This window comes from Pleurodeles waltl, chromosome 6, assembly GCF_031143425.1.
Source record: "Pleurodeles waltl isolate 20211129_DDA chromosome 6, aPleWal1.hap1.20221129, whole genome shotgun sequence".
NCBI classification, from domain to species: Eukaryota; Metazoa; Chordata; class Amphibia; order Caudata; family Salamandridae; genus Pleurodeles; species Pleurodeles waltl.
The window spans coordinates 1,533,199,206-1,533,271,294 of NC_090445.1; positions in this window are offsets into that span (position 1 = coordinate 1,533,199,206).

Here is a 72,089-nt window from a genome sequence, read left to right on the forward strand (position 1 = left end):
AGCTGCAAGCTCTTCATTCGGCAGTCGCACTATCTTATGGACCTTTTTTTCCTGAAGCCCGCTAGCGTTGGCAAGGGGGAGGGCAAGATTTCCAGGTACCTCTTCGCCCTGTGGGAGAATTTCTAGAAGCAGAAAAAGGGAGCTACCCAAAACTTTGGACTAATTTACTGAACTGACCCCTTTGGCAGGTTTTGAGTCTTGTGGGCACCAGGCAGGCAGAAGGGGGACTGACCTGATGGTGGTCCCTTCTGCCGTACCCCTGCATGCCTGGAGGTGAACGTTTTGGGTGATTTGCCTGGTAACAAGTCCCCCGGCAGGGACAGAGCACTATGCGGTGCCCTGGTGTATGTGTTGGTATGGGGCTATGGGTATTGCCCATCCCTCTGAGTTGGGGGGGAAGTTGCCACTAAGGTATGCTTGTCAATTATGTACAGGATCCACTTGGTTGAGGGCATGGGCAATGGATAAAGAAAAGGGGCCTTCTGGCACTTTGCATTCTGGAGGGTTGTGCTGTTATGGAATATAGATACAACTGTCTGTATTGCTTGTGTAATCTTTGATCTGTTTCAAATAACAATAATGTCTGCTTAACTATGATTATGCTTTCTCACTGATACTGCTTTACTAAGTGAATAAAAGGGCAGCCTGTGGATGAATCACCATAATCACAGTTGTCTCTCTCTTAGGGATTTGTTTCAGTGGAGGGGCAGCAACTTGCACGTTGTGAGCGCACTATGGCCAGGCATCCCCTGCATATATCTGAAGGGCACCATTAGTTGCTCCACAGGCAAGAGCCATGGTGGAGAGTCCCTTGTCTATTTCAGCCTTGAAGGAGGGTAGTGACAACATCAGGAGGCATCCAGGTCAGGACAATTGAAGGCATCAAGAGGCGCAGGATCGGCCTCTTTTCTCTCCAGCGTGCACCAGCCAGCATCCAGTTTACCGGATCACGCACCCACCCCTGGAAGAAGGACGAGTTGGAAAATGTCTAGCAGCAGCAGGCAGAGTTCACCAGTGCCAGATTTCTTTAGAGTTTGCTTACAGTAATTATCAAAAGAGCTAAGCCTAAGATCATAAGAAGCAATAACAAATACATCTTTAAACTAGCTTGCATCATCCCAAAAACATGTTTTAGGGAACCACCGTCTACCTTGCCAGAAAATAACCATCTCAGCGCCAGTTCCAATACTTGCTTCAGAGCAGGAACAACCAAGAAAAAGTTTTCAAAACTTCTCAAGAAGTGCACTGAGAGATGAAGCTCCAGTCCACTGGACATTAGGATAAATTCATCCTAGGAGGTCTGTTTTTTAAGCGCCTCATCAAATTTTGAATAAGCGCCTTCTCTTTGATGAATTTTCAGAAACAGACACCGCATCTGACAATATAAAGATCCTGCTGTATACTACTCACCCTACGTATTTTATTCACCTTTAGTATTTGTCCTATATTATCATATTCTATGTATGCACTCTATTACATTATTACACAATGTATATCCTAATTAAGTCTGCAATCCCTGAATAAAACCCCAGCTCTAATTTCCTCACTACAGCCGAGTTGTGCATCTCTAGTTCCCTGTAGTTTCACAACTCGAATAACGTATTGCAGTTGATTTTTGACAAAATAAGGCCTGCTGTCAGAACTAGCAGGTCACAGGGCATAATTACAGCTTAACCAGTGAAAAAGAGAACTGGGACTTTCATCTCTGCGCCTCTAAAATGAGCACTGGCAAAATAAATAAATATTTCTGGAAACAGGTTTATTTTTGTCCGTACTATAGGTCGTTATGCTTCAATACATTCTGAGCAACAACATTTTTTGTCTGACTTGCATTATACTGATTCCTACATCTTTTTCACAACAAATTACTAACTGCATTTTGGTGTGTGGTACTTTATTCTTCATGTCTTCAAATATATCTTTCATATAAACGACCACAATACCAAGGGTTTAAGAGGTTTGTGTGAAAGGGGTGGCATGACTATGTATGATAATAAGAAGGGCCACTGGAATTATTAGTCAGTGGCCCTCCGTGTTTTCTGCATAGTCATGAATTTGCTGCACTTGTGACATAATTCCTAATCTCCTTCATATTTTGCAGCTTTTAACATAAAATATTGTTTCTAGCTGAAAGAGAAGAAAAGTTACTAAAAACGGTACAGCAGGTTTCGGTGTGCAGTGGCAGGCATTTGGCCACACAGAGGCAGGTCACCTTTCAGTTGCTGATAGCTGTATTTTGGTTTTGAACGGCTATTATTGAGGTAAAACATTTGTTCATATGTGTATAAATGACAAAAAAAATGAAGTATTACTATTCAAAATGAACAACACATTGCACCACACAATTTGCATTTTATTGCCGCACAATTTAGTGAATACTGACACATAATTTGGTTCTTCCCTGTCTCATAGTTCCAGTGGCCCTGGTGATACGAATTTAAATACCCTCTGCGAACATTAAAATAATGTTCACGTCTTCTCGGAATTTCATGACCTTAATAAAGGTACCTGGTCTTCGGCCTCCTTCCTTTCTATAGCCTCAAAAGTTTTCTTTAACTTTCAATATCGTTATAAAGTACTGCAGAGGGTACTTTATCCCATGTTTTATACATCAAACTCTATTTTTCTTCTGTTTCTTTAAAACTATTTCTATGTACCTTGCTCTGCGCCCCATTGGATCTTGCCTATGTTATTTACAACTGCTAAAAAAACATAAACAATGAATAAACATAGCATGACATGACACTACACCGCCTAGCATAACATAGATTCTAACCCAATCAGGGCTGCCAAGTTAGTGGTTGAGTTGGGCTGGCAGCTCAAACGCCTGCCTGCCAATAATACATTACGCTCAAGGTAAAGGTCTCCACTTCACCATCTAGGCATCCAGCATCCACATATTTATTGATTTCCAGCAGATCGTACCTGGGTGCTTCAGGAAACGAGTTCGAGGAATTACACTTGTCATTTGGTGGGGGGATCATTAGGTGCCTTCCTAAAATCTCAGCCGCAGTTTCACGTGTGAAAGTATACCTACTACTAAAGTGCCGCGTGGAAAGTGAAATATTCGCATGTGCGGCTAGTTCAAAACCAGCGCTGCCACCATGACAACCAACCTATGTATCCATAGACATGAAAGGGAGAGTTCCGAAAAGAAGATAGATAATATTAGAACATTGGAATGCTGGAGGCTCCATTGAAAACAATGGAGTGCTAGGGCTTTTACTGGCCAGTAAAAGCCCGCAGCGCCAATATTCCAATGTTCGCTTTGTTCACAGCAACAGCTGTGAACAAAGCCTCACGGAGCCCGAGGGGATTTAAATCCCCTAGGGCTCCGTGATTTTTTTTTTTTTTTAATAGAACATTCTGCCCTGTGTGGCAGAATGTTCTAATAGCCTTAGAACCCGCCGTAGCGGGCTCTACCGGCTATTAAAGTCCCTCTCCCTTGTTAAATGCCCTCGCCTTCGGCTCAGGCCTTTAACGCGGGGAGCGGCCTTTAATAGCCGGTAGAGCCCGCTACGGCGGGTTCTAAGGCTATAGTAAAGAGTGGAGCAGCCGAAGAAGGCCGAGGACGTTATTACAGCACAAGCGGTGTTTTCCACCCTAGGAAATAAGGACAGAACACATGCCAGCTCCCTGCACCCTACTGTAGAGATTTCAATCATTTGAGTAACAGCAAGAGAACCATCAGTTTCTCAGCACTATCTCGCCCCTAGAGCGTCGCTCCCGTCTGTCTGTCCACATTGTGCTCTTACCTCCCTGTCCTATAAATTGCCCCTCCTCACCGCCTTACCATCCCTTGCTTTGTCTTAACTCCTTTTCATCCCACACTACCCATAACACTCTAGTGTTCTCTGCTTGTACACATTCTTCTCTCTCACTTCTTCACTGCCCTGCACTACCTCTAACATGACACCTCTCTCTGTCTGGCCACAGAAAGCACTCAATCATGCACCCCACTATCACTTTACTTCTCTCCCCTGAACACATTCTGCTACCACCTCTTTTTTTCATCTGTGCTACCTCCAACACTTAACTCCCACTCACCACACCTCATTCTGCAGCCTTAACTCACACTTCCTCTAACACTCAATTCCTCCGCACCTCACCACAGCCTGCAGCTTTACCTCTTCCTTACCACACACTTCCTCTAACACTGAACTCCTCCACACCTCACCACGTTCTGCAGCCTTACCTCTTCCTTACCACACACTTCCTCTAACACTCAACTCCTCCACACCTCACCACAGTCTGCAGCCTTACCTCTTCCTTACCACACACTTCCTCTAACACTGAACTCCTCCACACCTCACCACGTTCTGTAGCCTTACCTCTTCCTTACCACACACTTCCTCTAACACTGAACTCCTCCCCACCTCACCACAGTCTGCAGCCTTACCTCTTCCTTACCACACACTTCCTCTAACACCGAACTCCTCCACACCTCACCACGTTCTGCAGCCATACCTCTTCCTTACCACACACTTCCTCTAACACTCAACTCCTCCACACCTCACCACATTCTGCAGCCTTACCTCTTCCTTGCCCGCACCTCCTCTAACACTCCACTCCTCCCTGGCTCACCACATCCTGCAATTGCATCTTCCATACCCTAGATTACCTCTAACTCCCCACTCTTCTTCACCTGACTACATTCTGCTCTCTTACCCCACTGTCCTGCTACTATCTCCACCATCCATGCCTCTGCGCCAGACTATATTGTGCTATTTTACACTTTTCCTACTCACACCACCTCTATCCAATTCGAGCCCAAATGGGAGTTTGTGCACTGTTTCCCTACACTAAATTCGCTTTTAAAACCCATCAGAAGTTTTGCAGAAAAACTGCAACATTCCAAGTTTTGCGATTAGCAGGGGGAAAATATGTAGTATTACCCTCTTATACCCTATTCTGCTATGTGGATCTCCGAACGGAAGGTAAAACCAAATCCAACACCCAAAGGTTGACAGCAATCATGAAAGGAAACGAGGATGGAGAGCAGTGGTGGTAGGAATGAGGGGAAACATGCAGTGCAGAGGGAAGAGAGAGCATAAGGTGGCGATGCCACAAATAGCTGGACAATGCCAAGAGGCAGGTATCACAAGGAAGTGCAGTGAGCAGAGGAGATCAGAACAAAGGAGAGGAGACTGGACTCGAAATGATGGCAAGAGAGAGGTTCGTGACATGACCTGGTGAGAAGATCGTCGAACAACTGCCTAGGAGACAGATCAGGGCCTGTCTGGCTGAAGGCGGGACAGTACTTGCATGGAAGAAAGCTGGCTGGAGGGCCCCTGTCATGCCTATGTATTCTGCACGGCTTCCCATATCCTTTTTAGGGTCCAGCGCACAAGCGCTATGGCCTGTTGCAATGTCTCTGTAGGCTTTTAACCATGCCCACTGCTGCTATTCATTCTTTGTTGTGCTTGTCTTAAATGCTTCATTTTTATTGGAGCATGTTGTGAAATGTCCCTTCTTTGTGTACTGAATTCCTAATTTCACTAAGTGAACATTTTTGTTGGCCATCACACTACTTCACATGTTCTCCTGTTACAGTGTGTGATGGACCCTCCTCTGGTTTCGGTTTGCGTTTCATCCAAGCCACGATCCTTTCTAGACATTCACGCAGGGAGCCAATAACTCTGGCACTCACAGCGGCCATGGCTCTTTGAATTGAATTATGTCAACTGTTTTACTTTTCATTTTAAATTTATGTAGCAAGTAAGTCCAGTTAGGAATTTACAACGCTAATAGCCATAACTCGATCAAATGCGAGACGCATTGCATTGCAAATGCTTGTTACTGTTGGTGTTTTGTAAAAAGCGCAATGGCACGTTGCCCTCACTTTGAGATGCTATTATGCCAGGCAGGCACTAGGCAGGTGATAATTTCGTTGAACAACATTGTAAGAGTTGGCCCCTGACCGGTCACCAAGGAGATGAAGGATGTGTCTCAGACCACTATTCCAAAAAAGAAGGCGGCAACAGTACTGTTATACATCTCTAAGCAATTACCTACCTGCAAAAGGCAGCCATGCGTTGTGTCAGACGTTCTGTGTTACACCTGTTTTGTTAAGTAAAAGGAAGGCTGCGCTGGCTACGCTGAGTCAGAAATGGTCACATCTGGAGAGGCCACCCATTCCTCTGGAGCAGTGGTCTCCAAACCTTTTAATGCCGCGCTCCCCCAGTTGAAAAATAAACATCATTGGGCCCCCCTCCGAATTTTTCTCAATTAGTTGATAAAGATGGCAATGTTTAAATATGTCTAGACCTATTTAAACATTGCAGTTAAGTACTGATATCTTTTTAAAAATGCAATACCATGCTCTGCTTAAAAAAAAGGCCTGTTATCTGTATAATACTTCTTTTGGCCAGAGTCTGGCGCCCCCCTGGGATCACTTGAGGCCCCCCAGTTTGAAGACCTTTGCTCTAGAGGATGTTGTTGCCTGCTCAAGGTGGCCATCATCATTCTCTACAGTCACATACATTCGGCAGCCGGAGCTTCCCCTTGCACTTGCACTATAGCAAAGCCAACGTCACACTTACAGTGTGTGACTGCCAGCGCGGGGCCGAGTACATGTGTACCCTAGATGACTGACGTCATCCCTGCCACAGAGCGCAGAACATGATTCCTTATATGTGTGACGTCATCCCCGTCACACAGCGCTGTACATATGACCCTGGGGCCTACCTAGAAAGCTCTGAGAGGCGGGCGTGGATCAGACTGCACATAGACAGAATAAAAAAAAAAAGCATTGGCAAATCCATAACTGGAGGTCATACAGAGCTATACATTTTGCCACTGCTTTTCACAGATACAGTTCAGCATTAGCAAAAATAAACACGTTTTAATAATGCTGTTCAGCATCAGCAAAAATAAATACGTTTTAATAATGCGGTTCAGCATCTGCTAAAATAAACAAATACAAAATAAATTGGGGGAATAAGGAGACAGCAGTAGAACCCCGCAGAGTGAAAGAAGCGAGGAATGAAGAGGAAGTCAAACAGGAGAAAGAAGGAGCGGGATGAAGCCAGATTATCAGTAGAATGAAGGATTGAGGCTACAGTAAATGTGAAAAAGGCAGTATATGATGAAAGGTTTTAAAGTGCACCATTTTCGTCATCTGACAATCAAAACTTTCTTGGTGGGGAAACCCCCATCCCTTTTCCATGCCAATAGGGGGTGGGAGTGGTTTGGCAGACTCTACTAGGACTGCTGTTGGTTCCCAGTGTAGCCTTGGAAATGGCTTCTATATACGATGCACTTCGTAATCCTCTGAGCATTTGAACGCCCAGGCTCTATGGAGGGTTTTGAAGAACAGACTTCCAGATCCTTCTAAAAGTCTGTGGACCATAGTTCAAGGGTGCCTGCATTGCAGGGATGCTTGTTTATGGGAAGGAAGGGACACCATCTGCACATCAACAATCATTAATGGTGTTTTCCTCCTATGTGTGCTGCAGAATGCAGCACACATAGAAAGACCAAAAAGGAGGAGAAATTAAGGTATTTCTCTTTGTTGCACCACCCCGTGGGGTGGCGTAGGAATCTGACACATTACCAGGTTTACAAAAGGTTCTAAATCCTAAAATGAGTCAGATTCCATGGGTGTTGCATGGGAACACCAACAGCAACACCCATGTAAAGCTTCTTTCACACTGAGTTATGCGTGAAAGGGGCCATATTCACAAGGCCATGGAAAGCCATGCAAAGTGGCTTTACATGGCCTTGTAAATATGTGTGGACATGGCATCGGAAAAGTGGCACTCTGGCAACATTGTTGTGCCACAAGGGCGTAGTAACTATACCCCTGTGTCTACTGTCTATGAGGCCTTTGAGTCCAAGAGACCCGGTGCAACTTAAGGCCCTGATTTAAGAGGGCCTAGTGCCACTTTAGCACTGCCTTAGTGTTTATGCTTACGCGGCGCTAAGGTGGCCTTTTCCTCGCTTCATATTTACAAAGTGGCACAATGAATGCATAATGTATGCAAGCGGGCGTTCCCTCGTTAGAGGGGGTAAAAAATGGTGCAAAGAAATCTAAGAGATTTCTTTGCATCATTTTTTCAGCACTTTTAACGCCTGCTCAGAGCAGGCACTAAAGGGGGCACACCATTGTTTACAAGGTACTGTTCAGGGTTAGTGCCAAAAGGTTGGCGTTAACCCTGAATAGTAAGTACATCAACGGACATTATTGCCCCCTACCCTGTGCCATGGTATGCCGTATCTTACACATGGTTGCGGTAGGGGGGCGCTAAGGGACGCAAGAAAAATGGCGCTGCGCTGGGTGCAGTGCCACTTTCCTTAAATCTGCCCCTAAAATCTTGCAGAAGATCTAGAGAGCTTGGTTCTATCACAATGGATGTCAGAGGACTTCTCATGATGGAATTGGTCACTAACCTTTACAAATGCAGTGAGGCATTACAAAAAGGCTATAACTTACTTCGTTCAATCAAAGGACTATGGGCCAGATGTAGCAAAGGTTTTTACCCATTCTGTGTCTATGGGAAAAAGTGTTCGTACATATGGCCCTATATTCCTCATTTCAAAGAGATAACCATGACTTTATGGGAACAGCTAGTTCAAAAAAAATTCCCCAGACCATACTATATGAAAACATTGTACTGGTGTCCTCTCTCTTTTCCTTTGTTTTTAAATGTATCCCTGACTTCCAGAATATCCAACAGATTCATTTGTGCACTTTCCTCATTGTTGACAGCTCTCCACTTATCACGAAATAATTGTGTGATTTTTTGTTGTTATCCTTCTGGTACAGTTCAATGGTTTGTATTCAAGTGCTCATGAATGTAAATGTACAATTATAAATAACGTTTATTAAGAGTTGTAGATGTGGAAACAAAAGATTGATGTCGTCTGCTCTTTTCAGTTTTTTAAACAATATTAGGAGGGATATTTTTTTCTGTTTTCCATATTAGTTGCCACTAAAACACCCCAATGAATAAATGAACCAAAGATAGAAGTTGCACAATTATACACTGGAAGCACTTAACAAATAAGAGAATAAGAAAAAAAAAGTTTGATTACACAGAAATGTGCTAGGAAACCTTTATACTAAACACAAAACAGAAGTGACGAAAAGGAAGACAGGGTGTACACAATCAACAGAGTAGAGATGCAGAGAGTGAGCTGGAGTGTCTTGTGACAAGCTGATGTAAAACTTCACAACCATGATATTCTACCAAACAGCGAAGTCTTGAAAATCACTTAACGTTTCCACAAATATGTTTACTGTGTCTACAACTAAATGGCTTCTCTAGCCTAGTGACTTTACATACGTCCTGTATCTCTCACACAGGCCTGGGTTCATTATCTGGTATGTAGTATTTGAACAGGTGCACAGCGATGTTCTTTATATGCTAAAATGTAAAAATAAGCATATCTTCCGTGGCACCTGAAAATTGAGTTAAAATTGGAAACTATGTTGTTGCCAAAAATTAAATGCATGATAGTTACATGACCTTTTAGTGCTTGGCTTAAACGGTATGCTTCCTGGATATTGAGTTTTATATATTTTGCTACTAAAAGTATTGTGGCCAGAATATCGACTACCACAGTATCATGAAGGTAAGTGTATACAGGTAAGTGCACATTTGCTATATCTTTCTCCACTATACATCTATTTCCTCAAGCTCCATAGACACAGACTTAAGAACAGTAAATTGGTATCTACCTATATACGTACCTTTTCCATAATTTGATAGTTGATATTTTAGCTACATTATTTTGGCAGCACGCTAATTTTGTGCTCCATATTTTGACAAATAACTAGTTAATATGCTGAAACTTAAACAGTGTAATTGTCAAGCAGTGCCTCGTTTTACCAGAAGAGAACTACAAAGTGAATGATACTGGCTTCTTGGCTACATTCTGGAGTGATTAGAAACAACCAGGGCAGCTCTTTGCGCTGCCTGGCTGATCCGCACATGCAGGGGACAGATGGCCGGGGACAGTCTCTTCCCTAATGAGGCGACTCCTTCACCAGCACAAAGCAGAGTCCTGCAAACCTCGTGTGCATTTCCAATTAACCCCACCGAGATGTACTGCACTTTCACCCAAGCAACTCTTTGATGGAATCAGATGAAAAGTTTTCGAACAAAGCCTTCAACTAAGTCATACAAGACTCCAAGTTGAAGTAGACATTTCATTAAACAAAATGTGTTGATGAAAGCTATAGTTCAGTCTGAGCTCCCCAAAGCACACCCTGACCCCACACCATGCTGGGGGGCCAGAGGCACGAGCGAAGACATGAAGCATTTCTCAAAGAGTCCCAGACTAAAGTATATCAAAGCCCAAACTCCAGGGCTGTCCACTGGAATTCAACTCTTGTGCTAATCTAAGGGAACTGAAAAAGTTCTTGGAAACTTGGGAACATGTGCGCCTACCTGCCCACGTGCCAAGCTTCTGCCCCTGCTAGGGTTTGATTAAATCCAAACTTGAAAAAGTATTAGCAAAGTCACTAGGACTCGTCTTTGCCATTGCCTGTATTATTTGCCGAGGCTGTGCATCATCGGCAAAAAAAAAAAAAAATGTTTACTGCCGCTTCTAAAAAAAATATTGGCAAAAAGCCATAGTGTGATGACCTACAGACATGTCTGAGCAAGCATGCGTCATGATAAACCGTTCTAGGATGGCAGACGCACATCTAGGAATGATAAATTAAAAAAGTATTAAAAGTGTGTAAAAACTCTTTATTTGGAAAGAAGTGGCCTGCCAGCAAATTGCAGCTGTCACACTCCCAAAACATAGCATGCATCAACAAAACCAATAGGTCTCACCATTAGGAGGTACTGGCTTTGCCTGTGCATTTTAGCAATACCGTACAGCACCGGAACATCTTAAGAATTTTGGGGGCACTGGGACAAACGTATTTGCAGCTGAAGCTCACTAATATTATGGCTAATAATCTCTATGGCATCTTCCCATTTCTCGTACCTGAGGGCCTGTTTTGATCTAAGATAAACTTTTTTTCTATTGATGTTGCATAAAACATAGACAGGACATTTCTCTGCATAATGTCTGTAATAGACTCTCACACATCCACCACACTAACATTAAATGAAAGGAAAACAATATTTAAACATTCTGTTTAACAATTATTCAAGGTCATTAGGACAAGACCCTCTGCTGTAAAGAAATGGCTATATCAGGGTGCCCACTGAAAGTCTCGGCCCCTGGGCCAGAGCCCACTTTGTCCATGCCTTGAAATGTCTCTGGTACAGAGTCAGCAAGATGCTGTGCAGTTTGGTCAAAATAACAAAAAAAAATAGAAAAAAGGCACTATGACATGTGCACAGAGGCTGCATCATTCTGTAGGCGTAAGTATGCATCATCATGTATGCAAGCTACAAGATGAGGTGGGCACCATTTTGTTATATTTCCCAATCTGAGATTGATCGATAAATAAAAAATATGAAAAAGAAGTATAAGATTTTTTAAGGCAGGAATGACAGCAGCAATTTTCTGCCTGGCCCTCCTCCAGCCCCCCAAAAACATTTTTTTAAAGATGGTTATTTTGGGTTGCAACGGGAGCACGGATGGGTGGGGGGAGCAACGGGGACTGGGCAGGAGAAGGGGAAAGCATCACACAAGGGAAAGCAAATGAGGGCAGGGAGAAACACACAACTGAAAAAAGCAGCACTGAGTGCACGAGAGGCAGGGAGCTTGGCAGGGGTAGAGAAACACGAGATTGTAAAATGAGTGAGACAGAAACATGAATCACAGAGAGGCGGGTATAAGGTGGGTGAGAAGCATACAAGGTGAGTTGGAAAGCACATGCCCTCTCATGGAGTGCTTAAAAAAAAGAAAACAAGCACTGGGTAAACCAATAGGTCTGGCATTGGTCACCAGCCTTTTGGCTTTAGCAGTGCTTGTTTTGTTCTATCACGGTTTGTGCAAAGCCTTATTTTTGGGGAGGTAGCCGGGCCACTATAAATCTGAAAAAAAAATGGCTAAAGTCCAACATTCATTTTTGGTTTCAAAAGAGCACCAATTTACCAACGAAGTCCCTGACGCTGAAGGGGGCTACTTTGTGTGGATGTGCTCCCTGTGATAGGACAGCATGCTGTAACTCAAAGTGAAATCAGCCAGTGACTGAAGTGCACTACCCGCTGCCCAATGATACATCTTGCAGGGACTGGAAGAAAAATTTGAATGACACAACAACAGACTAATGGACGAAGCGTGACCAAAAACCTCTATAAATAACTATATCATACACATGATTGTAGTAAAAGCAAAAGGTCTTGGCTAGCACAGGCCTAAACAGCCAATCATCTTGGCACTGGCTGCCAACCACTTGCCTTTGTTAATGCTTTTTGTTATATTTTTGAAAAAACTTTCTTGTACATAGATAAGTTTGCAAAGATAGACAGGGTTGTATCGATAGATAGTGTTGCAACAATAGGTAGAGCCGCAAAGATAGGTAGTGTGGAAAAAGATAGATTAGATAGATAGATAGAGCAGAGCTAAAATTAATAATGCAAAAATTAGTGATATATTAGATAAATGTCTATTTAAGCAATACATATGAGAAAACAATCGAGAAAGGCATGTAAGCAGGACATACAGACTATATTGATTTACAAATATAACTGTAGTCCTTAATTAAAATACATTACCAGCATGACATATAGGAGGAGTGCAGTAAAACTTTACTTCATTGCTTGCAAGCTAGAAAAAATGACAACTTCATGAAAAACAGTTTCAAATGGAAACAATCTGGTGAAATAGCAGCTGGGAGAAAATATCCTACTATCAGATCAGACTCAAACAAAAAGGCAACACCAAAGCAATATAATAAAATCAAAAACACTGGCACTGAATAGAACTATGTTGTGTATGGATGTGCTCCTTGTGAAAGAGCAATGCAGTCACTCAAAGTGAGGTTATTCAGTGACTAAAGTGGGCTGACCCTGTGCTGTAGTGGGTGGAAGCAGAATGTGACTGACACCCCAACAGGCCAATTGATGAAGACAGCTGGCAAAAGTCCCTCTAAATAATATTTTACATAGATTTATATAGAAAATACAAGGTTTTGGCTAAAGCTAGACCTTAAATGTAGTCCCCTTAAAGTAAGCAGTTGAACGCTAGAAGCCAGACAATCAGAAAGATAGTAAAGAGGAGAAGCACGTGAGTGAAAAAAGCAACATGGAGTGCAAGGGAGACAAGGAGACAGAGAGTTTGACAGAAGGGGAAGCACACAAGAGAGCTTGCAACACGTGGAGGCAGCAACACTGAGCACAAGGAGGAGGGTATTAGGTGGTGGGAGAAAGGACATGAGGGTGGTGGAATGATGGGCAGGGAAAGTTGGGGAGCAATGGCGCAGCTGGGGGGTGGTTAAAAAAAGCTGAGTGTGACGAGGAGGAGAGGGCGAAGCAATAAAAGAGCAAGAGGGAAGCAACTAGATCCAGGTTATATTTGTGTAATTTCTTTTGCAGAAATTACACAAAAAGCCTACAAAATTATATAAAATTACAAATGATTTTATGAAATACCGATCCAGCATTTTGCTCTTTATTTAGAGTGAAAAGCATGTGTGTCCCTTTCTGACATGAGGATGCATTTCACAAAAAAATAGCACAAAACGCAAGCAACAATCACTCGTGTTTGTATAATTTGTGTTATGCCTTTTCTCCCACAACAAGATTTTTACTGAACAATATCTAATTACGCAATCTAACGAATTGAAAAAACCTGATACATTTCAAATAACAATAATTTGAAATGTCGGAAACTATACTAATTACACTTGTGTACATTAAATTATGCCAGGGCCTAGCAACCACATCAATTGCGCGACGAAAGCAAAGCAGCACACTGTACACAATATGGGCCAAATGAAGAATTCAGCAGACGGATTTATTCTGTCAGGGTGATGGAGTAAAGTATTCTGTCCTCTGAAGGAATACCCACCTGATACATTTAGAGATGTCCTCTTGCGAAGCAGACATCTCTTGTATTGACAGGGACTGCTGTCATGGCAGTGCCTGTCAGTACATTAAAAGTTTTTAAAAAAAATCTTTTTATTAAACAACGAAACAGCCATTGTACAATAGAGCAGATGACAATAAAAGTCCCATCAATTAGCTGCTGCCCAGAGACCAATCACAATAAATATCAAATTGCAAGGGTACACACGTCGATCGAGTGCCCCCCTCAGTTGGACAGTCCGGTGCTGTCTAGGTCCAGAACCCTCCCTCCCCCACCCGCACACAACCCATCAAGAGTCATCCCGTGGATCTATAGGCCACAGATTTTCTCCCACTTCTTGGGGCAGCCCCTACTCTCGTATATTACTTTTTCGGCGCTGCAGCACCAGTCCAGATCTGTCTCCCAGTCACTTTTACTTGGCAAAGACTCAATACCCCACGTTTGCGCTATGTTGCGTTTGGCTATTATCACTGCAATGGCCAGACACAGTGCTTGCTGTTTCGACCAGTGTACCTACCCTGCCACATTCAGCAAGAGCAGCCTGGGGTCCATCGGGACCTCCCTCTCCAACAACTGAGCCGCACCGCCAGTGACCCCCTCCCAATAGGTCTTTTTCACAGGACAGGTCCATAGAATATGATAGAAGGTGCCCTCCAACCCGCATCGCCGCAAGCACTGTGAGGTTTGCGCCCTGCCCAACTTGTGCAGTACCACCCTAGAATAATATGTCCTATGCAAAATCCTTAGCTGGATCAATCTGAGTCGTGCTTTAATCGCCACCACCCTAGAACCCTGTCTCGCCTCCCCCCAGTCCTCATTGTTCAGTGCTCCCATGTCCACCTCCTATTGGGTGCGCACGGTGGTCATCGGGTCTGGAGAATTGTTCAATAATTTCACCAGACCACCCTCATACACCCCAAGTTTACATTTTTGCAGTGCCACCCGAGAGCAGCCACCGTCCCAGAGCAACAATCTGATGTCCCAGTCTAGGCGGTGAAACACCTCTGCCGGAATCTTGTAGGGGGTATTCTGAAAAAAGTATAACAGTCGCGGCAGTGTCATCACCTTGTAGAGGGCCGCTCTACTCATGAGAGAGAGAGGCAATGCTCTCCAACAAGCCACGGCCCCTCGGAACGCATCATGCAGGGGCTGCAGGTTTTCACTGATGAAGCGCTCCTGATCCCTCGTCACATGTATCCCCAAGTATTTGAAACCTCCTGTGGATATCGGCACAGCGCACTCCGGGGGCAGGGCGTGTGGGTCTCCGGCCAGAGGGAACACCAACGACTTGACCCAATTAATCTGATAGCCGGAGTGGGCCCCAAATATGCGAACGACTTGCAGGATCCTGTCGACAGACCATCGGGGACGGGTGAGGTACAGCAGAATATCGTCTCCATACAGGGAGATACGCTCCTCCCATGTTGCTCCTGTGTCAATGCCCCAAATCAGGGGGTCGTGCCTAATCCATTCCCCCAGGGGCTCGAGTGCTAGCGCAAATAGGATCGGAGAGAGCAGACAACCCTGTCTTGTGCCCTGTGTAGGGCAAAGGGCAGTGACAATGTCGTGTTGACCTGCATTCGGGCCACCGGTTCACAGTATAACAGCCTGATCCGGGCCAAGAAACTTGGGCTCACTCAAATCCTTTTATGGACCGCAAAAATATAAGGCCATTCAACGCTGTTGAAGGATATTTTAGCATTGAGGGACAGGAGCGCCTCCTGTCCCTTCGTCCAATGGTCCATCATGTGTAAGACCCCGTAAAGCCTCCTCAAATTAAAGTGCATCGATCTGGACGGCATAAAGCCCGATTGATCAGGATGAATGAGCTTATTAATAATTGCGCGTAATCTAGTAGCCGGGACCTTGACCTCCACATTGAGAAGGGAGATGGGCCTATAAGAGGCACATTTCTCAGGGGGTTTATCCTTCTTTGGGATGAATACGATAGTTGTGATCCGCTGATCCAGTGGCTGCGCCCCCACCTCCCTCGCCTCCAGAAACATGGCCAACATATGGCGTGCTGTTTTGCTTCCCAGTCATTTGAAATACTCCATCGGGAGTCCATTCGGGCCTGCTGCTTTACCCGACTGAAGCTCCCGCAACGCCGTGGTAACCTCCTCCTCGGACAGCTCAGCGTGAAACACGTCCCTTTCCTCACTCAAGAGTCCCGGAAGCAGGATGTCCCGCAGGAGGTCCGCGCAATCCTCCTACATCATCCGAGTCACAGAGGTATAAACCACCTCGTAGTATGCGGCAAATGCCACCGCTATGGACTCGTTAGTCTCACAGAGGCCACCATCCTTAGACTCTACTGCCCTGACCCATGCTCGTTCCCTGTCCCTCTTGTCCAACCAAGCCAGCAGTTATTGGCTTTGTCACCCACATCATATAGTCGGCGCTGGGTCACCAGCGCATAGGCTCAAGCGTGTTGTGCGGCCAAGGTGCGCAGCTTGTAGCGCTTAAGTTGTAACTGGTGCTGAAGGCTACCTTCCGCCCCCCCTGTCCGCCTCACAGCGGGTCTCAAGAGCTACTATTTCCCACTCGAGGTTTGCGGCTTGCAAATTTCTTTCCTTTTTTTTCCCGCCGATCAAATCTTGCGCATGGCTCTTGAGTACAGTTTTGAGGGCCTCCCACAGGATATTTGCCGACTCCACATACCCTAAATTATCCTCAAAATATTGGGTAGCCTGCTCCCTCATTTTGTCTACAAAGACTTTGTCTCTCAGATACCAAGGGTCAATTCACGGCGGCAGAGTGTAGGACCAGGAAGGACCTATTAAGGTGACCCCCACGGGGGAGTGGTCTGAGATCCCTCTTGAGTAATGTGCTGTCTCCCGGAACTCACCCACATGAGCCCCTGTCATGAATAAATAGTCCATCCTAGATGAACTGTTCTGGGGGACAGAGGTGTAGGTGTATTGCCGCTTCCCTGAATTCTGTGCCCTCCACAGGTCTGTCAAACCGAAGGAGTCCTAAAGGACTGTAGCACCGTTGTGGCAGCGGGCACCCTCGCATGCTAAAGTCTGTCTAACCCCAGGTCAGACACCAGGTTCATGTTGCCACCCAGGATCAGCAGTCCTGGCAGGAGATCAAGTAGCAGGGCACCAAGGTCTGTCAAAGTGGCTCCCTGGAGTCTCAGGGGAACATATACCAAACACAGATTGAGTACACGTCCTTCCCACACACCTGAAACAGCCACATACCGTCCCAATGTGTCCCACCAGGTGTGTGACATGTTGAAAGGTATTGATTTTTTGAGAAGGATACCCACACCCCTAGAATCCATTGTGTAACCCGCGTGTGCTACCAATAGGTACCCAAACCTGTCTAGAGCCTTTTAATAATTCCCCTTCAGGTGTGTTTCTTGTAGGAGGACAAGGTCGGGCCGTGCCTGCGCAGGTACTGAAGGACTATGGTACGTTTAATAAGACTACCCAGACCATTCACATTCCATGTCATGACCCTAAGGGTGCGAGCCGTCATTCCTGCCATGTGTGAGCCCTCCACCCCACCCGGGTCGCTGCATCGCTCACCAGATCTGGTGTTCCCTCCCTGGCCGCTCTGTCCCTGGCAGCATCGCCCAGTAGCCCATAGCTGTACAATGGCAACAATCCCCAACCAAACACTCCCCCGACTCCTCTACCCCACTTAGCAGACTTAAAACTGCCCACCCACCCCAATCAGTGGAGCACCTGTCGCCCCTTAACATCTTCAACACCTGCGTGGGTGGGCAGGCGACATCGTTCCACGTCGCCTCCAACAGCAATGTCAAGATAAAATGCAATTCAAAACCATCCCCCAATAAACATTACAGGCTGTGTGCCTCCCGAGAGTTCTTTGGAAGAGCTGAGTCTGTCGCGTCCCCAATCGGAACCAGGGACCACCACCACGTGGGCCCAGTAGTCTCCACAGCGTGTTTCGGCCAAAGTCACCATTCCTGACAACTACTTTCCCGCTGCCTCCACTCCATGTTCTGGTCTCAGTGAGGAGGGGGCCATCCTACCCTCTTCACCGCAGCCTCCTCCTGGACTCCGTCAAGCCACACGGCCTGTCGACCGGTACCCCTCCAGCAACTCCCATGCCTCCTCCAGAGTGTCATGCTTTCCCTTCTGCAATTACCCTCAATCTTGCCAGGAAGAGCATCATATATTTGAGTTTGCGGTCCCACAGTGTTTTTTTGACCTCCTGAAAGATTTGGCACCGCCGTTGGGCCCTCGGCATGAAATCTGGAAAGAAGCTTACAGTGGCATTCTCATATTGAAAATCTCCGTGTGATCTGGCAACCTGCAGGATGGCATCTCTGTCCCGAAAGTAAAAAATTTGTGCAATGATGGTCCTCAGGGGGGCCTTGCCTGTGGGGGTGGGACCGGAGCCCTGTGTGCCCGCTCAACCGTGAAGAACTTAGAAAGCCTCTTAGGGCGCAAGGAGTCCACGTTCAGGGTCTCCAAAAAAAGCTCAACACTCTGGCCCTCGGCGCTCTCCGGGATCCCAACCACTCTAATGTTGTTTCTCCGGGCCCTCCCCTCATGATCTTCCAGGCGTGCCATTATTTTCTCGTGTTCCACAGTAAGGAACTGGGCCTGATACTCAAGTCTCTTGGATGTAGACTGTAACCAGGCAATATCCGTTTCTGCGTTAGTGACCTTCTCCACGTTCGGCTTGGGTTCCAGCGAGCCACGCAGGTCTTGAATTGCCGCCATTATTGCATCCATGGAGGGTTCGTCCGCTGGGTCCCGGTCCTTCTCCTGTCCCCCCCCTCAGCGTCGTCCGGCACCGCTGGTCCCCCCGCCGGTCTCAGCACCTCATATTTGTCCATTTTGTTTGCCTGCAGCAGAGGGCGCCCCTTGTTCCTGACCATGCTAGAAGGGCGATCCCCCAGAGGAGGCTCGTCAGCAACCCCCCCAGTCACAGACTCGCCCCGCCGCAGGTCTCAGAAGGCCCCCAGGGCAAGGTCCAGCAAGCCAGCCGGTCCCCCTCTAGTACGCAGTGCCCACGTCCATACCACGCCGCTCTGCTTCAAGGCTCCAAATCCGCTGAGGGCTCTTCACCAAGGAGGGGGGTGGGGTCCACGATCCCCAAATGCACCAGCCGTGCTGCCGCCAATGAAGAGAAAAAGGGGTGGTGGGGTGAAGCCAACTAACCGCCACTCCCCTACGCAGGTCCAGCCGACCACCAGTGCGGGCATCCGAGCCTGGTCCTCAGCTTGCGTGCACCGCACCCCCAACCTGTACCTCAGTAACAGGCCCACCACATGACAATGGGCCTCCTCCGGCCCCACCTCCTCGCGCCGTCAGCCTCCGGGGCCCCCGATGTCACCTCAGACACCACTGCCAGAGTGGGGGGCCAGGGAGTAGAGGCTCCACCCGTCTCCGGCCACAGCTTCACCGGCTGCGGCGACCCCTGACAGGGTCCCACACTCACGAGCCCCCGGACCAGGGGGCCATCCTCGTTCGCCACCCTTCTGTCCCCCCTCAGCGTCGTAGGGCACCACCGGTCCCCACGCCGGTCTCGGCACCACATTTGTGTCCATTTTGTTCGCCAGCAGCAGAGGGTGCCCCTTGTTCCTGACCATGTTAGAAGGGCGATCCTGCCGAGGAGGCTCGTCAGCAAACCCCCCCCAATCACAGGCTCGCTCCGCCGCAGGTCTCAGAAGGCCTCCAGGGCAAGGTCCAGCAAGCAGGCTGGCCCCCCTCTAATACGCAGTGCCCACGTCCGTACCACGCCGCTCTGCTCCGCTTCAAGGCTCCAAATCCGATGATGGCTCTTCACCAAGGGGGGGTGGGTCCACGATCCCCCAATGCACCAGCCACACCGCCAACAAAGAGAAAAAGGGGTGGCGGGGGAGCAACCATCCGCCACTCCCCCTACGCAGGTCTGGCCGACCCCCTGTGTGGGCCGCCGAGCCTGGGCCTCAGCTCGCGTGCACCGCACCTCCACCCCGTACCTCTGTAACAGGTCCACCACACAACAGTAGGCCTCCTCCAGCCCCACCTCCTCGCATTCATGAGCCTCTGGACCAGGGAGCCACCCTCATTCGTTGCCCTCTCTGTTCTGCCAGCCCAGTGCATCACTTCTTGGCGTCTGGCTCCTCGCGGCCGTGCCGCCGCGCACAGGCCGCAGGGAGCCCCCGCCCTCACCACAGAAGCACACAGGGCAAGATCGCACCCCGAACCACTGCCCCGCTGATGTGGCCATTACCGGACCACCGCCGCCTTCAGGAGGCAGGATAAATATGCAGATTTTATGGGGGATTAGGGAGCGGAGAGTGGAGCTCTGCTAAATGGTGGCCGTCACATTGGTGCCTAGCCACGCCCCCTAGTGCATTAAAAGTTTGATGAACGACTCAGTCAATATGACCAAACCGTTTGACAAACTTTTAATGTTTTTTTTTATTTAAAAAAGATCCCAAAGCGGGTTTTTGTTTTCGAAGAAAAAGAAAGCAATGACCCCCTTGCAGTGGGAGTTTTCTCCAATGGCGTGGGAGTCATTTTGTAGTTTTGACTGTTCGTTTCCCCCAGGTTTTAACTGGTGGTGACTGACAGTGAAAGCTTGCCATTTGCTCTCCCACTCTAAACAGGGCCATCAGACAAATTTCTAACAAACCTTACTCCACTGAGCTGTTGGAGGTGTGTTAGCAGCGGAGACGGAGTAGTCTCTGCTGTTGATATACTGAAGGTTCCCCAGTCACTAAAGGAGGTGGTTGCACCTTCAGTTTGGTGCCTTTGGTACTCTGTCGACTATGTGATGGAGTTATCTCTCTGCCAGACTCTGAATCAGGCACTTTGGGGCTGATTGTGAGCTCAGCAGACTGTTTACACCGTCCGCCGAATTTCCATCGGGGAGGTTGCCGCCAAGGTGGCTACCTCCCCACCGGCCCATTAAGAGTTTCCCGCTAGGTCAGTGGGCAGAAACCTAAGTTTTCACCGCTGGCCTAGCCGGAAACAGCCTACAGCAATGCTGTAGAGTGCAGGGTGCATCAGCACCGTCACAAACGTACACTGTTTGCAAAGCAGACAGTGAACATTGCAATGGTGCTGGCCAGGAGGGCAACTGCACTGTCCATGCCAAGAGCATGGGCAGTGCAGGGGCCCACTCGCAGGCCCCCTACACCCATTATCTGACAGCATGTTCATGGTGGTAGTACTGCCATGAAACCTCTGGTGGAGAAGGGGGTCGCAATTCCCTGGGCAGCGCTGCTTGCAGTGCTGCCGTGGTACATTAGGACTGCCGCCACCGCCAGACTGCCGGGATCTCCTATCCTGGCAGAGCTGGCGGTTCTTTGGCGGCCCAACTGCCATGGTTGTAATGTGGCAGTCGACTGATGCATTGGCGGTGGTCCGACCACCATCCACAAATCTGGTGGTCTGGTGAACGCCAGAATCGTAATGAGGCCCTATGTCTTTTTACACCAGGGAAAGATATCTTTAGGAGAGATTTAGAAATATCCACTAATCAAAAAAAGGGCTGGCAGATGGATACCATATGATGCCATTCACCAGTGACTGCAGTATTACCATGTTATGAGTTGCTATATAGTGGATATGCTATGCATGGTGCACACAGAAGCAGTGAATCTGGGAACGCGTCAAACCCATGGGTGTTGCATTGGAAAACCCACTGCAACGCCCATGGTCACACCCCTGAAGCAGAGTAAGGCAACGCAGTGACTTGCGCTGCTTTGCCTTACCCCATATTTATGAGGCCATGAAAAGCCACGCAAAGTAGCTGTGCGTGACCTCACAGATATGGGACTGCAGCCTACGCCACCAGAGCGTCCAAAAAGAGACGCTCCGGGGGTGCACAGGGCTTGTAAACATGCTCCTAAGGATTGATGCCTCTTTGTGATGAACAAGGAAAACACCTTAAGCCATTAGCCAAACTCTCCTCCATGATTGCTCATGCCCCTGCCTCTCTTGATGATGCTTGGTCTCACACCACCCTTCCTATCATGGACTCTTTTTGACACTATCACACCACTCCTTGAGATGCCAGCTGTCTCGATGCTGGGTCTCTCTAGACACCTCCTCTATTGATGTCAAATCTCTTGACACTGCACGTCTCGACACCACAAGCTATTTCTCCTGGTCATCCGAGCTGTAGGAAATTACTAGCACTTTCCAAGGTGATACTGTGTGTGTTGCTTATTGGACCACGATTCAGAATAATCAGACTGCATCGAGACAATACTGGCGATTCCTTTGTCTCCGGTGTGGGCTGTGATTGAGCAAAAAATACCTAGCTCATGATAGGTGGTGTGCACTTTTATAGCAATTACATCTGTCATAAGTGTAATAAAGTCAGATGCGTTCGTTTTCACAAAGTATTTGTTGTAATTCCATATCAAAATAACAATAAAGCTATGTAACTCTACCATTGTTCTACAGTGATAGCACATTAAACATCTTTAATGCAAAAAGGAGCTACGGATTGAATAGAAAGGCATGGGTCAATAGCTACCTACAGTGTTTTCACAGTTCTTAAAGTCTGCAGACAATGTCATTGAGTCATATAGCCTAACAATTTTGAAACCATGGATATCCCACTGACCCCAGTGGTCTAATGTTAGTGTTTCACATGTATTCATGAGCTCTTAAAGCACGTGCGACCAGAAAGCAATGACCCAGTGTTACTCTTTGAACTACTATAATTAAGTGGACTTCCAACCAGCAAGCTGTCCCTGGTTCTGAAATTATTTACAATGTAGTGTAAGGGTAGGCACAGAGGTAGTAAAAGACAGCACCCGTGTTCATAACACTAAATACTGGACCAAGGGGCTCCAGTGCTGGCCTTCAACACTTCCCAGCAGAAGTCAATTACAGTTCTGTGTCACTGTACAGCACGCTTACACCACAGGCGAGGAGGCATGAAGTCCTTATGATTCACCCTCACCCTTGGAGAGAACCTGTGCTGTGCATCTCTGTCTGGGGGAGAGGCACTAAATAGCGACTCCCGTTGTTGCTCAAGGGATCAAGAAACCCTGGCTGAATTGATACTCCTGGATGATAAATGCTTTGTCACTTAGGTAGGTGAGGATGAGCCTACAAGAATGGGTAACCTCCCTCTGACTCACCAACCCATTGTCACTGGATCCAGCTGATCAATTTCAGACATGACTCATCTACACTCTGGTCGAGAGCAGCTCCTCACTCTAACAAGGCAAGGCCAGATGAGTCTTTCTACTTGGTGTGATGTGGTGTTATTCTGAGATCACGACGGGTTAGTGTTGAGACTCGTATAGGGTTTTATGACTTCCTAGCCTTGCCCTTGCACACATAAACATATAAAACTAGAGCATGCTGCATGGAACCAAAAATGGACCTAAAAATCTGCCAGAAAATTAACTGTTCAGAACACAAACAAAGTACAGAAGCATATTAGCCCTTCCAACCACAGGCCACACAACCACAGTTGTTATTTTTGTTGAGTTGTAACACACTTTAATGAAGAAACACCACTATCTAATAAAACATAACAAGCCTTGGCAAAGCCAACAGATCGCCTATGAGATCTATTGGTTTTGGCAGTGTTTTGTAGCCATGATGTACAGCAGTGTGGATGCTTGGCAATGTGGCAAAAACGAATTTATGCAACTGCAAAGAGTAATGTGCTTTGGTTTTTTTTACAAGTGCATTAGTGCTGGATGCATCATAGTGCTTTTCTTATTATCATTTTTAGCCATACTGATTTACTGCAGGGCTACATATGATTATTAAAGTTGGCAATGCCCATGCTGTACAACAGGAATAAAAGGCAATGGAAGAGCCAAAAGGCTCAAAATGAAGACTTTTTGGCTTCGTGAATGCTTATTAGGGCTTGGCAGAACACCACTTTGGCATCAACCTTGTGACACTGAGAAAATCAGTTCATATCCCCATGCATGAAAAAGAAAAAAAAATTAATTTGGCTAAAAATCTTTTCACATAAAGTAAGAAATGGCGCCCATGTCCATGTTTTAGTGAAAATACATTTGGAAGCAGATAACATTTGTTGTTACAATAAAAATAGATAGCATCATTTGTCACGAAAAAACATCCCCTTCAAAGGAGAAAGGGGCTTGTTTGAAGTGTTCATGGCATAGTAAAACTTAGCAACAAATGTCAAGAGGTTCAAGATGGATGACTGGGAAGAAGGAAAAATAAAAGTAGTACATCAGTCACAGCACAATCAGCAGAAGGACAGCAACGAAGCTGAAGCAATCAGTACTTGGTCCATGCTCCAATCGAAAGAAGAGGAAGTGAAGCAAACATGCATTAGCCATTAAAAAGGTAGCAAATAAGAGAGACAATGATGCCAACAAATGTTAAGCAGTAGGTGGGCTGCAAGACCCTTTTTGTACACAATATCTCTTTGAAGCAAGAGCACATGCAGTTCCTGCACTGTTGCAGGTGAAACCTAAAGAGGGATAGCATTAAGGAGTTAGAGGTAGGTTCAGAAACTGTATTGATCCAGCTTTTGTTGATACTCCATTTTCTCCCTGTAGATACCAGTGTGAACGTGAAGTGGCTCACACATACATCTTTGCTGTACAAACAATAAAAACGTTGTGCAAATTTTTTACAGGTTATAAATGTCTTTCTCAGTGTAGATTTGCTTTTGATTACTACTGGAGAATGAGAGGGATTTTTATTTGATATATGCTATGCAATTCAGGGTACCCTACTTGTGCTACTCATAATTCCCTTCCATAATTTCTATGTTAGCCTGTACTGGCACTGCATTTCTCTTTTGGCTGTGGTGCTTTCAAGTCAATGGGAATACGGTTAAACAAATTTGCGTTAGGGGCTAACAGTGATCATCACGCAACATACCCACAGCTGGTGAAGGAAATGGGAAAACCACTGTGTTTGTAAGCTGGAAATCCCAATCAGAAAGAATAGCTTTCCAGTTGACAAGGTCTCGGGCCCATCATGGATGAGTCCATTTTTGAGAGAGTTTGTCCCCGATTAAATGGAAGAGATTGCCTGACATAACTTTTTGTGTATTCAATCAAACTCCTCCAGATGGAAAAAAGCAATCCCTTTTGTGGGCAATGTTGACGCGTAAAATGACTAAGAGGGAAATGATCATCTTCAAAGAATCCTGGTTGCTCACACAAACTACAAAGGATCTATTAATGCCTACAGAAAACGTACCACACTCGAAGTGGCAAGGTGAAGTTTAACTGCAGGGAAAAGCATAGATTTTACACAACTGAGCCACAACATCATCCATCATGTACAGTAAACAGTTCTATCTCCCACAACGATGACAAAATGTCATCTCCTTAATCAGACAGGCAAAGTAACCCCTTACTTGCAAGCTTGGTACACTTCCCCAGGCCAACTGAAGACTATAGCTATGCTGAAGCACGAGAGTTGATACCTTTCTATCAGTGGCTTCAGATGTTGCAGTGTGAAAAATGAGGAATGTAAAGCCAGGAGACATTAAAAACTTGGGTTTGGACTGCTGCTACATGTAACTTTGAAATTTCAATCTCAAACCACAGTTGAAGCTTCTTCCACAGTGGTAGGTGTTTTAGGCCTCACTTAATGTCCCAATGGAACTGGAAGCCATGGCAGCATGCTACCAGACAGCACATTTTGCCAAGCCACATGCTTTAAAGTCTAAGTGTGCTGCAATACCAATTGTTTGGCTCCACCAATAGGGATATGAGGATTTATGATTTCATCAAAGTCTTTGAAATTACCTTTTAGTATGAATTTCTTCTTTATGTTTTGGAAAGGCTTTAGAAAGAGTTAACTAAATAGCACAGGCTTTATCGTCTCAATATTGGTTTACTCTGAAAATGAATGTATCACTTGCTGTTGAGTTAACCTTAAAACTGTTTCATTATCACTTTTAAAATAGGTGGATTTTGGTTAACTTATTTTTTAAACAACTTAAAACAGATTTGCATGTCCCGATTTTATGTGAAGACTCAACATGTAATAAACTTATTACATTATGGGCAGTAATCGTAATATTTGTAAAAGACTAGCAGACGTTTGCAGTTCTTAACACCTACCGGTGTTTGCTGATGCTGAGAACTGTCAGTCATTTCTGCTGTTGTTTGGCAAGTGCCTGCTGGCAGGAAATGAAGTCAATGCATTCATTAATGTCACAAATGCAATATAAGGCCGGGGAGAGGCCATTTGTTTCCAAGTCAGTATAAGCGGTCACATACACACACTTTCATCCACCCACACTGGCTCCCATTTCTCTGGTAGTTCCTTTTGGGAGGGCTCGGTTGGAGTGGGCCAGGAGTGTGTGCACCCCTAAGTTGTTTGCCTGTGTCCTTTGTTCAGACAATCACCACAGCCTTGAGCAGATTCAGCTCCTTGTCAGCGCACCATCGAGGAGATGACTACACATTTACTTTAACCCTATTGAAAACGAAATGGATTGATTCCGTGACGTCAATGTGTTGCGGGTCAATTAAATGGATGCATGGAGACAAATTGCAAATATTTAATATGCTTTAGAGACATTTCTGCACACATTCTGGTGGTTTAAATATACTTATCATCCCATACCCACATTGAGGCAGTGCTTAATTTGTAAATAAAAACTTGCGGGGGACCAAAGCCCTCCTCTTAAACATGCGGCTGCTGCAATTAAATGTGCGGGCACGGAATACTGAGGCAGCGTAATCCTGAAGCCATCTCTGGCCTCTTCAATCCATTAACAGCCACTCCCGGCCCCTTCAGCTCACTATTGTAGCTTTCTGCTTTCTCCCTTTGTGACACTTTTTCGATTTTCTCTTTCTCCGTCTTTCCCACATGAGTCTTGTGCTCACAGTAAATGCTTGAGGCAGAAAAATATGTTCCGGCCCTCAAAAATAAACAACAAGCCCAAATTAAGGACTGCATTGGCGCTACCATTTGTACAAGATTGAATATTTCTTTTGCTCTCCGGTTTGATCAATACAAAAAATATTATGTGTTCTTGACATGAACTATGTACGCTGTCTTTATGTGCTGTTTCATTTATGTGTTTCCAATTCACATCAAACTAGGTTTGACATTTAGATGGGTGATTACCCATGAACAAGCAAATATCAAAAACGTGAATTTGTTATGTTTCATCAGTTAGGTTTTTTGTTCTATCAGACTTCTTACCCTATTTATTTAGTCTGTACATATCCTTTGCCACAACACATTTTGTTACGGAGTATTTCAGGTTGTTCTTCAATTTCAAGACTAGTCTTTTTTCACTCTACATTGTAGTTCACTCCAGCTAAAAGACTCAGATCGGTTCCCATTCTATTTTTAATATCTTTTCTGCAGAGCATGATATTTTAATACCGATTACCTTTGCTCATGTTAGCACTACTGTTTCTAGACGCTTCCCCTGGCCACGAGGTATGACCGCGTGCACGCTACGTGCGCTGTCCTCCTTTATATTGCAAAGACGCGAGTGCGTTGTCTGGGTCAGTCGCAGATAACATGCAGCAGCGCTGGTTAGTTGCTCTTTATTGCCATATGATGCCACCAGGATAATTAGCCATTTTGTTTCACAGGTTTTTGACCCATTGTCCGTGCTCTTACTTCAACCTACTTTTTTAAATTCATGGTTGAATTATTTTGTACCGCCAATGGGTGAATTCCTTCCCTATGTTTTCTGTAACTTGTTCTGGGCATTATATGGTCTTGCATACATAAGCCTTTAGTATTAGTAACTTCCTAGTTTTTTTCCCTCAAAGCTGCACCCATATATTGTTTTATAGTAAACATTTCCACTCCTTTAAGAACAGTGTTACAGTTTAATTTGCTGCTTTATTGGGGCCCATATTCTATCGGTTACAATCAAGAGATCTTCTGTAGACAGTCTGTTGTTTTGCAAGACATTTAAGAACCTACCCCATACAGGCATTACTTAACCTTTGCCTTTCAATTTGACGCAGAAGTGTGCTCTCTCTGGGTACACATTCACTTAAATGTATTGCACTCATACCGTGATTTTAAGCAAACATTGTTACCTAATACCAGTGCTCACTGTTCTTGACATATGGGAAGTGCTAGTTGTCATTCTGAAGCAGATTTATGAAAGCACTGTTAAAATAATTGTATTTACAAAATGTATTTATGTTTATTGTTTACAGCCTTGAAAAAGTCCAAAAAGTGGCCGAAACTCGTTGGCTGTAGCTGCTAAAGAATTTATAGCGGTTAATGAATATATTAAATGCACTGGGATATTTAAAAAAATCAGAATGACTTCTCCACTGGAAACTATTGTATGGATGTAATTGTGTTATGACACTAACTCAAACTGCAACTAGTTTGGCTTAGTGAGTGCACATTATATTAGAATTAGTTTGAATATCGGTCACATGTTGACAGGATAGAGTTCTTGTTGCAGCAGATCCTTTAATGATTTCGCCAGTTTGGGACTTCAAGAAATATACTAATGTAGGGACAAGGGGTGCAACTATTGAGTGCAGGCTTGTAGGAACATTACTGATGTTGAAAATTATGCATATAGACTATTTAGTATACCATCTCTGTGACCTCTTGACTAGCTTTAAAGAAGAACAATTCTGTGGCATAATATTCACTTGGTGATTCTACCCAACACTATTAACATTTGGATTTTACATGCTCTGTCACTTTCTATTTTATTGAAGGGTGCTACCATTATGTTTGTCCTGATGAAGACCTTGCATTTAATTATCTAATAAGAGTCAAAACGTCAATGTATTCATTATGAGTGCCTGGGGTGGATATTCAGTGTACTTACTATACAGGATTCCTATACTGAACATTAAATGCAGAGTATTTGTTTTAACTGTACTTTCAACCAAAATTCTTTGGTTACTTCATTACTCTGCTGTGCATGTTCACACAGTTTTGTCACAATTTCTAGCAATGCTCTGTCACATTTTCTTATGTTATGTATTCAAAGAAAATAATTACATCAATTTACTGTGTAATACAATCCTATTATATTTATTGCGGTGTGCAATGTGGGATTAGTGCACCACCTCACCTTTTTGCTTCCATTTAATGGAGTGGCTTTCATAACTGAAATCGGAGGCAACCGTTGTTTAAAATTACCAGTTCATTACCCGGGTTCCCAGCAATACCGGGTTGCCCTTTGTTTTGTTCTTCACAGCACAGGTGAGCATGTAGACTAGTGAGTCGGGAGTCACAGTGTGTGCAGCCATTGACTAGCTGGCTCGCGCAGGGTTACACAGGTGCATTATCGTGGCACGTGGCATACCTGCAGTGACGGCAGTGGCAGCCAACGAGGGACCTACCAGACTCGCCATGTGGACATGACTCATTGACTCCTGGGCCTTCCTTCAGCAGCGGCTGCCTCCCAGCACCACGCAAACTTTTAATATACATTTAAAAAATAAATAGAAAACAGGGGACCACTGCCCACTTCCGTAACCTTATTTGTTAAAAATAATCCAGGGCTCCACTGAAAAACGGCTCTACCTATTTGTGTAATACCACCGCATAGGTCCTTTCCCTCTAGGGAACTGTGCCAAAATAACCGTCCGAGGTTCAATTGCAATTGAAAAGTAACAATGCAACACTTTAAATGATCACAATATACTGAAATGCCGGGAAATATCGACATTAATCTTCTAAACAGTAGCGAGATAGTTGTAGACGAAAACCAAACAATTAGAAAGTGAGTACCACCTATCCTTCTAGGAAAAAGTTTGTGCCTTGGCCTGTGTTTAATGTGTGCTGGTGATTGCTGGTAGGGGGCGCTGCAATCATTTTAGGGACTAGGACTTATTTTTCATCATCAGATTTTGACCCACGGCAACAGAAAGGTAGAAAAGGAAGAAATGAGGAAGAGAAAAATGATAAAATTGTGATAAAGGTAGAAAGGATGGAGTAAAACACTGCAGAATGAAATAAAACAGTACAAATAAAGTAGCTCGAGAAAAAGACACGAAGTGCAATCAAGAACAGTTACCCTTGGTATTCGGAAACATCGGCATTCGGCAGCGTCCTGAGGCAGGCTTCTGAGAAAAACGTTGGACTCCTGTACATACTTGTTTTCACAATTTATGCACTCGACTGGGGGATGTGGCAGGAGATTTTATATTAGAAATAACTGATAATTCAAATTGTCAATATATTTCTCCCACATATCCTGACCAATATATGAATCCAGAAAGCTTTGTCTTTGTCCTTCAGACTGTGGGATTGGATTTCATAGCACCGTTCTTAATTTGAGCTAGTGGCTACCGGTGGGGGCCAAGTCACTCATTTTTGGACAACAGCATTTGTTTTTCCTCATTGCACGTTTCACGAGAGCAAGAGAGAGACAAACATACATCGCGGAATGACAGTGGAAGAAAAAGATGAAAAATCTGTCACAATGGGAGAAATCAGGAACCAAGCGAAATTAAGGGCCAGGGAGTGTCTGGCTCTAGATTAAAGAGGTGAGGTGGACTGAAGAGTACACAGCATTGGTAATCAGTGCGCTAGCATTTAATTGGGCCAGCTGCAGACTTCCCATCAGAGCTTTCGCACTGCCACTCTTTCTTTTTTACACATTAAACACTGTAATAGCACACAGTCTGAAACAACTGCTGTCTTGTAGTCCTGGTCTCCTGCAAAATTGCTCTGGTGCAGCCACCGGACTGTATTCTGTCAGTTGCCTGGTGTGGTGTTGAGCCTTGGATTCATATGTGAAGATCATCAGCAGTCCTACTGGGTGTAATTGGATGTGTGCCTGGATGTTGTAGTTTTAGCTTTACCTTTTAAACAGAAATTACAGGCTCCTGGATCAAGAGGGTATACAACCCAAACACATTTGTTAAGAGAGAAGTTAATCATAACTTCTAGAAATGATTCACATTTTTGGGCGAGAGAAAGAAAGGGTCTATAAAAGGCTCCAATTTCTATGACACATAATGAATTTCTGTCAAAAATACATTTCGGCAATTCTCCCAGCATTAAGGATTTTGAAGAATGAAATCAAATCAAATTATGTTCTTAAAAACCTTCACATTCTGAACTACTAACATAAGGATTAAAATATGACTTTAAACTCTATTATCCATGGAAGTCGATTCACTAAATTGCTAGGGGTACCAGAATTCGCATTACCAACTCTTTGACCACTGATGACATTACATGATTAACACCCTGTGCCCAGTGCTGGCCCCTCATCAGCCTCTCTTAAAGGTGCAGCACAGTAGAGGCCAATGTTGCATACCATGATCACAGCACCAATAGAAGCCAAGCAAGCACAGAATGACCGGTCAATCACCCACATACTGAAGTGAGCCAAATTCACAAATAATTATAAGAGTACTTTACTATGTATTGTAATCTCAATAATAGAACCAAAAGACACAGGGTCCTTCTCATCTGCTCTTAGATATGGCATGCTGGATCCTAACTGTTCTACTTTTCTGTCATTTCCCCTTCTACACCATCCCTACAAACCAACCAAAAACCTAGGATTGACCTCCCGGAAGCACTATATGTCCATCCAGTTTGATTTGTGCACGGGGAAGACACACCATCAGAGGTGTAGAAAGTAGGCTCCTGGCCGGTGTTTGGCAGTGAAATACAACAAATGTGGACAGTAGACCCTCACACTTCTGAATGCAGGAATTACTCACCTACTGCACTAATGATAGCTACACTCCAGGGTTGGCATGGGGGAAGAGTTGCCCTGTTTCACCAATGCAGGTGGCAAGCAGTTTACAGGATATCCTTCAGGAGTAGTGGGTTTTTCGTTTAGGTTTGCAGCAGGCTTAGTGGATTGACAATAATCGAATGTTGTCGCATGTGAAGTGCACCAGCAGTGCCGCTGTGTCACTTATCCAGTTAACTGGCTGTAGTGTTATGTGACAAGTGTGGAGAAACAAGAGTACCTATAATCCATAGGCACTGAAAGTTGGAATAGTTTTGTGTGTATTTCAGGGTGTTTATGCCTGGTACCTGCATGTGTCACAAGTGCAGTGCAATAGCAGTGTTGGTGTCATAGGCAAGGTTACTCTGCAGTACTTGCGGGTAGCAAGGGGGTAGATCTGTAGAATATATGTCTTAGATAAGGTGAAGCTGGGTCCAAAAATTGTCTCCTTGATAAATCCCAGGTTACCTAGTTGTCTTCTAAGTGATGGACTCCTAAGGCTCAGATATCTTATCTCTAATGACCACGTGCCACTTGCTTCTCCTGCTTACTCCTGTCTGAGGTATGTGGTTTTAGCTTCACTTCATTTCGGAGACATGGGCTTCCTGAGACATGAAATAATAAATATGTCAAGTCACTGAGGAGTGAGGAATGAGATATCTAAGATGTCTTACGACTGGGGTGTTGGATCCACAGGTTGTCTTTTACGGCGATATCGAATCTATAATCTGCCACCACTCTGCTTCAGAAAGCTATATCCTCACTGAGCAGTGAGGTGCCCTAAAGCATCTCTTCAATGACGTATAGAGTACCACAACAATCTATTTACTGAAGGGAGGGGTTTTAAGAAGCCTCCTCATTGTAGTATAGTCCATTGCCTCACTGATCCATGGGATCCAACAAGTATCTTCTCACAGAGGCATGAGAATATCAGAGCATCTACACATTAAATAGTGGGGCAATTACACAAGCATGGCATTTTACGCCCATCTCTTCACTGTGGTGTGGAGGTCCAAACGTCTTACCTTACTGGAGTTTAAACAAATGAGTTACCTCTGCAGTGTGAGAATCTAAGCCATCATCTCACTCACACACTAGTGAATGGAGCCACGTATTCACTTAGTCCTAGATCTCTCACAGGGCTAGAAGATTCATGTTAATTTCCCCACAGAAGTATGAGCAACAACGGCATTCCTTAAGAGACGTATGTAGTCAGGTAAGACTCTTTACACCGATTCAGTGGGTCCTAAAGATGTGTCCTCAACAGGTGTGATGCCCTAATGGCACTGAGGTGTGGGTCCTCTTGCCATTGCCGTTAAAGGGCATGGGTCCCATGGATGCCTCCTCAGGGAAGTGTGGATCTCAAAAACCCTCTCCTCTCTGAGGCGTGGCTTACTAATGCTATATTCTGAGAGTGGCAGGAGAATTAAGACCTTCTCGATAAAATGTGATGTATTAACTCTATCTCCTGACAGTATAGGATACAAATGCTGTTTCCTCACTGAAGGATGGAAATGTGAGCCTACGCTGACTGAGACATGTAGTCTGAAGGTGCACCCCCGCCAAGGCATGGGGACCAAAGCATGCACCCCCCACCATGTGGGGTCCAATGGGTGTCACCTCACTGAGGGATGGCATTCCAAAGCATCTCAATGTGTGCTGGGTTGAAGGGCAGTCTCCTCACAAAAAGGAGGGTGGAAGCCAGCTGGTTATTTCTTCACTTGGTCATATAGTTTTACTTTTTTAGAGGTAAGTAGGCCTCCTTTATCTGAGTGGATTTGTGAGATCTCTATTGTACTTGTTCTTTTTTATCCGGCAATTTTGCACTCTTTTTCACAAGCTTCTAAATGCTTCCATGCTCAATCCAGCCAGTGATAATATTTTGGATATATGATGTTTTTTGCGCTTTATTGCTAATTTGTATGTATAAAGTTGGTCTGGTAGTAAATATTCTGATTTATTTTAGATGTGTCACAATCCTGATGTTTTAACATATAGTTATTGAAGTTGAGTGGTTCGATGGATTACTTCCCTGAGAGGGGTCCATGAAGTATTTGAATCTATGTCCTTGGACCAAGGTCTTTTGAGTAGCTGAAAGGTAAATCAATCTGGGTCTAGAAGTGAGCACTTTAACCTAATTGAACAAAGTTTTGTTCTTTGATATTAACAATATTTTATGTTAAAACGCATGGTTGGGACGGAAGCTCTGCCAAGATTAGCCAGTGAGGATGCCCGGCGTCTGGGTCAAGTAATATCTGGTTCTGAGATTTTAGCCGCCGTTAAAAGGTGAATAAAGGGAAAGCTTCAGGTCCGGATGGGATCCCCAGTGAGCTTTGTGTGGCATTAGAAGAGGTTATTATTCCAGTGTGGGTGCAGCTGTTTAATGCTATATTGTTGGAGGGTTCTCCGATTCCAAACTCCTGGAATGAGGCGGTAATACATTATTGTTGAAACCAGGTAAAAACCCCGTGGACTGTCAATCATACAGACTGGTATCGCTGCTGAATTGCGATTATAAGGTTTTTACTAGTATTTTGGCAGGGTGCGCTGAATAGAGTGGCTGGTCAATTGATACATCAGGATCAGCAGGGTTTCCTACCGGGCAGGAACATGAGAGATCTTAATCATACTTTAATAGGAGCTATTGACTTGGCCACAACTTTGGATCTCCCCTTGGCAGTTGTGACAGTGGATGCTGCTAAAGCTTTTGATTGAGTAAACTGGAAATATCTTATGGCTACTTTGACTCATCTTGGAATTGATGAATCTTTAATTAAGGTGCTACCAAAAATATACAGGGCTCCGCCTGCGAAAATTCTGGTTAATGGCATCCTGTCATCGAGTGTGCAGATAGGCAGAGGTACTAGGCAGGGGTGCCCTCTTTCCCCGATTCTTTTTGATCTGTACATCAAACCCTTAGCAGAAAATACCTGCATAAGACCTTTTGTGGTCGGAGATTTTTATAGGAAAATCGCGTTGTATGCGGTCGATTTGATGGTTTTTACCTCTGATATTTCGGCGGCAATCTTAAATCTTCAAAAAGAAGTAAAGATTTTTTCGAGTTTGGCAGGTTATGAGGTAAACGAGGGAAAAACGGAGATAATGATGTGGAATCAACATTATGAAGATCCCAGAAAGGTTTTAGAGATGAGGTATTTGGGGATAATGATTACACAAGATTTGGGAGAGTTAGCCTCTAAAAATTTTGATAAGGTGGTTAAGGAGGTTGGGGTTCTTTTGAGAAAGTGGGGAAATCTGCTGCTTACTATCTATGGTCGTGTCAACTTGGTTAAGATGTCTATTTTACCAAAGATTACTTTTTTTATTTGATAACATCCCTTTGTATTTTGATAAAAAAAAGTTATTTTAAATTTACAGGCAAAGATTACAGCCTTTATATGGGCCAGCAAAGGAGTTTGGTTATCTTGAAAGAAATTGAGGAGGAGGGTCGGCATGGGTGGCCTGGCCCTCCCCGATCTCCAGTTGTATTGCTGGTCCTATTTATTAAAAATACCAGGATGTTGCTGTTATCCCCAGACACCTCAATAAGAAGATTTATGTTCAGAGCACTGTAGACAGGCCTCCCGATAAACGGTTTCTGGTATAAGTTTGGGGCTCCGAAATTCTTTAAGAAAGTTAGGCTGAAATGTTTTCGAGCTGCTGCCACTGGCTGGTACGAAATCCGATCCTTTCTTGGTGTTGGTTATTATAGTATACTAGTGCCTATTTGGGACTCTGGAGTGTCTGCTTGATAGCGTGGCGCTGCCCTTCAAAAATAGCGGGGTAACAAGTTGGGGGCAGTTAATCGGGGACAAGTCCTCGCTGAGTTGGGAGTTCTGGAACCACAAGACTCATGGGTCCCTGTCGAGATTTAAGTTCCTCCAGGTTAATGGGTGGCTCAAAAGTCAGGGAGGCCTGGGCCCGGAACCGACCAAATTGGAGCAGGATCTATTGGTAACGACTGACACAAAGAAAGAAGTCTCCTGATGGTATCAACATTTATTGCTCAGAGTTGAGGCAGTATCTCAACCGCTTTACAAGAAATGGAGTGGATGCTTGCCAGAGGGTGAGTTGGGGAACCTTTGGCGCCCATCTTTGGCCACCTTTTATTCTGTGGTGAAAGTAGCCATATTAAGAAGAAATCATCTCTTCACCCTTCATAGGGCATACTGGACCCCAGAAAGGATGGCGAAGATAAAAGAAGTAGTGTGACTTCAAAGTGCAAGCGGTGTGGCGGTAGGGGAGGCAGATGATGTACATATGTTCGCCTCATGCCCGAAACTTCACGGTTTTTGGTTAGAAGTGGGTAAGAAACTATCTAACTCCCTGGGTGTTGCGATTGAAGTGACTTGGGGTATCAGTTAGTGATGCTGATGTACCTTTTCCCCTGCCCCCTACGTGTTCCATAACTAAGCTTAATCGCTACCAAAGAGGGTTGGTGTTTATCCTAATTTTACTTGCGAGAAGGGAAGTGTGCAGACGTTGGGTTCAATCTTCCTCCCCCCCCCCAGTTGGAAGGAATGGAGAAATTCTGTTCTCTTCTTTAAAGATATAGATAAAAGCCAAGCGAGGAGCCCTGTTGATCGGATATGGGATCTCATAAAGATCTGAGATGGTTATTGCCTAATGTCGAATGATTATTCGCCTAGACCTGGCTAGGTCTGGAACTGGGGCTCATCTAGGGATCTAGATGGTCATGGGCTTTCTGCGCATTAGCGTTTGAGCTTAGCGCACCTGAATAAGCTTAATGGCGATGATGTATGAGGACAAAAAATAATAATAATAATAATAATATTTTATGTACATTGATATGATGGCTTATGTTTTTATTTGTACTTTTATGATCCTGGTGATCAAAATGACATTATTATGATGAGGATGATGATATAGTTTTAAGTGTGCCTTATCACTAAAGCAAAGAATCCTAAGGCTCTTGCTCTACCGAGGCATGCATGCAGAATACCTTCTCTATGCAGCCTCCATCATGAGCCATGTCCTATTCACTCAAACCCTCTCACCAGAAGGATGTGTGAGAGGGCATTAATCCTGCGAGTTACTGTATTGGAGCTGCAAACTAAGACTCGGAAGTGAGAACAAAATATTCTGAAGCAGTGGAATCAACCTTACAAGATTTTACTGGGATTGGAACTTGCATCTGCAAGTAACTCACACATCTCCGGACCAGGCACAGATGCATGTTAAGCCATCTTAACTTGTGACAGGACCCTCAATCCCTTTACGTGTATTGCATCTGGCAATGTTCATGGCAATCCCAAGGTGGTTAAGTAGTGTGGCCTCAAATGAGATTGCCTCCCCTCAAACAAACTTGATTCCAGACCTGCCCAGGCAGATTCTGGGTAGGAGATGATTGATGTCAACTGTGTCACATGGGCTGGGGTGAATTTGTCTCACAGCCACCCCGCATGGGCGTCTCTGAGGCTTTCACTGTGTGGGGCATCTACTGGTGGCCTCTCAGATGCTTCTATGCAACTATGACCATGGCCCACAAGCATCCTTCCATTGCACTTGTGGCACTCGCATCTTTTGCGCTCCTGTTGGCCAGAACTGAGATATTTTCTTATTGCCTGTGCAGTCATCCAATTACAAAGCAGCTCAGCTCGTAGTGAGCAGAAGCCTGCTCATGCATACTGCCTTTCCATAAGTATCAGCTGCCCTAAACCTGCTCTAATTTGGGTGTGCCAGTTCCTGGCCATAGCCTGTCTCCTTCCCATAAGCCCCTTTATGCCCTCCCTCTGCAATGCACACAGATGTAGGACCCGAGCAGGCACTCACAAGGGCAGTGAGCAACAGCTGGCGCAGAACAGATTGCACCCCCTGCCCCACTGCTTTAAGTTGATGAAAAAGGTGGGAGTCTGTGAAAGGAGTATGGCCAAAGAAGCTTAACTAGGGAAGCTTAACTAGGAATCCTTTTCTAGAGGTGTAGCCTATATAATTAGAGACGTGACTTAAAACATGGGACCTAAAATCCTGTGCTCCATAGAATGTTCCACCTGACTCATATTTGGGTGCCTCTCTGTGAGTTTTCTGTTACTGCATTCAGACATATCACACTACTACAAACATATGCCTAAAACAAAGTAGAGCAATTGGCCTTGCCAATGCTTGTTAGCTGTATCAAATAAATAAGTAATAACAACAACAACTTTGTTGTGAGTATTTAGAAATGACAATGTGCCAGTTCTGCAAGTTTTAGTCTGAGAAATAAACATTACTGTGTGTGCGCAAGAGTACTGGTCAGTCACGACTTGTATGGGACAAAGTGGACGGTTGGGGGTGCACAAAAAATCCCCAAAAACGTACCTGCATCACTGCATCAGCTCTTCAGGCTCCACGACCACTGTCCACTGCAGGCACAGGCTACCAGCCTGCCCTGCAGCCAACCCTAATGCTGCAAACACATTGAGAGCAGTGTTAGAATTGGCCTGAGTGCCCTGGCTTTGCACTCCCAGGCAGACTGAGAGCCTGTGCCTGCTGGCTCCAACCTGGCAACACAGCTAGGGTTTGAGACATCTCAGTGCGCATGTGTGTTTGGCCATCCTGAGACGGCAGGCCAAACATACATACTGTCATCCCCTGTAGCCCTGCCCCCTTGAAAAATAAAGCGATAATAAACATAGTTTATTATCGTTTTATTTTTCACGTTTTGCAGCTGCTGCTGCTGGCTGGGGGCAACACTCCCCCACCATAGCGGAGGAGCCACCGCTGGTACTGGAGTATGCCAATCACTCCTATTTTCACCTTTGACTGCAGTCTCTCACACTGTCACACACTTATGCCCTCTTTCTCCAGCCATCTATGACTCATGCAAAATCTCATGTAATTCCTGTTTTTTGAGTTTTGCGTATTAGGTGTAATTTATTCCCACTTCTGTTTTAGGAATTTTGCGCACAATCTTCACCTGAAAGAGACTAGTTCAAGTAAAAAATAACATGTGAAGCGTAAAAATTGTGTGCCGCAGGATCAACGCTTTTTCTGCTCAGACTAGTCTCCCAGTGATCACTTGAGTGAATTTTGCACATGAGGTATGTCTTCACTATAATTTGTACTAAGATGACTGTGAAATGAATTTCACGTAATATGCATTCATTTTTTGTTTTTAAAACCTTTATTTTTTAGTTTTCAAACAACAACTTGCAGCAGTCAATGAGTTGTTATATACAGTAAATTTGAGCTCTTGGACTTTAGGTTCCATTATGTGCATAGTCATACACACTTATATATTTCTCAGTAGAATCCATTGTACAGCACCACAAACCATGCCCCGATTGCAGCCCTCCCCAACCCTCCTAGTTCCCTCCACAGGCCAGAGCGGAGTCCGCTCCCCACCCTTATCAGTAATTGATTCATCACTACTCTCTGATAGTTCATCCGCGACCAGGAAGGCTGTGCACATTTCCCCCAATGCCCGGAGATGCTTCGCTAATTTCTCATCCTGCCCGCACTTCCTCATGTGAACCTCTTCTGTCAACGCCCACTCCTGGACATCCCCATACCAGAGATCTATCGATGGGGCCCTCTGTCCCATCCACATGATTGCTACATGGCACCGGGCCAACACCAAGGCCAGCTGGAGGAACTTATAAGCCACCTCGCTGCTTTTGGGTTTCTTGATAAGAGCCTGTATGCACTGGAACCGGGTCCAGTCCACTTGTATTTGTGTTGTGTTATTTATTTCCGCCACTACCTGTGTCCAGAATGTCTGAACAGCCTGACAGTACCATGTTAAATGCATGAAGTCTGCTCCGTCCCTGCTACAGCACGGGCATCTATCGTGCCTAGTAGGTGTCATGCGGTGCAGCTTCCTGGGTGTGAGTTACAGTCTGTGGAGAAAGTTATAATGCACTAATTTGAAGCGGGCATTACTTGACACTGCATGCGTAAGGCTGCAAATGTTAGCCCAGTTCCTGTCACCCAACAGTTCTGGTAAATCTGTGTCCCACTCGGTGCATGCTCGGGGGGCCTGACATGTCTTTTCTCATTGCCCTATACAGGAAGATTATAAGATGTCGCCCGACACATAGGTCAGCAGGATGTCCATCATGTGTGTAGTTTGTGATGTGTCCAGATATATGGGCCACTTTCCTTTTGCCACTTCTGCAATTCCAGCATAATGCAGGAATTTCCCTGGGCCCAACACAAAGGCCTCACATGCTTGTTTATACCGTAATGAAGTACTCACCCGGCAATAGGTCTCCCATCAGGCCTCAACCCTCCCTCCATGCATGAAAGGACATATGATTCATCATGTGACAAATTGGTTTCAGTATCAATAGGGGCAGTTCCCTATGAAATGGGGCCCTCTTTAGTGCTGTCTCAAGAAAGTCTTGCCATATTTTGGCTGTCTGCTGAACTACATAAGGCCTATCACTGGTCCCCCCTGCACCCTCCATAAGGATTGTCGGAAGTTGTTCCACGTCCACGGACCCCTCTAGGAGTTGCCTCTCCCATTTGTCCCCATCCATGAACCAAGTAGCCACATATTGTAAGTGGAAAGCCAAATAATACAGAAGCATATTTGGTACCTCCAGTCCTCCATCTTCATATTGTCTGGTCATAGTAGTCAATGCAACTCTGCTACGGCAGCCCTCCCAGATCAAAGAGATGAGCAGTGAGTGTGATCTTTTAAAAATCCACTTGGGGACAGGACAGACCACCTAGGCAACATCACCATTTTGGATATAGCCAGCCTGCCCATCAATGAGAGTGGCAATGTGTTCCAGAAAGTGATTAAGTGTTCCAGGGCATCTAGCACCCGCTCAACATTTAGCCAGAGTTGTTGCTGCTCAGTATGAGCTGTCTGGATCCCCAAATAACGAAAGTGCGCTGTCTCCCAACACGGACCCAAATGTGGGAGCTGGTCCTGGGGAGTACCAGCCAGTCCAGTTTTTGGAAATAGTAAAGATTTATTTCTGTTGAGGTGGAGTTGCAGCCTGGACATGTCCCCAAACTGCTCCTAAAGTCACAAAATTATGGGAACTGCTACACGTGGGGAGGTAATATTAAATAATGCAATATCCGCACAAAGGGAAACAATGTGATTAGCACCACCTACTCGGACACCCCAGTCCCTAAGACTATAGTGTTCCCACACCACCAGGGGTTCTACGGCGAGGGCAAAAAGGAGGGGGGAAAGCGGACAGCTCCGTCTCGTCCCAAGGACCAAGCCTCTGATCGCGCACGACCGACACACACCCTAGCAACTGGATTAGTGTACAATAGTTTTACCCAGCTCCGATAATACAGGCCTATACCCACCGATTCTAGCACCTCCAGCAGGTAGCCCCAGTCCACCGTATCAAAGGCTTTTTCTAAATCTATTGATATCAATACCATTTCTACAGTTCTGGGCTCAACTTCTTGAAGTATGTGTGTTAAGCGTTGCAGGTTCCTACCAGTATGCCGGCCCAGAATGAATCCGCACTGGTCCTCATGCACCAACTGTGACATATGGGGTACCAGTCAATTAGCAAGCAATTTGCAGAGTATTTTAACATCTGCATTAATCATGGTAAGTGGCCTATAGGCAGTTGGGTCCGATGCATCTCCCCCAGGTTTCAGAAACATTCAGATTTCTCCACATTGTAAGGGGCAGAACCCCTTATTCATACACTTCCTGAAAGACCTCCAAGAGGTTCTGCGTTGTTGTAGCTAAAAAGGCTTGCCACAATTTAGGTGGAGCCCGGCGCTTCCCGGCGCCAGAGCCCACAAGAGCTGTCCCAACGCTGTTCTGATTTCCTCCAAGGTAACAGAGGAGTCCAGCTCACCCATGGTCGGCATGACAGCCTGGGAAGGCCCACGTCCCTCAGAAATTAAGTGGGGACACTGCATTAGAACCAACAAAATACCACCAGGACCCTGGCCTTCGTAGTGAACCTAGAGCCATCACCGGACATCAAATGTGTGACCACAGGTTCTCCCCCTGTAATATCCAGGTGAGCAAGCATCCCGATTTGTCACCCTCCCTGTGTAACCGCTACCTATATTGTTTGAGCGTGTACTTATCCAGTCTGTCCCATATAAGGGCTATTCATCTATGCAGTTGTATTTCTCCAGGGCGTACCTCCATAACTGGTGAGTCCCCAGTCTGCAAGATGCCAACAAGGCTACTTCCCAATCCAGTTCCTGCCCTAACTGCCTCCATACACCACATTTGACCCTCAACACCGCCTTAAGGGCGTTCCACTCTGTGGCCCTATCACTTGTGGTACCCCAATAGTGAGCTATATAATCTGTCAATGCTGCTGAGATAGTATCCCTGCCCTCCTGGTCCTCCAATATGTCAGGCGACATTCTTCAGGATCTACCCTCTCTGAACGGTTCCCCCCATGGCAACACGCAACTCACTGGTGAGTGGTCTGACAAAAACATGCCAACTGCGCTACTGTCATATCTTCCACCCATGGCAGTTCTGCAACAAGAATTCTATCTAACCTACTGTGCTTGTGATGTATGGCGAAGTAACAGGTGTATGTCCGTCGTGTGAGGTGCAGGCGTCACCAGATGTCCATGAGACCCAAGTTTTGCATCACCCCCTCAGTGCTGCTGTCATCAGAGACTTACTGCCCGCTCTAGGAGGGGTCCTAAGCAGCTCTGAATCTAGGATACAATTAAAGTTTCCCAGACACAAGATCAGCGCATCAGTATGCTGCACTAATAAATCCTGGTACCACGGAAGAAGGAGTCATCGTCTGTGTTTGGAGCATATGTATTTAGTATTGTGAGGTCGTGCCCACCTAACGTTCCTTGTATGAGGATAAACCACCCCTCGAGGCCGGCTTCCATATTTGTGAGGGTGAAATGGAGCAACAGGTCAATCCAAAGAAGCACCACCCCGGCATATGTGGAGAAGGATGCATGGTATATGTCCCCTCCATTTCTTCCCCAGGTGCGCGGCACCCTCATCACTGAAGTGCATTTCCTGTAGGCATGCTATGGCTACTCAATGCCTCTTAATAAAAGTAAGGACTCTGTGCCACTTAATGTACGTCCCCAACCCCCTGACAATCCATGTCAGAAATTTCAAATTAGGCTCCACCATAATGCACTCCGTATTGTCTGATCAGATCCCTCCCTTTCCTGCAATAAACTCTCCCAACCGCTGCAGTACTTACAACATAAACAACAACAATATAACAAACCTCCCTCATCCCCCCACTCATGGACAAGAATAATTCAATTAGCGTTCATCCATGCCCATCTCAATCTGTGCCAGGACTTACACAGTTACCCAACCAATCCAACATGAATTGGTATCTCAAACAATAATTCAGCGTCCCGGTCGACAGCCCTCCCATAAGTTGTCCACAGTTGCCTTGTAACTCTCTGGATCTCAATTCAAGAGCAATCCCTGTCTATTTCTTGGTGACAGTTATCATACTTTTCGCATATGGGTAGATCCCCACCCACCGTCAACCAGGATCACTGTCTGTCTGCTGTTTGATTCCATTCTATTGGCAGCCCATGCCACCAGTTGCAGTCCCCCTTCTAGGTATTCACCCAGCATTTACTTCACCATACCGTAGCCAGGTGCAGCCGTCTCCCTCCTCGCTCATTACACTCTACCTCCCACCTCAGGGTCCATCAGTGTATCCGGGAGGACACCGTCTGATGTAGGGCTAAGTGCTTCTAAGTCCATGCCACCTGCCTCCATTGTCATGTTCTCCTCAGGCCCAGTGTCCCCGGCCTCTCTTGCACTGAGCAATAGTGTCCTATCTTCGTGCACTGTGACCCTTGGGTGTCTCAGCGAATTCGCAATATGCGTTAATTTAACAACAAAAAAATTCTAAAAGGAAAGAATTTACCAGCTGCCATGGAGCAACCTATTACATACTGTAAAGGTGTGTTATTTTGTTCCATGTTCTTTTTCTGGGGTTCAGTGCCATTTTTCTACATCAAGGATTGTTCCTTGTATTCTGTTTAGAAGTGGGGTAAAAAGTTGAATCCCTGGGGCACGTTAGCGTAAGACAGTAGCCAGGCAGTTTATGTAATGGAGGGGCCCGCGGGAAGCAAGAGCAACGCTCTAGTCTTCCCACGGGCTCTTTTGGGAAGGAAGTGACTGCGCGGGACCAGGATTGGAGCAACAGGTAAGTGGGGGTGGGCCTACTGGGTGGGGATAAAAGGGGTGTGGGTGGAGGGACCGGCCTCTTTCCGCGCAGCCCATTGCGCGGTTAGTTTGTCCGGTCCCGGGGGTCATTTCTTGGGAAACTCAGGCAAGTGTGGGGGGAGACAGGGTTTGTAGGCCTTTTGGTGTGCAGCGGCCGGGCACGTATAAGCGCGGGGGCGGATCAGCAAAGCGAGGGCGGCGGCCCTCCATTGTTTGAGCTGCCGCCCCCAGGGAGCAGGTGTGCGTTGCCGGGCCGCGTCCGCTGCGCCACGGCAACCATTCATTTTGTTTTCACAGGCGCTCAGAGGCGCGCTGGGCCCAGCGCGCCGGCAATTCCCTGCGGGCATTTTTCCCCCACCGGCGGTGCAGCTTGAATTAAGCGCTGACTGCGTAAAGTGAAATTAAAAAATAAAATAAAAACTTTATTATCATACATTTATTATTAATGAAGGACATCAAAAAACTAAAAAAAAAATAATAATAATAATACCATAACGCATTTCCCTAGGGGGCAAGGCAAGGGCCTAATAGGGGCACACAACTAGCCACGCGTAAGCGGTGGCGCGTTTGCGCGCGAGCAGGCCACGAGGCCTGGTAGATCCCTTGACAAGCCTTTCCCGGCCATAGTTGAGGGGGCAGACAGGCAAGGCCAGCAGGATCTCCCGCCCCGGCGATATGGCTACCAGCCACGACGCGGAGGCGGTACAGGCCGCACTTCGTGTACTCGGCGAAGCTGGCCGGGCTGCTCTCCTCAGGCCTGGGATTCTGGACCAGGCCTGGGTGGGGATGGTGCATCTGACGCGCACCGCGTCCGGCTGGGTAGCGGCGGTAGTAGCCGCATGCACATCCCCAGAGAGGGCCAAAAAGCCCAAAAAAGCAGCGGCGGGTCGGGCGCGGGGCGCAACCTCCCCCTCCAGCCAGTTGGGAGACGGGGAGGGCCCCTCAAGCGACCCAGGGACCTTAGTAGCTGAGACAGCGCCAGATCAGCAGACGGGGGCCCTTGAGTTACACCAGGAGCAGAATTTGGCGGAAGGGGCCCCAGTGCAAGAAGTAGTGATACAGGAGCTCCCCGCCCCGATGATAGAGGTGACGCCCATGGACCTGTCGCTACCCAAGGACGGTGCCAACTCGGCTGGGGACAGCAATGCAGCGAAAAAGAAAGGGAAAGGACCCAGACAAACAGGCGGGAAGGGCAAGGCCAACAAGGGACAGCCCAAGGAAGCCGGGGAGGTAGGGGGGCCCGTGTTTTTCCCAGGCCTCGGGCAGAGTGGCCCCAGGGCAGGCAGGCTAGATGGGGGCGAAGCATGGGATTTAGAGGCCAGGATACGGGAGCAACGCTGCATAGTGGCGGAAACAGGGGACAGGTAGGCCCAATTGTGCATGGAGCGGGAGATGGCCGCGCCATACGGCCGGCATCTAAAGAGGCCAGCGGAAAACATAGGGAACGCAGGTAATATGCCACAAGAAGCTGGCAAGGGTAGCTGGGTTTGGGTTCCGAGCAGTAGGGGTCAGAAGGCTGGTGCAGCCGGTGGGTTAGGTAGCGCGATGGGTGTCAGTGGCGCACACGGCCACGCAGGGCGCGGAAGGTCAATGCCAACAAAAGAGGTCTGCAGAAAGAAGGCGATGCCAACGGGGCGCAACACGGCCCCTACACGTTGGTCCGAAGCGCTAGAGGGGTCTTCGGCGGCCTTCTCTACTCCGCAGGATCGGGGACAACACAGTGATGGTGGGCGCCATGAGGGTCAGGATGAGATCACAGCGAACTACACGATGATGAGTGGGAGTGTGAATAAGAGGATGGATGTGGGCGAAGAAGATGTTCTTGAACTTAACTATGAAGAGGAGCTGGATGATTGGGAAGAAGGGGAGATAAGGGAGACAGAGGTACACAGCATGAGGGAGAGGGGAAGGGGACGCAGGAGCGGCGCAACCCTTCTTTCCGCTTCTATTTTTCAGGATCAGGATACTAGCGGAGGTTTACACGAAAGAAGGCAAGAACAAGCATGTGGCCGAGGGGCCCGGAAGGTTTTGCGACCTATGGGAACACAAGCAAGAGGTAAAGGGCAATGGTGGTCGGTTTGGGGGGATGGCGCAAGGGTGGGGGACGTTCCGGTTTGTAGATCCGTTGGGGTAGGTGACTGTTCGATACTTGACCCATTGCCAACTAAAGACACACAGGGCAGTGAGACAGGTAAAGAGCCACAAGGTAGAGCTTCAACTGAAGGCGACAGAGGGGAAAAGGTGACAGGAGAGAAGTCAGGGACGGAGGAGAAAGAAGGGGGTGATCACAAAAAGAGGCTTCCCTACATGGATTTGGCTATGCCATTGGGCTCACACGTAGCAGAAAAAACGAAGGCTAGAATATGGAGACATGAGTATGTAGACGTTTTTAAACTTCTACATAGGGACATACAAGCCAAGGAAGGTTCCAAGGAGAAAGAGTGGGAATTGGCCCTAAGGCCGAGGGTGCCAATTAATATGGATAATTGGACATCAGCGTTTTTGATTTTCGCGAGCATTTATTGCGAGAAATACCCCGACAGGGCCATAGCGCTATTTAAATATATGGACATCATTCGGAAAGCACAAATGCACTTCGGGGGGTTTGCCTGGTTGAGTTATGATGAGGAGTTCAGAGCCCGAGTGAGTATCAACCCTGAGAAGCCGTGGGGAGACGTAGACCCAGAGTTATGGATGCAATGGATGGCGTCGTCGGAATCCGCGGCATCCACCCACACGGACAGTGGTTTGCAGGTGGTTTATAAGCCATTTCAGGCATGTCCCGCCCCGGGAGGGGCGGGCGTGGGACAGAGAACAACTTCTAACACGACGGGAGCCTGCTGGAACTTTAACAAAGGGTTCTGCTCCAGACATCCTTGCAAATTTAAACACGATTGCTCCAAATGCGGGGGCCGTCACCCGGTCACGCAATGTTTTTCGCTTTCCAGTCCAGCCGAACAATGGAGAGCAACAAAAGGCAGAGGGACTCAAAGTGATCCTGCTCCAAAGGGGGCCTACGCCAGTTAGGCTAGACTTAATTCTACCATGGTTGCACGAATACCCGGATAGGGCAGCAGCGATTAAGTTAGCAGAGGGTTTTCGAGAGGGATTCAGTGTCAGCTACCAAGGTCCACGGAGGAGGCGCTGGGCAGACAATTTGCGGTCTGCAAAAGAACTACCACATGTGGTGAGGAAAAAGCTGGATAAGGAATTGTCCTTGGGCAGAATTGCGGGGCCATTTTATGAGTGGCCGAGCCAAAATTTGATGATATCCCCACTGGTAGTCGTGCCGAAGAAGGCCCCGGGTGAGTTCAGGCTGATACATCACCTGTCATGGCCGGAGGGCACATCTGTTAACGATTTCATTGCGGCAGAGGGCACCAGAGTAGTTTATGGATCGGTGGATGATGCCATAAAATTGGTCAGGGCCTGTGGTTACGGGGCAGAACTGGCAAAATGCAACATACAATCAGCCTTCAGACTATTGCCGATACACCCTGGGGATTTTTAGTTACTGGGGATGCAGTTTGAAGGGGCAATCTACATGGACAGGGTCCTGCCCATGGGTTGCACGATTTCATGCGCTCTGTTCGAGGCCTTTAGCACCTTCATGCAGTGGGTTTTTGTCAAGATCAGTGGGCATTATGCGTGACCCATTACTTGGATGATTTCCTGTTTGTGGGGAATAAGGATTCCGGGGATTGCGGGAAGGCTTTAGCAACTTTTCAGGACATGGCACACCAGATGGGGGTCCCGCTGGCACCCGAAAAGACTGAAGGCCCCTCGTCGGTTCTCACCTTCCTGGGCATCGAGTTAGATTCCATAACAGATAGCTAGATTGCCGGCACAAAAAGTGAAAGACATGCTGGATTTCTTGGGTACAGTGAAGGAGGCACAAAAAATCGATTTGCGAACAGCTCAGAAGTTGTTGGGGTACCTGAATTTTGCTTGTAGGGCAGTCAGAGGGGGGAGGACTTTTTGCAGGAGATTGGGGCTGGCTATGTCAGGAGGGGTGATGCCACATCACAGAATAAGAGTTTCAATGGGCTTAGAGAAGACGTTAGGGTATGGGAAACATTCCTGAGACATTTCAATGGGGTATCCATGTTTTTCTGTGAGGAAGAGACAGTATGGCAGGTACAGATTTTGTCAGATGTGGCAGGAGCAAACGGTTTTGGGATCTTCTGGGACGGCAGGTGGTGCGCTGAGGCATGGCCAGCATCTTGGTTGCAGCAAGGGAGGAGTATTGCCTTCTTGGAATTCTTTCCCCTTCTGGTAGCCATGGCAGTATGGGGGCAGGAGTTAGCAAATAGGACAGTTTTGTTCAGAATCGACAATAAGACAGTCGTGGAGCTGGTTAACAGGCAGAAGGCAAGGGACCTGAGGGTTTTGCGCTTGTTGCGCTGCTTTATGCTGCAGTGTTTATCTTTGAATGTGATTTTTAAAGCTGTCCATATACCAGGAGTTTTCAATGAGATTGCGGATTCCTTGTCTCGTTCACAGTGGCAGCGTTTTCGCAACCTGGCGCCAGGAGCAGAACAGACCAAGACAGCGGTCCCGGCAGACATTTTGGAGTGGGGGGCATGATGATCACGGGGCTGGTGGAGATGTCTTTAGCGGAATCCACCCGGCAAAGTTACCGGCTGGCCTGGTTGGATTTTCAATCCTTTGAGCGGTTTGCAGTAAATTTTTGGGAGCAGAGGGGAAAGCAGCTTTGCGCTTCGTGATGTACATGATACGGAAAGGTTTATCAGCAGCAACTATCGGGGGGAAACTGGCAGGTGTATCATTTTACGGGAAATTGTTTTTTGATCACGACCAGGCTAGAAATGATTTGTTGGGGAGGATGTTAAAAGGTTGGGACAGGATTAGAGCAGCGGAGGGTAGAACGGCCAGAGAACCCATTGATTTTGAGTTGTTATTGGAATTGTTGCATGTACTGCCGGTGTGTTGCACAGACAGATACGAGTTAGCACTGTTCCGCTTATGTATGGTGTGGATGTTATTTGGAGCATTTCGTGTGTTGGAGTTGTTGGGTGTTGGGGCAGCAGTTGGGATACGCTACAGGGAGGTGTGCGTACATGGTGATCGATTTGGCATCTGGCTTAGAAGATCTAAAACTGACCAGCTAAACAGGGGAAAGTGGGTATGGTTGGATAAAGGGGGCAATGGGTTGGCTTGCCCAGTGACGGAATGGAGGAATTTTCAAGCCTCATGTATGTCGAGCAGGGACGCCGGGATTTTTGTGCACAGGTCATGGTCCAAGCTCACCAGTTTTCAGCTTTTACGCGTGCTGAGGATGGCGCTGGGACAGACGGGCCGCCGGGCCATGGATTTTGGTACACATTCGTTCAGAATTGGGGCAGCTATGGCCGCGGCGCATTTGGGTTGGGATTGGGCGAAGATCAGGGCGATAGGCCGCTGGAAATCAAGGTGTTGTGAATGATATGTGAGGCCCTAAGAGGCAGGGAAAGACAGCTGAAGGGTTTGAAAGGGGGGTGGGGGGAGGGGGTTACATAATAAACACACATGTTACAGTTATTTTTCCATTGCAGGAGATGCGTTTGGTCCATCGCAGGGCAAGATGGTGACATGGCTGGTAGGCCATTCATTTATCCACTGGGCAGCGAAGTTCGCAGAGAAACAGATATATGGTCGGGCCCTGGGACTGTCCAGCAGGCGGCACGGGGTGTTATGGTGGGGAAAGAGCGGCATGCGGTGGGGTAACCTGCTTCCTTTCATCACATCTAACTTACTGAACTGGGGATGTCCGGATTTGTTAATCATCAACTTGGGGGAGAATGATCTGGTGAAATTGTCGGGACTCACGCTCCTGCAACACATGCAGAGAGACTTGGAGATTATCAAACAAAAACTGCATGGTACATGCTTGGTGTGGACAGAATTTGTTCCCCGGACAGTGTGGAGAGGGGCAGTCAAATATGGAGCCATGGAGCGGGCTCGCATGAAGCTTAACAGAGCGATGAGGGTTTTTTGCTGGGCACAGGGGATAAAAATACTGAAACATGAGGACATTACAGAACAGGATGTAGCATTATTCAGAGACGACGGGGTTCACCTGTCCACACTAGGGAATGCATACTATCTGACGGATCTGAGACTGTTGGTTGAGGAGTTGTGGGGAGAGAACTTGTGGATCAAGAATAAGGAATGAGGAGTCCGGGTTGCAGTAGCGTGGTTTTTTGGGGGGGGAGGTGGGGGGGGGCAGCAAAACACCAAATGGGTTTGTGCTGGTTGGCAGTAGATGGGGGAGGGTGGTGAGTCAGATGCGGGCTTGGTCACCCTTCCAGGGAATAAATAAGCAGGTGAAGGCTCTGAGTGGGGGTACGCACAAACCAAATGGGGCATGAAAGGAAAAGGGGAGTGCGTAAGGGAATGGAAACGAAATAAGGGTTTTGGAGGGGAAGGATGAGCAAGGAGATGTTAAAGGGAAGGTGTTATTAAAGTTACGTTTAAAAGTTAAGGTTATGTTGCTGATGCAATCCTGTCCTAATGAATGACATTTTACACTAAAACAGCTGTCACTGAATTATTTCCCGATGGAGGGGCCTGTGGGAAGCAAGAGCAACGCTCTAGTCTTCCCACGGGCTCTTTCGGGAAGGAAGTGATGGCGTGGGACCAGGATTGGAGCAACAGGTAAGTGGGGGTGGGCCTACTGGGTGGGGATAAAAGGGGTGTGGGGTGGAGGGACCGGCCTCTTTCAGTGCAGCCCATCGCACGGTTAGTTTGGCCTCCCACCCACCCGGCAAGTAGAAGAGAGATTGGAAGGATGGAAGTTAGAGTCGAACATCAAAGGGGGGGAGGGTAATCGTCAGTTAGGGCAGGTTGCAGGAGTGAGAGGGCAGTAGATGGGGGAGGGTGGTGAGTCAGATGCGGGCTTGGCCACCCTTCCAGGGAATAAACAAGCAGGTGAAGGCTCTGAGTGGGGGTACGCACAAACCAAATGGGGCATGAAAGGAAAAGGGGAGTGCGTAGGGGAATGGAAACGAAATAAGGGTTTGGAGGGGAAGGATGAGCGAGGAGATGTTAAAGGGAGGGCGTTATTAAAGTTACGGTTTACGTTTAAAAGTTAAGGTTATGTTGCTGATGCAATCCTGTCCTAATAAATGACCTTTTACACTAAAACAGCTGTCACTGAATTATTTCCCGATCCAACTATCCCGTAGTACAGGCCTACACAGCCAGCAGAAGGTGGGTTTACAGAGGCACAGAGAGCGGCGCCTGCTGCTCCATTATAGTGCTGCATTGACCAGCAACACAATGGAGTAATGCAAATTGATGAGTCCAGTTGCTGAACATGATGAGGGGCCGCTAAGTCTCTCCTATCTCACAGATATTCCATGGCTTTAAAGTGAAAGGGGACTCCTGAAGGTTTTGGCCCCCCTTGAAATGTTGCTTTTTTATGTTTTAATAACCAAACTGAGTTTGATTCCAGCTTCTTTATATGGCTTCTTGCAGAGGGGGAACTCGGGGGGGGTGGAAGAGAAGGCGAAAGCGAGAGAGAGATAATTTTTTATTTTCTGGGATACAACATACTTATAAAGAGATATATTCAGGCAAAGAAAAAATGTTTGCAATCCTGTGAGAAATTAGAGCAAGAATTAAAAAAAATTGGCACAGCGCACCAAGCCTTTTTCCTGCGCTGCCCTGCGTCAAAAAAGAAAGTGCATGAATGAGCCATATCTACAAGATATGGCGCATTCCTGTCCTCTTCCACAGTGCTGATGCACAATTGGCTGCCATGCGTTAATGCAGGCACCCTTGCACCATAGTGCAAGGGTGTCTGCGTTGTAGGTCTGATTGTTTTTGTTCAGAAAGACGCACCTTCCTGCACAAAAACAATCAATGGAGGCGTTGCAGCACATATAAAAAGACAGGGAGAAATAATGTTATTTCACCTTGTTGCATCTCCCCTGGGGAGGTGTAGCCTTTTTGACAAATTCCCTGGTTTACAGCATGTTGTAAATCTGTGAATGCGTTAAATGCCATGGCTGTTACATAGGAACATCCACGGCACACCTCCCTATTGCAATGTGAGGCAACACAGTGACTGTTGAAACACCAGGAATCAAAGCCTTCATCTTCAGAGTGAGAGTCTAAGACCTGAACCACTGGGACACTCTGACTCTTTAGGAACTAGAATGAAAGCATAGCTATGATGCTCGATTTGACAACCCAAGGCTATGTAGTTCAGTAGGCACGTTTAGAGAAACAGCTACACTTACAGAAAGGGATGGAAGGACGGAGAGAGATGTTCTGGGATAAGACATTTTTAAAAGAGATATCTTCAGAGAAAGAGAAATGTTTCTAAACCTATAAAAAAAAAATCCCCTGCCTATAAAAGAGCTTCTTATATTTGACCTGACATTAGAGGATACACAAACATTGTAACACTTGGAATCTAATCATTAACATCCAGGATGAGCAACTAATATCTTAACAACTGGTTCACTAACTCTTTAAATACAAAGAGAAATCAAAACATAGCTATGACACTCGTTTTAGAAACCCAAGGCTAGATAGTGCAATAAGTCAGTTTAGTGTGACAGATACACTTACAGAGAGGAATGGAAGAACTGGGAGAGATGTTCTGGGGTAAAACATATTTAAAAAGAGATATCTTCAGAGAAAGAGAAATGAAAAAAATGCAAACCTTTAAGAAATACATTTCCATTTAATGTAATAGAGCTCTTTCTAATTTGCCAGACCTTAGAGCATAGGTCTTCAATCTGTGGGGCGCGACCTCCAAGGGGGGGAGTGGAGTCCTGGGAAGAGTATTGCACATTCCCGCAGCCGGTCGTTAAAATGCGTTAGCTGAACTTTCATGGATTGAGTCTCCTGTGCTGTGAAAAGGAAGCCGCACAGGCAGCTAAAGAAGCATTCGTGACAGGGTGCCCCTTCCTGAATGAAATGCAAATATGAGCTACAAGTTGATCTGCAAAGTGTAAAATATCCAAATGTAAAGGACACTTGGGAGCTGGTTCTGGCTTTAATTGATCAAATCACTCAAAGCTTTGTGATGACAAAGATTTGTTGTTTTTGAGTGGTAGTGCAAAGAGTTACCAACTGAGCTGTGAAGTGTGTGCTTTTAATTGTATATACATAGTGCTTACTACCCCTGAAGAGGCGTTGAAGGGACAGCTATAAAAAAAGATGTATTACATATGGTCTGGTATTACTTAAATCTACATTTTAGAAACACAATTTTATCTTAAACCTTTTTGTGCATTTTGAAGTGGCCTATCTTATACAGTGTGTAATGCAAATATAAAATAACAACTTACATATTCACAGTGCTTTCCGTCACAGGCTGTGACCTCATGGCACTAAAAATATACAAGTCACTATTCTCAACTGCACCTTTCAAGATTTAATTCTGTGGCTCTCTGGTTACACACAGACATCTGCAGTGTATTAACTAGTAGCGGTTTCATAATGCACTAGAATGCATTTCCGAATGAGTAACCACTTTCTTTTATTTATTTTTCATTTAAGCTGCCTGTTAGTTTATAGGTAGCTACCTGACGGTGAAAGACCTAAACAAACGTACAGAATATTTTGGGTCATATTTATGAGAGGCTTGTGCCACCGGAGCATCACTTTTATTGATGCTCCAGCGACACAAGCCTCTCACCTAATACCTATGAGGCGATGCAGAGCCACCCTGTGTTGCCTTGCACAGCCTCAGAGATATTGAGTAAGTCAAAGCTGTGCAATCCCCTGCGTTGCCTTACTCTGTGTCAAGGAGGCGTTCCAGGCGCATTGTGGTGGGTGTCCCCACGCAACACCCATGGATTCTGACACTGCCCCAGGTTTACAAAATCACGTAAACTGGAGCAGTGTCAAAACCTTACACAGACCTAATGAGGAGAAAGGTAGCAATTTTTGCGCCAGCGCAGGAGGAAAGAACAGGAATGCATTGCATTTCATGAATACAGTGTATTCCTGCCCTTTTATATTGGCATATGACAGTGTAGCAAGAAGACCTGCGGTGCTGACCTACACCAATTCCTCATAAATTACGTTCTTTGTTTTTAGTCACACTGTTGACCAACCCCTACACTCACGGACCTTCGGTTTGCTAAACACTGTTTAATATTATTTCCTAACCGTAAAAATGATTTGCTGTGGGAACTGGGGATGTGTATGATTGCTGATGATAAGGAGTACCAAGTTCTAGAAATTTGTGTCATAAGGGGGTCCCTATGTTTAAAAATGTTTAAAAGGGGTCCCGGCATCAAAACGTTTGAAGACCTCTGCCATAGAGTATACACAATCGAAGAAACACCAGGAACCTAACCATTAACTTTCAGAACAAGAGTCTGAGACCTTAACAACTAGACCACTGAGACTCTTTACAAAGTAGCAAAAAATAACTATAACACTTGTTTCGAAAACCCAAGGATATGTAGTGCAGGAAGTGAGTTTTGGAGTGACAGTTGTATTTAGAGAGAGGAATGGAAGGACGGAGAGAGAGAGAGAGAGAGAGAGCGAGAGAGAAAGGAAAAAGAATGAGCGAGACAGAGAAAGAAAGAGAATGATTTTTTTTAATTTTCTGTGGTAAGACATACTTAAAAAAGATGTATTCAAAGAGAAAACAAAAAAAGTTTGCAAACGTATAAGTAATAAAGTTCTATTGCCTATCATTGAACTGCATATAATTAACCAGACCTTAGAGTATACACAAGCATTGAAACACCAAGAACCAAACCATTAACTTTTAGAATGAGAGTCTAAGATCTCAACCACTGCAGCACTGTGAGTCTTTACAATGCGGAATCAAAACTTATTGGTGACACTTGTCTCGAAAACCCAAGCCTATGTAGTGCAGAGGGTGAGTTAAGAGTGACAGCTACATTTACAGAGAGGAATGGGAGGACGGAGAGAGAGGTTCAGGGGTTACACATACTTAAAAAAAGATATATTCAGACAAAGAGAAAATGAAAAAATGTTTACAAACATATAAGAAATAGGTTTTCATTGCCTATGGTAGAGCTCCTTGTAGCTGACCAGACAGAGTATGCCCAACCATTGCAACACTAGGAATCAAAAGCCTTAATTTTCAGAATGAGAGACTAAGGCCCATATTTATACTTTTTTAGCGCTGCATTTGCGTAATTTTTTACGCAAAAGTGGTGCAAAGTTACAAAACACAATTGTATTTTGTGAGTTTGCGCCACTTTTGCATCAAAAAGAGGTGCAAATGCAGCGCTAAAAAAGTATTAATATGGCCCTAAGACCTTACACTGGGCCACTGCCACTATTTAAAAGCAGGACTGAAAACATTGCTGTTACACTTATTTTAAAAACCCAAGGCTATACACAGCAGAAGGTGAGTTTAGAGTGACAGCTTCACTTACAGAGAGCAATGGGAGGACTGAGAGAGATTTTCTAGATTTAAGACATACTTATAAAGAGATATCTGCACCATTTTTTAGCACGAGCTGGGCACCATATTTATGAAATAGTGCAAGCCAGTGCAAAGGGTAGGCTAGCTTAAAATAAAATGACATTCAGCAGGTTTGAGTCAAAATAAATGATTCTGACCAGATTAGCATCATTTAATGACGCTAAGGGGCATATTTATACTCTGTTTGCACTGAATTTGCGTCATTTTTTTTACTCTAATTCAGTGCAAAACTAACTACATATTTATACTTTGGTGCTAGACCCGTCTAGCACCTTATGGAGTTAAAGTCATTTTTTGGAAGTGGAAACCTACCTTGCCTTAATGAGATGCAAGGTAGGCATTCCCGTGCAAACAATTACTCTATGGCCTTAACGCCATATTTATACTCCCATGCAAAAATGGTGCAAGGGAGGGAGGAGTGGTCAAAAAATGGGGCAAAGCTTGCTTTGCCCCATTTTTTAAAGCCTGGGTCAGGACAGGCGTTAAGGGACCTGGGGCCTATTTCCATGGTGGAACACCATGGAATAAGCCCTCAGGTGCCCTCCCCAGGCCCCAGGGGCACACCCACCCACACCGGAGGATGGGGGACCCCATCCCAGGTAAGTACAGGTAAGATTGCATTTAATTATTATTATTTTTTAAGTGCCATAGGGGGCCCTGCAAAGGGCCTCCATACATGGCACAGGGTGCAATGGCCATGCCCAGGGGACCCCTGTCCTCTGTGCTGGCCATTGGGGTGGTGGGCATGACTCCTACCTTTTCTAAGGCAGGAGTCATGTGGCATGGTAGGTTTAGCACCATAAAATGACACTAATCTGGTTAGAGTCATTTATTTTTACTCTAACCTGCCTAAAGTCATTTTTTGGTAATAAACCCTCTTCTTCTATACTGCCAGCCCCACCCGACTAAAGTCATTTTTTTTTTACTCTAGCCTACCCTTTGCACCGGCTTGCACCATTCCATAAATATGGTGCCCGGCTGGTGCACAGAAATGGTGCAAGCCGGTGCTAAACATTTTGGTGCAAAACTGAGTTAGTGCAGTTTTGCAGCAAAAAGTATAAATAATGGCCAATATTTTGTAAGTTTGCGCCACTTTTGCGTAAAAAAATGACGTTTATGCGGCGCAAAAAAAGTACAAATCAGGGCCTTGGTGCTAGATGGGTCTAGCACCAAAGTATAAATATGGAGTTAGATTTGCACCGAATTAGAGTAAAAAAAATGACGCAAATTCAGTGCAGAGTATAAATATGCCGCAGAGTATAAATATGCCCCTAAATATGGCGTTAAGGCCATAGAGTCATTATTTGCATGGGAACGCCTACCTTGCATCTCATTAAGGCAAGGTAGGTCTCCACTTTAAAAAAATGACTTTAACTCTTTAACTCCATAAATTTGGCGCTAGAGGGGTCTAGCACCAAAGTATAAATATGGAGTTAGTTTTGCACCGAATTAGAGTTAAAAAAATGACACTAATTCAGTGCAAACAGAGTATAAATATGCCCCTAAGACTTTAGCCACTGGGCCACTGAGACTCTTTACCATCAGCAATCAAAACTTAGCTATGACACTTCTTTCCAAAACCCAACTATATTTAGTTTGGTTGGTGAGTTCTGAGTGACAGCTACATTTACCCAGAGCAATGGAAGGATGGACAGAGATGTTCAGGGGTAAGACACACTTTAAAAATATATATTCAGACAAAGAGAAAAGAAAAAATCAAACCTATAAGAAATACATTTATATTGCCATTAATAGAACTGCTTAAAATTGAGAAGACCTTGGAGTACACACAACCATTGAAACTGGAGGAATCAAACCATTACAATTCAAAATGAGAGTCTAAGACCTTAACCACTGGCCACAGTGACTCTTTGCGAAGAGGGATCAAAACATAGCTAAGACACACGTTTCGAAAACCCAAGTCTATGTAGTTCAATAGATGGGTTTAGAGTGACAGATACTTTTACAGAGAGAAAAGGAGAGAAATGGAAGGATGGAGAGAGGTGTTCTGGGGTAAGACATAATAAAAAAAAAAAAATATTTAGACAAAGAGAAAATCAAATAAAAAAAATTCAAACCTATAAGAAATATATTTCCATTTAATGTAATAGCGCTCCATGGTATTGGCCAGACGTTAGAGTATACACAATCATCAAAAAAACAAGAACAGAACATTTATTTATCAGAGTGAGAACGTAAGACCTTATCCACTGGGCTACTGTGACTCTTTACAAGGAGGAATCAAAACACAGATTATGATAGTTATTTCAATAACTCAAGGCTATTTAGATTAGTAGGTGACTTTCGAGTGACACCTACATTTACAGACAGGAATGGATGGACAGAGACAGATTTTCTGGGGTAAGACATATGTAAAAAGAGATATATTCAGACAAAGTGAAAAGGAAAAATACTTGCAAACAAATATATTTCTATTACCCATAGTAGAAGGCCTTATACTTGACTAAACCTTTGTGGTTTGTATAACAATTGAAGCACCAGGAATTGAAAACGTATACTTTAGGGTGACATGCTAAACCTGAAACCACTTTGCCACTTTACAAGCAGAAATCAAACATGGCTATGCCACTTGTTTCTAAAACCCAGGTCTATATAGTTTAGTAGGTGAGTTTAGAGTGACAGTTACATTTACAAAGAGGAATGGAAGGACTGAAAGAGATGTTTTGGGGTAAGACATACTTAGAAAGAGATATTTTTCAGACAGAGAGAAAGAAATAAATTTTTGCAAACCTACATGAAATACATTTTCCTTGCCTGAATTAGTGATTCCTATAACGGTCCTCTCCTTAGAGTATATGCAACCATTGAGACATCAGGAATCAAATACTTAACATTCATAGTGAACGCCTAAGACCTTAACCACCTAGCCACTGTGAAGTTTTACATGCAGGAATCAAAACATAGCTATGACACTTGTTTCAAAGACCCACTTCTATGTAATTCAATATGTGAGTTTAGAGTGAGAGCTACATTTCCAGAGACAAACAGAAGGGATGTTTTGGGGTAAGACATTCTTAAAAAGAGATTTATCCAGACAAAGAGAAAAGAAAATAATGTTTGCCAGGATATAGGAAATGCATTTCCATTGCCTATAATAGAGCTCCTTATAACTGGCCAGACCTTAGAGTATACACAAACCTTAAATCATTGAAATACCAGGAATCAAACCCTTAGCCTTCAAAAACATAGCAAGACCATAATCAGTAGGCTACTGAGAAGCTTTACAAGCATGAATCAAAACATAGCTATGACACTTGTTTTGAAACCCATGTCTATGTAGGTGAGTTTAGATGGCAGCTACATTTACAGTGAGGAATGGAAGGATGGAGACAGATGTTCTGATGTAAAACATATTTTAAAAAAGATATTTTCAGGCAAAGAGAAAAGAAGAAAATGTCTGCAAAACTACAGGAATTTCCGTTCCATTGCCTACAATAGATCTCCATATGAATGACCAGACCTTAGAGTATTCAAAAACATTTAAACACCAAGAATCAAAAGCTTAAATATCAGGATGGGAGTCTAAGACCTTAATCACAGGCCACTGTGGCTCCTTACCAGGTGGTATGAAAACATACGCCTGACACTAGTTTTGAACACCCAAGGCTATGAAGTGCAGTACCTGCATTTGGAGGGAGAGATACTTTTACATAGAGGTTGGGAAGGACAGAGAGAGAAACAGATGGAGATAAAAGAATTTGATGTTCTGAGGTAGGACATACATAAACATAGATACATTCAGACAAGGAGGAAAGAAAAATGCTTGCGAACTGATAGGAAATGAATTTCCATTTCTTATAATGGAACTTTATATGATTGACCAGACCTTAGAGTATACACAACCATTGAAAGACCAAGAATGGAAACCCAAACTTTTCAAAATGAAAGTCTAACACCTTAACCACTGGGCAAGTGTGACTTTTTTTTCAAGGAGGAATCAAAACATACATATGACCTTTATTATGAAAACCCAAAGCTATTTAGTTCAGAGGTGACTTTAGAGTGACAGCTACATTTAAAGAGAGGAATGGAAGGACGGAGAGAGATCTTCTGGGGTAAGACATACTTAAAAATAGATATATTCTGAAAAAGACAAGAGAAAAAAAAGTACAATTCGATAAGAAATAAATTTCCATTGCCTATAGTAGAACTTCTTAAAATTGTTTATACTTATAACTTATAGACCAATTGAAACACCACGTGTCAAACCCTTATCCCTCCATGTGATAGTCAAAGACATTATACACTGGATCACTACAACTTTTCATAAGTAACAATCAAAATAGAGCTATGACACTCGTTTTGAAAACCCAGGGCTGTGTAGTTCAATGTTACTTTAGATTGCCAGCTACTTTCACAGAGATGAATGGAAAGGAAGGCAAAGAGAAAAGAAAAATGATTTACAAACCTATAAGAAATAGTTATTTCTTATCATAGAACTACATATCATTGACCAAACCAAACCTTAACGTATGCACAACTATTGAAACAACATGTATTGAACCCTCAATCTCCAGAGAGAAAGTCTAAGACCTCAACCACTGGGTCATTGTGACTTTTGAAAAGCAGCACCAAAACAAAGCTATGACACTCATTTTGAAAACACAAGGCTAATTAGTTCAGTAGCTACATTTACATAGAGGATGGAAGGACGGAGAGAGATGTTCTGGGGTAAGACATACTTAAAAATAAGTATATTCAGACAAGGAGAAATGAAAGAAATCTTTGCAAATGTACGAGAAATTATTTTTTATTGCCCATAACAAAGCCCAATGTAAGTGGCCAGACCTTAGAGTATACACAAACATTGAAACAGCAGGAATCAAACTTTCACCTTTCAGGATGAGAGTCAAAAGTCTTAACTTCTGGGTCACTATGACTCTTTACAAGAAATAAAGCATAGTTGTGAGACTCGTTTTTAAAATCCAAGGCTATGTGGTGCGGTAGGTGACTTTAGATTCACAGATACATTTACAGAGATGAGTGAAAGGATGGAGAGTGAGGGACTTTTTAATGCTTCTGGGTAAGAAAATTGAAAATTATATATATACAAAGAAAGAGAAAAGAAAAAAATGTTTGCAAACCCATAAGAAATACATTTCCATTTCTTATAGCACATCCCAACGGTATTGCCCAGACTTTAGAAAATATACAACAGTGGTCACCAAGAATCTAACTCTTAACCTTCAGAGGGAGAGTTTAAGACCTCAACCACTGAGCCACTGTGACTCTTTATAAGGAAGAATCACAACACAGCTATGACACACATTTTGAACACCCAACACTATTTAGTGCAATCGGTGAGTTTAGAGTGACAGCTACATTTACAGAGAGGAATGTAAGGACGGAGACATATGTTCTAGAGTAATACACACTTAAAACGCGATATCTTCAGATAAAGTGAAAAGAACACATGTCTGCAGACCTATAAGAAATAAACTTATTTTCCCTATTACAAAGGTCTTCACAATTGACCTGACCTTAGAGTATTCACAAACATTTAAACACCAAGAATCAAACCCTTAACCTTCATACTAAGGGCCTCATTACGACTTTGGCGGTCCCATCGGGACCGAAAATCCGTGGGGAGGATGCCACCATCATGCTTGTGGCGTTCCCCCCCTCATATTACAATGTTCCCGCCGGGCTGACCAGTGGGAACATTCTACTATGACGTTCCCGCCGGGCTGACCAGCTGAAACAGAGCTATGGTATTGGACTTGGCTTCCTTAAGGGAGCTGAGGCCAATACCGTAGTACCCCAACACCTCCCCGAGGGTTCTGGGCAGGGAGGCCCCTGCCCTGCCCATGCCATGGGGAAATGGAAAGACAGAAAGAGAAAGAAAGCGAGAGAGGGAGGGAGAGAGAGAGTGAGAGAGAAAGAGAACGTTTTTTATGTATGTAGATTTCCATTGCCTATATTAGAGATCATTATAACTGACCAGAGTTTAGAGAATACACAAACATTAAAACACCAGGAATCAAACTGTTACATCTCAGGGTGAGAGACTAAGGGCCTCATTAGGACTTTGGCAGTCGGAATGATCTGATGGTCAAAGCCGAAGGGAGGAAGCTACATCATACCAGCGGCTTCCCCCCTAGTTGTATCACGATGGTTCCACCAGGCTGACTGGCGGAAGAATTATATTACGACGTCATCCTGGCAGAAACAGTGCCACAGCATTGGCTTAGGATCCCTTAAGGGAACCGAGGCCACTATCATGGTACAACAGCACCCTCAGAAATGCAGACTTTCTGCATTGCAGGCAGTGCACATTAGAGGGTGCTGGCCCCCTGCACTGCCCATGTCCCTGTAGCCCCCAGCACTGGCATTCTGACAGTATTTTCATTACTGGGACTCGGCCATGAAAAAGGCTGGTAGAAAGAAGACTCGTGATCAGCACGGCAGCCATGGCTGACCATGATTCCCATCACTGACAACCGCCAACATCCATGATCCTCACGGTAGAAGCAGTCCCCTGGTGGTCTGACCGCCAGACTTGTAATCTGGCAGTTGGACTGCCAGGAGTGCGGCGCTTTCAGCGTTAAAGTCCTGGGCCAAAGATGAAGGCCTTTAACAAGGGAGCAGGACTTTAATGCCAGAACAGCCCAGCTACAGATAGCTATAACGCTATTAGAACATTCCCCCGCTAGAGGGCAGAATGTTCTAATAAATAAAACAAAGGCCTCATGGATTGAAATCCCCTCGCGCTCTGTGAGGTCTTTGTTTAAAGCAACAGTTGTGAAAATCACACATTAGAATGTTAGTGCTCCGAGCTTCTACCCACCATTAAAAGCCTGGAGCACTCCATTTTTTTCAATGGAGCTCCCAACATTCCAATCTTCTAATAAACTATAATGTTGTCAATGTATAATAATAATCCCAGCCACCCCAAAAATGCACATAACAAATGACTTGCCTCTTAGTTCACTATTGTCATTTCTAAATTAATGTTTGAAAATGAGTGCACTGATTTAGTCTGATGTACTGCTACTACTAAAGTGAATCAGTTCTGCATGTTAATGAAATACAATTTTGGAATTTTTGAAGAGACCTTCTCATATTTTTACAAGGTTGTTGCAAAGTGTCTTTAAAAATGAAAGTGGGCCTAAAGTTAAGCTGTGCAGGACACCTTAGTTAGTGCTATATTTCACGTCAAATAACTTGTAAATAAATGCCTGCCTGTTTTGAACAGGGGTTGCATGCAATGGTCAGGAGGGCCACTTGCGGCCCCAGGGCTGTACTTTGAGTATCACTGTCCTAGAATAACACATACTTAAAAAGAGATATATTCAGACAAAGAGAAAATATAAAAAATGTTTACAAACCTATAAAAATAAATTTCCATTGCCAATAACAGAACTCCTTATAAATGACCAGACTTTAGAGTATGCACAACCATTGAAACACCAGAAATCAAACAATTAACTTTCAGCGAATAGTCTAAGACCTTAAACACTGTGTCACTTTCACGATTTATAAGCGCTTCTCAAAACATTCACAGAGAGGAATGGCAGGATGGGGAGAGATGTTCTGCGATGAGACATACTTAAGAAAGAGATGTATTCAGACAAAGAGAAAAGAAAAACATGTGTAAACCTATAAGAAATACATTTCCATTGCCTATCACAGAACTTCACATAATTGACCAGACCTTTGAGTATACACAACCATTGAAACACCTGCAATCAAAGACTTAGGGGGTCATTACAACATTGGCGGTAAAAGGCGCTTACCGCCGGGCAGAAGACCGCCAATACACCGCCGCCGCGGCGGCATTCCGCCACAGCTATTATGACACACATCTTGGAATCCGCTGAAATTCAGACACCCACACAACACCGCCACACCAAAGGTCAGTGATAAACTGGCGGAAACAAATCCTCCACCTCCAGGCCAACAGAAACACGCCCATGCTATTACAACCCACGAATCCACGCAGCGGTCTTTCAACTGCGGTATTCCATTGGCGGTACACACCGCCACGCTCAAAATACACACACATCTCCAAAACACCGCCACATTGGACAATTCGATTTACAAACACCTGACACACATACAAACAACACACCCACACACCCAATACAATATAAAACACACACCCACATCACCCACAAACCCCTACGACCACAAATTAGAGACGAAGGCGACAGAGAGAGAGCACAGAATAGACAACCCCACTACACAGAGGCACACAACACCATCACCCACACAACATCCACGCACAAAACACCACACACCACTACACTCACCACAACCATCACCACATACACCACCCCACACATCACCCACACCACCCCATGTCACGCCAAAGACACCCCCGCTTCTCCGAGGAGGAGCTCAGGGTCATGGTTGAGGAAATCGTCAGGGTAGAGCCACAGCTATTTGGCTCACAGGTACAGCACACATCAATAGCCAGGAAGATGGAGTTATGGCGCAGAATAGTGGACAGGGTCAATGCAGAGGGACAGCACCCAAGAAATAGGGAGGACATCAGGAAGAGGTGGAACGACCTACGGGGGAAGGTGCGTTCAACGGTCTCCAGGCACAACATCGCGGTACAGTGGACTGGCGGCAGACCCCCACCTCCTCCCCCACAACTAACAACATGGGAGGGGCAAGTCTTGACCATCTTGCATCCTGAGGGCCTCGCAGCAGTCGGTGGAGGATGGAACACTGGTAAGTCAAATCTTAACTATCATATCCCCCACCCTACCTGCATGCTATCACACACCCCCTCCCTCACCCCCTCCCCTATCGCTACAACTCCTCACTAATGTACCCATGACACAAACCACCCATCCCAACACCAAGCCCTGTATGACACAACTAAGCATGGACACCCCTCACTAAAGCATGCCCACTGCACATACCCAGTACACCCCCCCAACCATCACCACACAACCCCACACACAGGAACGCTTGCACTGGGGTACACAAACACCCACCCATTGCACACCATTACACACACACATGCAATAATCTAGCTCTTATGCCCCTGCAGGAACCCGAAGGACCGTCACCACACCAGAGGGTCCAGACAACACCACTCCACCCCCAGAAGAGGCCCACAGTGACGACAGCAGCTCTGCCCTACTGGATCCTGATGACCAGCCCGGACCATCGTGGGTCTCGGGACAGTCGGTTCCCCTTGCACAGGCACAGCCCAACACCGACCTTCCACCCTCTGGTAACACCAGCACAGCACCCACCCAGCGGGCCCAAACCTCCCTACCCAGGACAGGTCAATCAGCGGTGTGTCCACCACTACAGGGCACCCAGGGTAACCCACCACCCCAACAACAACAGGGACCTGGGGGCAGTGGTAGCGGGCACACGGTCCAGGGGACGGAGGCACAGGAACACAGGGGAACTGGGAGGGCTGCTGTGCGACAGGGGGCGGACAGGCCAAGGGAACCCACTCTCCACGAGGCCCTATCCTCCATCATGGGAGCATACCACCACTCCCAGGAGACGATGGCGACGGTCCTGGACAATTTGCAGGAGACCCTGCGCCTGCAGGACGAACTGTATTTGGGGTTCAGGGAGGAGCTCAGGTCCATCAGCTCCGCCCTGGGCACCATCGTAGGGGTGCTGAAGGACATACAGCAGGCCTTGAGGGACACCGTGGCACTCCAAGGGGCCCCTGACACTAGCCAGGACGATGAACTGCCCACCACCTCCGCCGGCGTTAGTGGACAGGACGCCCCACCACAGGACCACCACACCAGCACCCCGCAGACGGACAACCACCACGCAAGTGGTCCCTGAGATCCAGGAACAGGACAGAGCAAGATGGCAAGACCCCCGCCAGGAAATGAGACCACCCTGATTGTCCTCCCACTGTCCCACTTTGTTACCCTGTCCATACTTAAACTGCCCCAGCTCCACTTCCTATGCCCAGATGGGCAGTGCACCTGTGAGACTAATAGACTGGACTCTGCCATGGACATTCCTCCGCCATCACCCAGCCTCATTTTACAACCCCCTCCCATTTCTGAACACTTCAATAAACACCCTTGAAACACAAAACAATCTGGAGTCAGTCTGTGATTTAGTAAAAATGTATTATCAATGACAGTGTCATAATGGGTTTAGCATTGTAAAGCTAACATACCTATGTCACACACCACAAGCCCTTGAAGGATGCAAGCAGTTGACACGTAGGTAACCACACCTGTGAAACCGTAATGGAAGGGTACAACTCAGTTACCAAATAGTGATTTAAATCGAGAAACAGGATAGAGGTAGACGTGTGAAAGTTAATGTAATGCTAAAAATGAAAATGTTCTCACCTGTGTCTCACTGGAAATATTGCTGTATGACTGACTCCCTGTTGTCGTTGTCTTCTTCCTCAGCTTCATCCTCATCACTGTCCACAGGCTCCACAGACTCCACAGCTGCTACAACACCGTCATCGGGATCATCCTCCTGCAGAAAAGGCACCTGGCGTCGCAACGCCAAATTATGGAGCATGGAGCAGGCGATGATGATGTCGCACACCTTCTTCGGTGAGTAGAATAGGGAACCACCTGTCATATGGAGGCACCTGAACCTGGCCTTCAGGAGGCTGAAGGTGCGTTCGATCACCCTCCTAGTCCGCCCATGGGCCTCATTGTAGTGTTCCTCTGCCCTGGTCCTGGAATTCCTCACTGGGGTCAATAGCCAGGACAGGTTGGGGTAACCAGAGTCCCCCAATAGCCATACACGGTGCCCCTGGAGTTGACCCATCATATCAGAGATGCTGCTATTCCGCAGGATGTAGGCGTCATGCACTGAGCCAGGGAACATTGCATTTACCTGCAAGATGTACTGGTCTGCCAAACAGACCATCTGTACATTCATGGAATGGTAACTCTTCCGGTTCCTGTACACCTGTTCACTCCTGTGGGGGGGGACCAGAGCTACATGGGTCCTATCAATGGCACCTATGACGTTGGGGATATGTCCAAGGGCATAGAAGTCACCTTTCACTGTAGGCAAATCCTCCATCTGAGGAAACATTATGTATCTCCTTACGTGTTTCAGCAGAGCAGACAACACTCTGGACAACACGTTGGAAAACATAGGCTGGGACATCCCTGATGCCATGGCCACAGTTGTCTGAAAAGAGCCACTTGCAAGGAAATGGAGCACTGACAGCACCTGCACGTCAGGGGGGATTCCAGTCGGATGGCGGATTGGTGATATCAGGTCTGGCTCCAACTGGGTACATAGTTCCTGGATTGTGGCACGGTCAAACCGGTAGGTTACGATGACATGTCTCTCTTCCATTGTCAACAGGTCCACCAGCGGTCGGTACACCGGAGGATTCCGCCATCTTCTCATATGTCCCAGCTGACCGTGCCTACGAAGGACAACAGCGAAGAACCAGTCATTATTCCTCCAGGTATGTACCCACAGTTACACAGAAGACTACACCACTCACAAAACCCTTCCTGTATGTGTGTTGAGTGTAGGCCTAGCTATGTGTGACGCAGTAGTAAATGAAGCCATGTGGCTCCCTGAAATGGCGGCTGCCTGACCTCTAAACTGGACAAAATCACAAAAAATAGCAGGCAGGAACAAATTGAATCAATAATTATACTCACCAAAGTACTCACTTTTGGTTGATCGGGTAAATTACTTTCCCATATTTATTTAATTAATTTTCAGAAAACAGTATGTACCTCAGCATGATAACATATACAAAAATAAATGAAATTACTAACTAATTACAAAACACATAATCTCAAAACTAAACAAATACAATACATAAAAATGGGAAATGCCCAACGGAAAAACTCAAAAAGGTCACTATAATTAATTTACATTGTGATCCTGCCTAAAGCAAATGACCAAGGGATTAGCACCCAGCTGTAAACACCTAACAATTTTTTAAGGTATTATGTAGTGCTTCTCATTATTCAATCTCTCAATTTAACAATTAACACCCCTAAGTCCTGCTAGACTTGTGTCGACGCGTTTCGGCCCCATAACTCGTGGCCTCCTCAGGACAGTCGAAGGGCAATGGCACCTCTACAAAAAGATACATGTATATTAAATATTAAAAACAAGCAATTACACTGTATTAATTCCCTATATCTCTTATCATAAATAGAGTAGCAAAGTCTGAATTTTATATTATCAAGTGAATTATCACTAGTCAGCGCTATAATTCTCACACAAAGAAAAACTTATAATCCAAACCAAGTAACTCCCAGTTAACTGATACCGTGAAAACGAAACAATTACTAATCACCACCATGTCCCTCCAAGTGATACTTGTGCACCCCCCACAAAGGGTAAATCCTATTCTGTGTCGCCCGTCAAAAACCATACCTTTTTCTACGAACCGGAGAAACAAATTATCAACCAACGAGACACTTTGCCTGTTTGAATATTGGTGTTGTCCCCAGGCTAAAAGAAGAAGAAGGAAAAAATTCTAAAATAAGATAGAGTTCACCCAACTTCATCTTATTAACAAGAACTCTCTGCTAAAATTAAAATTTAAATTTTACAATACCGCTGTTCTTCTTTATTTGAGTAATCTTCTGATTTTACTCGGCGGTAGTGTCTCCACTCACTCAAATGCCTGTACCAACTGCCGCAACAAGATAATAAAGACAATTAAAAAAATAGTAGACCAAGCCCTCAATCCACTAATCATTGCTCTTACTACGAGCGGTGATACCCAACAGCGCTTACTTACGAGGAAACGCTCTCCTTTCCGCACCCTCCAGCACGGACTGTATCAATGTCAACCTGCTGCCTTCGCTTGCGTCGAAGCAACGCGGGCGGCCTCTTGTCGGCCATTTTTAAACAAACTATCCAAGCGTACGCTAGTCCGCTCTCACCTCTAACCAGAGTCCAGCGGTAAGCGCCATATTGGGGGGGCTCCGTCCCTTCATAAAACCTAACTGAACTTCCTATGCGCCTTGTGTATCCTAATCGGGGCCTTTTCGTCATTATAAACAGATTATCAACCCATTATTAGACACACCTTGGGGACGCACATAGGAGGAGCCGGTAGGAGGTGCTGCAGGGCAAGGAACCCTTTAAACATTCGTTGCGCTCAAGCCGTCGCGGGACGCGCATAGGAGCCGGGAGGAGGTGCTGCAGGGCAAGGAGCCCTTTAAACATTCGTTGCGCTCCCGCCGTTGCGGGACGCGCATAGGAGGAGCCGGGAGGAGGTGCTGCAGGGCAAGGAGCCCTTTAAACATTCGTTGCGCTCCCGCCGTCGCGGGACGCGCATAGGAGGAGCCGGGAGGAGGTGCTGCAGGGCAAGGAGCCCTTTAAACATTCATTGCGCTCCCGCCGTCGCGGGACGCGCATAGGAGGAGCCGGGAGGAGGTGCTGCAGGGCAAGGAGCCCTTTAAACATTCGTTGAGCTCCCGCCGTCGCGGGACGCGCATAGGAGGAGCCGGGAGGAGGTGCTGCAGGGCAAGGAGCCCTTTAAACATTCGTTGAGCTCCCGCCGTCGCGGGACGCGCATAGGAGCCGGGAGGAGGTGCTGCAGGGCAAGGAGCCCTTTAAACATTCGTTGCGCTCCCGCCGTTGCGGGACGCGCATAGGAGGAGCCGGGAGGAGGTGCTGCAGGGCAAGGAGCCCTTTAAACATTCGTTGCGCTCCCGCCGTCGCGGGACGTGCGCGGGCGGCGCCCGGGCACAGCCCGGGCCAAGGGCGGGCCCGTCCTTAGCCCATCAGAGACCGGAGGAGGCTGGGCTGGGCCCCCTCTCTTTCACCTGCAGTAAGAGATCTACTTGTTATTCAAGAGTGTATAGATTATAGCACTATTCTACATTTACTAAATTAAGAAGCTTATTCTTTACTCAGCCCTTCCTTCATTAGTCCCTCCTCTAAATTATCCCACCGTAACTGCAGTTTGGACGTAATCGGGACGTAATTCGGGGGGTTCCACTAAATAAGTTTATAGAAGCACGTCATTCGAGGGGAGGAGCAGACAGGGCCGGAGCCCTTAAACTTTGTTTGCGCCCGTCCTGAGACCGGAGGCAGGGCCAGTTACTCCAGTGGCAGGACACTGAACTCATAAGAAAGGGAGCTGTCTTCCCTTTCTTTTTTCTTTTACCACTGTATTTTGTGTTACGGGCATTTTCCCAATATGGGGAAAAGAAAGGCTAGAGATTTACCAGCACAATCCAAGGGTACTAAAATCGCAAAAAAACGCCCAAGTAGACCTTTGAATCTAGGTATACCCAATGGGTCTAACACATTGGATGAAATAGATCTCCTAGTTAAAGAAGTTGAGTCTATGTTAGGTACACAAACAACTATAGGGGCAAATAATTTAAAGAGAGACCCCCCTAAGGATAGGAAAATCCCAGAGTTATTTAAAAAGAAGGGGTCAAGGGATTCTATAGACACTATAACAGGGGTTGATGGAGATGGGGGCCCGCATAATTGTAGGGGCACCCTCCCAAAACCCCCTAATAACATAGCGAGTCCTCCAGTATCCCAGTGGGGTCTCCCACATGTACCACATACACTAACTCTCCCACCACTGACTCCGGTGATCAAGGTGGTCCCTAGCTTATTCTGTACTAATCGCTTTGAACCTCTATTAGCAATAGAGGATTCGCCCGTGCCCACGAGTGTGCCCAAGTGCAAGCCAGTAGTTGGAACACCCAATCCTAGTGTTATCTTACCGATCCCCCAGTTCGAGTCGGAAGGCAAAGAATCAGCAGCTAGTAGAGACAACCTGGCTACAGTCCTTCAGAGAGTCGATGAAGTTAAGGGACTGGTTTTAGTACTAATAGATCTTATGAAGAGCAACCGTGCTTGTGCAGGGATTTGTAAAGTTTGTGGGGAGGTCAGGGGGGAAGAAGCTTTCCCATTATCTGCCCCAACAAAGGGGACGGAGTTAAGGGACAATTTTTGTCTCCCCATTAGAGGGGGGACAGCTCTTCAAGGGAGGGAAGATTACCGCTGTGATCCCAATATTGACAATATGAGGCCCAGAAGGAGGTCTACAAATGTACCTAGACACGGAGACCGTCAAGGTAGTTGCTCAAGTAACTTAACCAGTGACAGAACTAGAGGTAGGACCAGTAGACCGGACCCACCAGAAACTGTCCAAGATTCCAGTTTTACACACAAGATCCCCTATAATAACAGCACTCTCTCTCGATACAATATTGAGAGTACAGTTAATAAAGAACAGGACCTGCTCATAAGTCAGGGAACAAACAAAATCTATTTGACTAATGTTCCAAAACTATCGTCAGGGTTAGCTGAGAACCAAGCTTCCTTGATCAACAAAGTCATACACTGGATACGTTCCCGACGAAGTTGTCTCTCTGTTATTCGTTCTGACATAATATCGGCCAAGAGAAGCAGCATCACAGGGACCAATTTTGACACAATAACTATTTATTTTGAAGTCAAGCATATGGTGACGCAATTAATGGACTTTGATTGCCGTACCCACTTGGATAACGCAACAACCAGGGGGGGAATCAGACTCATGTTACACCCACAAAATTCTGGACCAGCCATGGGACCGGCAGGATTCGATGGTTTAATTAATTCCCGTGGAGGTGCTGCACGAAAGGAAGCTAATCCCAGGCCACTGCCTAATCCTGTATGACTGACTACTGATCTAGTAACTAATGTGACGGCCCACTCCAAGGCCTCACATTTGACGGGGGATGATAAAGCATCATCTTCAAACATTTGTAGTAATGACCCGAGCGCGGTAGATGCTGGATGCACAATTGTGGTGATAAACCAAGATAAATGTACGTTAGAACTTATGTCATGGAACGTTGCCGGCCTGGCAAAGAAATTAGATGATGGTGAATGGGCCTCTTTTATTAAAAAAAAAGACATATGTTTGTTTCAGGAAACTTGGGCGGAGGATGCTACTAATATAGATGGATTTCTCTCATTTAGTGCACCTGCTATACCTCCAGAGAAGGGGAGGGGCCGGGCAAAAGGTGGGCTCTTATTACTTGTTAACAAGAATCTGCAGTGTGACTATAAGCTTTTGGAAATTGATTTGGTAGATCTAAAAGCCATGTGTATTACGTTCAACAGAAGATTATCAATTGTTATTGTTAATGCTTATATACGATCGGTCCCACATGGCTCCGAGTCCCATACCCTGGCTATTCTGTCCGAATTTGTGGGAAGCCTCCACCCCTCAAATATTCTAATCATAGCTGGAGATTTTAACTGTACCTTCGAGCCTTCTATTCTCACAAGTGGTTTAACTGATGAAGAAGATGAGCAGTGGGGGATCCCACAATTATCTATTACCCGGCCTTGCAAAAAATCTCGGGTGGCCATGCAATTAGCCACATTATGTTTAAACCATGGCCTTAGGGCCTGTAATGGTAGAACTCCATCCGATATGAACAGCGCACCTACTTTTAAAAGGGGCATGTCGATAAGCACCATTGATTACTTCTTGGTCGATGTTAGGTTGTGGCCCCATTTGGTAGATATGAAAGTAGAAGTGAGATGTGATAGTGACCATTTCCCCTTGCTCCTTACCCTTTCTGGAGAAATGTTCAGGAGAATACTTAACAACCATGCTACAATAATTCCGCGACCTTGCTGGAACAACAAATTCACCAAGATTACATGGCCAAAAGTGATATCCAACCCTCACCATATTAGAGCAATATATCAGATTTTCTTAAATAGTTTGGCTGAGTACGAAGATCAGGCTGTGGGGAATATTCCGATTCTCAAAATACATGACAGCATGACTACTCAGCTACGGGGGTTCTTTTATAAAACAAGGCGGTCAAAGCCACATGAAGGGAAAGGGGCACGCAAGGGATGGTTTGATGAGAGGTGCTCAAAGGCTAAGTCTGGGTTAAGAGTAGCAGTAATGTCTGGTTCCCAGGGGGAAATTAAACAAGCTAGGTCCCTATACAAAGTAACTTTGTCTAACGCAAAAAAGCGGTGGGAGGATTCCCTGTGGCAGGAATTATTAGATGCTTCCAGAGAGAAGAATAACAAGCGTTTCTGGGA